At 41.1% G+C, this 69,770-nt stretch overlaps 7 protein-coding genes across 8 annotated transcripts in view; 3 read left to right on the forward strand and 4 right to left on the reverse strand.

The window, feature by feature from the left end:
- Positions 1-2,630: 2,630 nt before the first annotated feature.
- ccdc18 (coiled-coil domain containing 18) lies at positions 2,631-21,511 on the reverse strand. The gene is made up of 26 exons (XM_056392503.1): positions 20,972-21,511; positions 20,614-20,794; positions 20,160-20,324; positions 19,767-19,873; positions 19,362-19,490; positions 19,026-19,122; positions 18,805-18,926; positions 18,324-18,612; positions 17,993-18,080; positions 17,030-17,247; positions 16,822-16,932; positions 15,959-16,090; positions 15,576-15,710; positions 15,367-15,444; positions 15,153-15,269; positions 14,819-14,986; positions 11,782-11,924; positions 10,706-10,848; positions 10,298-10,511; positions 8,938-9,037; positions 8,681-8,818; positions 7,009-7,149; positions 6,241-6,378; positions 5,090-5,512; positions 4,232-5,003; positions 2,631-2,948 (listed from the first exon to the last, which is right to left on the reverse strand). The coding sequence occupies exons 1-25, from the start codon at positions 21,070-21,072 to the stop codon at positions 4,686-4,688; spliced, it is 3,996 nt and encodes a 1,331-aa protein (XP_056248478.1). The 5' UTR covers positions 21,073-21,511; the 3' UTR covers positions 2,631-2,948; positions 4,232-4,685.
- A 232-nt stretch (positions 21,512-21,743) lies between these two features.
- Positions 21,744-32,075, reverse strand: mtf2 (metal response element binding transcription factor 2). Its single transcript, XM_056392404.1, has 15 exons — positions 31,885-32,075; positions 30,775-30,976; positions 30,472-30,553; positions 29,262-29,372; positions 29,008-29,108; positions 28,615-28,790; positions 28,392-28,487; positions 28,022-28,090; positions 27,615-27,738; positions 26,606-26,673; positions 26,311-26,481; positions 25,834-25,957; positions 25,547-25,605; positions 24,877-24,978; positions 21,744-24,301 (listed from the first exon to the last, which is right to left on the reverse strand). The coding sequence occupies exons 1-15, from the start codon at positions 31,887-31,889 to the stop codon at positions 23,926-23,928; spliced, it is 1,866 nt and encodes a 621-aa protein (XP_056248379.1). The 5' UTR covers positions 31,890-32,075; the 3' UTR covers positions 21,744-23,925.
- A 490-nt stretch (positions 32,076-32,565) lies between these two features.
- Positions 32,566-41,691, forward strand: dipk1aa (divergent protein kinase domain 1Aa). Its single transcript, XM_056391877.1, has 6 exons — positions 32,566-33,074; positions 37,805-37,939; positions 38,182-38,289; positions 38,480-38,656; positions 38,757-38,888; positions 39,027-41,691. Exons 1-6 carry the CDS (start codon positions 33,021-33,023, stop codon positions 39,705-39,707), a joined length of 1,287 nt encoding a protein of 428 aa, XP_056247852.1. The 5' UTR covers positions 32,566-33,020; the 3' UTR covers positions 39,708-41,691.
- Positions 41,661-45,354, reverse strand: rpl5a (ribosomal protein L5a). Its single transcript, XM_056391878.1, has 8 exons — positions 45,213-45,354; positions 44,763-44,832; positions 44,525-44,640; positions 44,294-44,428; positions 43,837-44,039; positions 43,168-43,345; positions 42,105-42,193; positions 41,661-41,833 (listed from the first exon to the last, which is right to left on the reverse strand). The coding sequence occupies exons 1-8, from the start codon at positions 45,213-45,215 to the stop codon at positions 41,731-41,733; spliced, it is 897 nt and encodes a 298-aa protein (XP_056247853.1). The 5' UTR covers positions 45,216-45,354; the 3' UTR covers positions 41,661-41,730.
- A 6,638-nt stretch (positions 45,355-51,992) lies between these two features.
- Positions 51,993-56,360, forward strand: LOC130179114 (zinc finger protein Gfi-1-like). The gene is made up of 7 exons (XM_056391875.1): positions 51,993-52,442; positions 53,631-53,834; positions 53,960-54,163; positions 54,769-55,181; positions 55,424-55,561; positions 55,700-55,865; positions 55,980-56,360. Exons 2-7 carry the CDS (start codon positions 53,723-53,725, stop codon positions 56,156-56,158), a joined length of 1,212 nt encoding a protein of 403 aa, XP_056247850.1. The 5' UTR covers positions 51,993-52,442; positions 53,631-53,722; the 3' UTR covers positions 56,159-56,360.
- A 284-nt stretch (positions 56,361-56,644) lies between these two features.
- On the reverse strand, positions 56,645-67,413 carry rpap2 (RNA polymerase II associated protein 2). Its single transcript, XM_056391872.1, has 12 exons — positions 67,353-67,413; positions 67,085-67,130; positions 66,732-66,846; positions 66,141-66,239; positions 65,966-66,031; positions 65,786-65,874; positions 65,642-65,677; positions 64,372-65,503; positions 64,066-64,172; positions 63,312-63,392; positions 61,139-61,207; positions 56,645-57,596 (listed from the first exon to the last, which is right to left on the reverse strand). The coding sequence occupies exons 1-12, from the start codon at positions 67,405-67,407 to the stop codon at positions 57,452-57,454; spliced, it is 2,040 nt and encodes a 679-aa protein (XP_056247847.1). The 5' UTR covers positions 67,408-67,413; the 3' UTR covers positions 56,645-57,451.
- Positions 67,414-67,465: 52 nt separating this feature from the next.
- Positions 67,466-69,770, forward strand: part of glmna (glomulin, FKBP associated protein a) — a 7,082-nt gene continuing 4,777 nt past the window's right edge. The window contains exons 1-6 of one of the 2 annotated variants that reach the window (XM_056391873.1): positions 67,466-67,548; positions 67,931-68,012; positions 68,789-68,914; positions 69,008-69,121; positions 69,296-69,404; positions 69,501-69,770. The exon at positions 69,501-69,770 is cut by the window's right edge and continues 13 nt beyond it. In XM_056391873.1, the coding sequence (XP_056247848.1) occupies positions 67,974-68,012; positions 68,789-68,914; positions 69,008-69,121; positions 69,296-69,404; positions 69,501-69,770 (658 nt within the window). In that variant the 5' untranslated portion in view covers positions 67,466-67,548; positions 67,931-67,973. Of the gene's footprint in view, positions 67,549-67,911; positions 68,013-68,788; positions 68,915-69,007; positions 69,122-69,295; positions 69,405-69,500 lie in introns of both variants that reach the window. The other variant, XM_056391874.1, reaches the window with a different exon arrangement.

The raw sequence follows: 69,770 nt of genomic DNA on the forward strand, positions 1-69,770 counted from the left end.
ACTGCATCACACGATTTAATTTTCTAAATAAGCTTTTGTGTCTTTAGTGTTGGAAGAAGGTTTTTTCAGATCCTTTGCTTAAAAAAAGGACAAATATCACTGTGTTAAATCATTCAATTACAACTAAATGTCCTCATTTTAGGTGTCCAACCCCTGGCTACATCTGTGATCTGGGGCAGGAGGCCTGTGTACTGTGAGTGCAGGTCAGGCAGGTTGGTTTGCTGATAAAAATGACTGCAGGCTTTGTTTCCACTGGCAACGAACGCACACACACACACACACACATATATATATAAAAACCATCTATCACAAAGACACACATAAAAACACTCTACTAGCACTGCATTAGTACACATGACTGATCAATGGTTAATATACATGGATGACAGGAAACTAGTTGGAGCTACGGTCCTGGATTGTACTGCAGTCCTGATGTCATTGACCACAGTCTTAATGCTAAGCTCAAATGTTTTTGTTGTCGCTGTTGTTGTTGTTGTTGTTGTTGTTTTAACCTGTAGCTCTTGCTCAGATGAAGAGTTACTGTACCTCTTTGGCAGAACACAGTGTTTTTCAGTGTCAGTTTTTCTGACAGCAAAGAAACATTTTGTGGTGTTTTTTTTCCTAACAAAAACGTACCAATTTAAAGTTCAGCTCTGGTTTATATCCACGTAAATCTAGATATAAATTATAATTAAATTTAATAATAATTAAATTAATAATATACATTATTGATAATTATTATAGAAGCATTAAAGTAGCATTTCAATATCTTAAGCTTGTCAATGTGGACCTCTTTTTAACTGAATTATACATTGTACTTTAGGGTCTGTCTGAAATCACATCAACTGCTTCCACACAACGATGAAGACTGCTTTTTGTTTGCTTAAGATTTCGAACATATACTGCCGTGGACACATACTGTGCTAAGGAAGTTCCATGGAGGAACTAGAGCCCAGCTTACATAGCACGCAATACACCACTGACTGAACCACATCCTTTATGATAAAAAAAAGTGTTCTCAACATCAAAAAACTCAGCAAAAGAAAAAGAGAACAGAAAGATAGAAAAAGGTTTTAGGATCATGTCTAACAGCTTCCCACCCCTCGCTACATGTGTAATCGGGGGTGGGAGGCCTGTGTGCTGTGGTGCAGGACAGGCAGGTTGGTTTTGTTGACAGACATGACAGGCTTTGTCTCCAGTGGCAACAAACACACACACACACACACACACACACACACACACACACACATAAACCGTCTGTCGCACACACACTCGCACACACACACACACACACGACAAAACTATTGAGGCCAGTGGTGAGAAAATGTAAATATGCACAGCCCCCTCATACGTGGGCAGGACATCACTCACTGTGTCATGCAGCCTCTTGGTTGTCTGCGTGCCAAACCAAACGCTTTGTATGACCTGCAACAAGTGATTAAACTTCAGATCTGGACGAGTGATTTAAATAAGTAACCATTATATTTGTTAATTTGCCACTATTATATCTAATGTCAGTAATGCTGCAGGCTCTAGTCCTGAGGGAGCACAGACTGACTATGAGACAACAGGCTTGGAGGCATTAAAGTACTCTACGTTAAATGAAAAAAAGCAGGTTATTTAATCCGAGACCAGCTGTTAGCTTAGCTTAGTTTAGCATAAACACTGTAAAAAACTAACAGCACATTTAAAGGTCACAATTCAACACATTATGTATCTTAGTTTAAGGGGGGTCAGATACGGGACTATTCCTTTGCCAGGTGTAGTGATCTGGTCTTTCTGTCATCATGAAATCAGCCATGCACCAGCAGACCACTTTAAAAATTGCTAGTGGGCAGATTTTTTTACTTCTTGACAGAGCTAGGCTAACTGTTTGCCATTTCTAGTTTTTATGCTAAGCTAAGCTAACTCTCGATTGGCTGTAGCTTCACAAGAAGGAGCAAAGAAAGCAAATAAGCGCACTACTGAAAATTTTTAAAGGACGGAGACATGGATCAGGAGATAAAACAGGATCGGGATATTCCTACTTTTGACTGACCCCCTTCGACTTTCCTAAGAGAAATGCTAATAACACATTTCTAACTGAGGCTCTGGCTGCCTCCTGCTGTCTTCAGCCCCTTAGTAATCCATTACTGTTAAAAACATTTGTCTTTGTGCAAGTACACATAGCTTTAGCAATAATTAGCCATAAAACAGTGTTACACATACAGTACTCATTGTTATGAAGAATTACATCTATATAACTCTGTTAAATCATACAGATAGTTGTACTAGCATTTAATCTGATGAATAAAAAGAACCCAAAGAAGTAAAACTCATCCTAAAACTATCCACAGACAAATCATTTCTGATGTTCTTGTTATATAACCGCATGCCAATGTCAAATCCAATTTAACCATCTGGAGTATGTATTAGATTCAGTGACCTCCTCCACGGTCCTGATCCAAAAATTCCTCTCCAGAACTGGAAGCTGCCAGTTGTTCTGGAAACACGACCCCACAGTCCCCAACAGCATGGGAACATCTAAACAGATGTTAATGAGAGCAGGGCTTCACGTTTCTCTGGAGAACAAGTACAAATCTTAGTGGAAGACCAACAAGACACAACATAATCAAGAGATGACAAAATACTTACATTAAAAAAAACATTTTATTCATTTAGCTTATTTAGAATAGTGTAAAAATATATAAATATTGTTTAGGGAAAAGATACAGCATGAAATGCAAATGCTACAAAATATATGAAACATCATCACAGTAGATAATTTACAGGCTGGAGCAGTAGTGGTCATCTAAACTGGACAGATCATTTATCTTCTCCCTCACAGACAATATCGCAGCTTTAATAACACACACCATGAGGACAGACTTTTTGTTTACATTGTAAACAGCTGTTCTCCTCTCTGACATCTCCTTGGCAGCACAGCGTCATGTGTCATTGATGTCCCTCTAAAAAGGAAAAACAAACATGCATCAGTGACAAACCAACACTACAATGTCTGAAAGAAACCTCGAGCATATCATACATGGCCCATACTGATTTCTTTTTCCCAGTCAACTTCTCACCGTAAGTGACGGGGTCCAACATGAAAACAACATTTTCAGCTTCAGTTAAAACTGTTCTTGTTATTGCACTTGAAAATGTTGGGGTTTTTCTCTTTACTTTTGACTCTGGTTTAAAGTGGGTGGGCCTTAGTTGGAAAATGATGATGTCATGTATTTCTGTGCACCAATCAGTGTTCAGTAACATCTGAATCAAAATGTGAGGACAGTTGTGAGGCTTTTTATTGCTCAACAAAAGTCAATCAAATCTGAGCAAAACCACATCCACACAATCCTGATAAAGCAGATTAGCTGAATTTTGAGTATTAATTTCCTAATGAACAACTTAATATAATTTTTCAAAGTTGACTTTGATTGTTGCTCATAAAGCGTTGAATGTTTAACATTTTAGAAAAATACTTAAAATGTGACACCAACTTTTTAGCAGCTTTAGACTGAACTGGTAACTACAATAGTATCTATCAAATCACCTTCCTCCTAAAAACAAACAGCATCAAAATAAAACTTGCAATTTACTCACATCAAATCTATCAAACACATATTTTCACAATATCAACACTTTGTAAAGAATGCAGAGGATTTCTTTCAGGCACTGGATCTCTTACAAATCGGTTTTCAGTGACAGTGAACAAACTTTAAAAGCCAATTCAGACTATAACTTTTAAGATCATTACAGGTTTGAAAGTAACAATTATTGTTATTACTGATTAATCGGCCAATTATTCTCTAAATTAATAGTTTAGTCTATAAATGTCAGAAAAATGGTAATGTGGCCGAGCTTAAGGTGTTGTCTTTAAACAACCTGTCTTGTCCAACCCAAAGTCCAAAAGCCAAATATATTAAGTTGTGAGGTCACAATGACCTTGACCTTTGACCACTAAAATCTAATCAGTTCATCCTTGAGTCCAAGTGAATGTTTGTGCCAAATATGAAGCGTTACTGAGATACTGAGTTCACCATAATAGGAGAGACGGACAACCCGAAAACATAAAGCCTCTGGCCCTGGCTGTCGCCGGCGCACAGGCATAAAAACAGAGAAAAGCAGCACATCATCACATTAGAAAAGTGGGAACCATTGAAGTTTTGTTCCTGTTGATCGTGTGATTTATTAACAGACAACTCATATCAGTTTCAGATTTTAATGTTTTAGAAAGGAGTGGTGTTTTTACCTGGAGTGCGAGGCTGCTCTGCTGCGCTCTGCGATAGTCCAGTGGAGCTCCACAATGAACGGTCCTCCTGCATGGCTAAAGTCTGATTAACAAACCTCAGCATACCTGTCAGCGAACTCATATCCACCTCCTCACCCACCAGAGTGCACACCGACTCCCTCCTTGACTCACTCAACTGCCCGTTGTCTCCTTCCTGTATCACGGTAACCTCCATGTTGGGGTTTCCGTCATCTTGTTTGTCCACCATGTATGTGAGGGGATTGAAGGAGAGGTCAGAGGTCGGTGTGGTCTCCATGACGCTGAGGCCCTGCCAGCTGCGGTCCACTTCATGCGGGAACGGGGAGACAGAGGAGGAGGAGGAGGACTCCCAGGGCTGCTTGTTCAAAGCCTCCCTCAGTGTTGCCTTCAGGCTCAGAGGGAGGTCCAGGGATGAGTTGATGCTACTGCTCTGCAGCTAATCGTGAGTTTGGTGGCTGCCAGATAGGTTAGGAAGTGAGGCGGGCTGCAGGTATGTGCGAGCGGGGGGTGATGAGCAACCTTGTGTGTATGTTGGGGATTGGAGACGACTTGAGTGAGTGTGTGCGGGAGAGCGGACGGTTGTTTGAGGCTTTTTGGGCGAGGAGGGAGGTGAGTGAGCAGAGGAGGAGCGCTGTGGGGAGTGTGTGAACTTATTGGGAGCTGGGAGAGAGAGAGTGTGATTGTAAAGATTCTGGCGGTCAGCAGCTCGCTCCAGACTAGAGATCCTGGCGTGGAGACGGGTCACCTCGGACTCCTGCAGGGATACAAGAACAAAAACATTTATCAAATATTGAAAAGCAATTTACTTCATTTTTAGTTACACCCTGCTAACGGCTCTACCTTGATGAGCATGGACTCATTGGAGGTCTCCATGGACTTCTCACAGGCCTGCAGCTGAGTCTGGAGCTGGGCAGCCTGGACTCTGGCTTGATTTAACTGGGCACTGAGCTGCTCCAGCTGGGCACGGAGGTCACTGTTCTGGGTTCTGGTCTGCTCGTACAGAATCCTGCTTTGCTCCAGCTGGGTTTCACTCTGGAGGACCTGGCTCCGGCTCTGGTCTAACTGTGTTTGGAGGCGCTTGGCTTGGTTGAGGGTGCGATCCAACTCCGACTTAGTGTGGTCTAGCAGGGCTTTGGCTTGCTCGAGCTGGGCCTCGCTCTGCTGAAGCTTAGTGGTGAGTTGCTCTTGGGAGGAGCGCATGGTGGAGGAGATCTGCTCAGAGACTTTGAGGAGCTGACCTCGAGTCTGCTGCAGTGACTCCAGCTGGGGAGGGAGGAAAACAGACTGATGAGGCAAATTTGTTTTTGTTTTTTTACAAGCTGTCTTCATTAGAGCAAGGTTAGAGCAGCACCAGCCGATGATCCTCCTCCTTTTGATGTAGCTGGTTAAGTTCAAAGGCTGCAGCAGGACAAAGAACAAAGCAAACAGAACAATCACAAATATCAGGAGGAACTAAGATGTTATCAGTTGTATGTGGGGCGAATGTAGCGATTAGAAGACAGAATGAAAATCGACGGAATAAGGAACTCACATTTTAAAAACATTTAAAAAAAAAAAAAAGAGGAAAAGAAATCAGACAGAAACAGAGACAGGGAGGACCAAAGTGATGAGCATGGAGGCTGATCCAAAACCCACAAAACCTTTATTACATCAAAAGACAAACAGAAAGCTGACAAAGGAAAAAATTTTGCTGAAGTTTGTATTTTTTTTAACTACATTATAGTCTCGTCTTTTTTGTCAATGGTATTGCATGTTGATGTAACTACAGGTCGTGTTTAATGACATCGGTGCTGGCTCAGCATCGTCTTGTATTAGTCATGGAAAATAAAAGTCGTTGATGAACATATTTAGTCATAGTTTTAGTTTTCCTCAACAAAATTAACACTAAGTTTAAGGTCTAATCTTAACAGTTCTTCCAAACTGAAACTTGACTGTTAAGGTGTCCATGTTATAACAGTTAAATTTAACAGAGGAAGCTGACACTACTGTACCTCCCTGCTGTGCTGCTCCTTCTCCAGCTCCAGCTCCTGCTCTAAAGAGGTGACCATGCCCTTCAGCCTGGCCTCTGACTGCAGCCAGTGTGCCTCCTTCAGCACCAGCTCCTCCTCCACACCACACAGCCGGACCTCCTGCAGAGAGAGAGGCGCGCGCACACACACACACACACACACACACACACACACACACACACACACACACACACACACACACACACACACACACACACACACACGGAATTTACTTGCTAAAAAGTATTTTGTTTTGTATATCAGGGCTGAACAATATTTTGGCAGATATGCGATATGAGTCACGATTTCACGTTTTTCATTTTCACTGAATATTTTCAGAAATTACAATGATGTGATTTTTTTTGGGGGGGGGGCTTGTACCAAACAAGCAGGTTCCCCTACAGAGAATATGTTTTGTAGGACAGGGGCGTCTCTATAGTACCACAACCCTTATGGTGCTAACAATGCAAAACAATATTGTGTTGCATTTTAACTTTATCAAAACAAATTGCAGCTCCTGCTATTTGAATATTGCACTTGGCCATGTTGCGATATCAATTATATTTTGATTCTTGTGCAGCCCTGCTCAGAAGACAAACTCAGAAATAAAGTCAGTGCACATAATACAACCTCTGGTTTCCTAACCAAGTGAACGAACAATCATCAAAGTTTCATTTCCGTTACCACCTTATGCACTGAACAGTTTCAATATGAGTAATTAAATAATAATAAATTGTATGTCAGTTTTACCGTCTCCTTGGTCTGCAGCTTGGCGGTGTCAATCTCTCTGGTCAAAGCCTCGCAGTGATGTTGTGTTTCTTCAAGCTCTTGTAGCACAGTCTGAAGTCTCTGCTGACACGCACGCAGCTGTTGTTTGAGCTGCTGTGACTCCTAACCCCATATACACACACCCCGACAAACACAACTTAATGTTCGATGATTATAACATAACTCATTTCAGCTAAGTGTCTTAATTAATTTATTAATTCTATAATCTACTCTGAACAAAATCTCTTGAGTTGCCTCGCAATGTTTTTTTTTTTTTAACTCATTACATGACTCCAGATGATTATATCCGTCATTATGAAGATAGATCACAAAATAAATGCAAACATAAGATGTGTAAATATTTGTGCACGCCTTGTATCATCAAGGATTAACTGACAATGTTTGATCAATGTTTCTCATTGTCTACTCCTCAGTTATTAAAGCTGATAGTAACCAGGGGCCTGACTGACAACACATACGGCTAAAAGTAGATCCTTACTGGCAGTGAGGAAAAACTTAAGATATACAGGTTATATACAGGATATGTATGTGTGTGTGTGTGTGTGTGTATGTATGTATGTATGTATGTATGTATGTATGTATGTATGTATGTATATATATATATATATATATATATATACACATACATATATCTTCTGACAGTCAAATGTAATTTAAAATTATTTTATAATCTGACTTTATTCATTTTTTTATTCAATTTTTAAAATAATGTAATTTATTTAATGTTTTATTTAATTTTTTTTTTAATCTAAATAATTTTTTTAATGTAATTTAACTTTTAAATTAATTTATTTTATTTTTAAAAATAATTTTATTCTAAATTAAATTTAATCAATTTAATTTTAATTAAATGTATTTAATATTACATTCTCTGGTCCACTCATCTGTCACATTAAATTGAGAATCAGAAACATATCCACAGCAGCAGAGTCAACCCCACCCTTACTGTTAGCTCAGGAGCTCTCTCACTTCCTCAATAAACGTTGCTCTCAGCAGCGTTGTGGGAAGAAAAAAACCCATTGCGAGTAGCACTCCTAATGGACTCCTAATGGTAAGACAAGAGAATTTATGAATACGGCCCCAGACAATGTGGTCGGGACGAGTGTTGGCAGTGAGCACATTTGTGGAAAGATGGTTTTTAATGGATATAAGGCAACAAGATGGTTTTAAATTTAAAATGCATGTGCATTTATGAATGACTTTGCCATTAAAAGTTGTTCAACTTTTACTTTTCATTTCTTTAAATTTCTAACCTTATAGAATACATTTTTGTTATTATTTATCCCTTATCAGCAGAAATCTTTATACGCCATTTTGGAGCACAACACACTGCAATAATAACTGTAAGAGTGTAAACACACATGATAGAATTTTATCTTGTTGGTTGTTATGTTTTCCCTCATTGGTTCGTCTCGACTGTAGAGTTTACAGCTGCACACATAGTACAGTGCATCAATATCTTGAGTGCATCTTGCTGCAGGCAGTCAGTCATTCATGTCCATTCTTTTTACCTGTTCTCTAAACATTCAGTGAAACGTCCAAACAAATATCTATAATAATATATATTCAGGGTCTTAGTGACATTTCAACACTTCCTCATGTTTTGCCCTCCTTTTCTGTGACTGCTCCTGACCTTTACATTTCTGTCTGTGAGCTCCCTCTGTGCGTCTCTCAGCTCCCTCTCTCTGGTTTCAAGGCTCTGCTGCAGAGACTCCACCTTCCTCTCCATCTCCTGTTTGTGCTCTCTGATCGCCACATCCAGCTGGCCAAGCTGAGAACAACAGGATGAACAGGTAAAGAACAAGAAAAACAAAAAAAACAAACAACAAAATACTATCTTCAAATGAAATGGAATACATATAAAATGTTTGTTTTATGTGTGAGTTGTACCAGCTGTGCTCTCTGTTGGAGCTCCCCTTGTCTCTCCTTTAGTGCATTGTCCATGTCTAAGACCTCGTGAGTTCTCTCTTCCAGCTCCCTCTGGGTCTCACTGTGAAGCCACACACACACACAGACACACACATACACACACACACACACACACACACAGAGACAAACACACACACACACACACACAGACACACAATTAGCATCAGGAGCCTGCCTTGCTACAAAGAGCAGGATGTTCAGGCCAGTCTTTTTGGCTGTACTCCTACATATGGCATGTCCTACCTTCCTGAATTTTAATGAACAATTCACCAGATATCTGTCTCAGTGATATTTGTAAAAAACCACACTGAGTAACACGAGTATCTTCTGAACAGCAGAAGTAACTGTGTCTTATTCCCACAGGGCCAAACACAGGGAATGTGGTTTGAAGACAACTTTCTGCGGGAGTTTGTTGTTGAACATTTTTAGACTGATTCTTGAGTTGATGGGAGGACTTGAACTCATCTCAGTGACTCTTTTGTGTGTAAAGCAGCTCATGACTACAACCTAGATCACCATAGCTGTTATTAAAACTGCCCTTTTTTTAAAAGGGCATTTCCCAAAACAAGCATCTGCATGTTCTTATTACTGAACCCCACGATGCTCATTGAGCTGTGGAGGATAATGACCCTAAAAACAATCTAACAGTAACAGATGGAGTGACTAATGATTAATGAACTGAAACATGCAGCAATCTTGCTTTACTCTTTTACACAAGAAAATTATTCCGTGACGTGTACTGGGCGTACACGTTGAGTGCTTTGATGTACAATAGGTGCACACAACGTGCTGCACAATGTATGTGATTGAAATGCACACAGTTGTCATTTGTTGTCAGTGTCGGTTTTAAATAGAAAATATTACACCACAAAAACCACCAGCATATGTGAAAAATCAGTCACAACAAATTACATGACTTTAGATAATAAGGAAAATAACTTAAAAAATAATCAGAAAACCAAAATTTCTTTTATCACATCTTCAACAGCAAGGATTTCCTCAGTAAAAAGTACACAAATGTCACTATATCATCTGACAATAAAGATTTGTCAGTTCATTATCTGGATGTCATACAGTCACCAAAGTGTGAGACTTTAAGAGGGACACTGGGACAATAACAGGCTCAATGACTGTGCTTGTGTCTTTTGTTGTGTGTTTGTGATACACATGAACAATATGGATATTGTTTGGAGCACAGATGACTCAGATACAGCACAGGATCTTATCTGAGCAAGAGTACGTGGATATTTTCTCCATTCTTCAGGTGTGTCCCCTTGTTTCTGTGTGCAGAAGAATATTTCACACGAGGGCGTATCCTCACCTAAGTTGGACAGTCAGTTTCTCCACGGAGGCCTGCCGCTCATCTGCGATGGTTTGTGTTCTCTGCAGAATGTCCTTGAGTTTCTGTAGCTGCTCTAGAGTATCAGCCAGCTCTTCCCGCACCACCTGCAGCTGTCCCTCCAGCATCTGCACCCGCTGGACACAGTTGAGCTTGTCTGCCTCACAGCGATGGAGCTTCTCCTCCAGATCCACAACTGCGAGAGGTGAGGAGGACACGAAAAATAAATAAGACCAAAAACAAGGGAAGAGTTGCAAGTATGAAATTCAGTACGAAGTGTGTTCCGTTCTGGTATCAAGTGTCTCTTCTCTGCAAAAAAATTAATCTAAGTGAGAATAACTGACATTAAAACCTCCTGCTTTATGCAGATTACAAAATAACAAGACATACCCATGTCACTCTTTCTGTCGAGCTGGTTCTTCATGTGTTGCAGGCTCTCCTCCATGCAGGTGATCTGAGACGTCCTGACGGAGACATCCTTCCTCAGACGGTGCAGCTCCCCTCGAGACTTTGTCATCTCTGATGTCAGATGGCTGCAAAGAGAAAATTTCATGCAACCATATTCAGTGCAGTCAAAGAAACCATGTTTGTATATAAAGGGAGTGTTAGCTGCAGACAAAAACACACACACACACACACACACACACACACACACACACACACGGATCCAGGGTACAGACACTGCATTCTGGGGTCGAGCTGGGAACGTGCAACATGCACACACATGCATTTCACTCCAGTTTCCCACCTTAATGTGAGCACGGCTCCCATCGTAGTCTTACAACGGCTTCAAGAGAAGCAAAAGCCTCCAAAACTATCAGAGAAGCTAAATGAAGCTTAACAAACATGCCTTTTCACAGCACATTTATTCCTATGGAGCCTACAACAACTTCACAAGAGCGAAGGCAACCAGCAACCCTGCAGACTGAAATTACTCCAAACACATCAGGCTTCAATCTCCCAGTTTCCCAGAAGTGAGCTCCCCATTTATATACACGTAATCATGGAGAATGGGAGGGCTGCTTCACCCCTACAGACAAATGTAATGTGGTGTAATCACAAGACTGTCTCACAGACTGTGGGGGCGTTTGATTATCTTTGCCGCAGGACAAGTGAACAGCCCGGGAATAGTCATTAACAAAAGCCTCATACAAGCAGCATAAAATAGCTACAACATTGTAAATTCAGGAATTATACTTATTACTACAAGCTTGGAAAACGCATTTAAGTGCCACCAACAAAAAACCTACTAAAAAAGTGAGAACCAATGTAATTTCAAAACGCTTGGTGATGTTTATAGGAGTTTGAACAATGTCGTTCTAATACCGATGACACCCTTAAAGGCCACAAAATCAACCGATTGAAATCATTCTGTGACACATTTTTTGAGTTCCCACTTTTATGGGCTCTGAGTTCAGATTTTGTGTCTCCTCTGTTCTCCGGTGTGAGTGTGCAGGTGTTCTTACGTGACAGACTCGGACAGTTGGGTGTTCTGCTGGTTCATCTCCTGCAGGTTCTTGTCTCTCTCCTGGGCATCCTGCTCTCTGTTCCTGACCTCGTCCTGCAGAGAGGCCCTCGCTCGTTCCAGCTGCTGCTCCAGACTGGACACCTACGCACAGACACAAACATCAGGATCCATCTCTACTGTCTTCATACATGAAAACCAAACAGGCCATCCATTTCATGCACATGTTTCAATTCTACAGGATAAAAACTGGAGATATCAGAGGGACAAAAAATAAGGAAGAAACTAAAGAAACTGGCCAAGATATTAATTTTTAGTGAGGAGCAAACCTCGTCTTGTAGAGTGGATCTGACCACCTACTCAAAACAATGACTATCCTGATGCCTACAAGACATTTGATTTTCTTGTCTGTTACCTAGAGCAGACAGACAGTCATGTACAGAGCAGCTCCATGTTCCTGTCCTTGTACAACTCAGTGAATGCAGACCATTGTGCTCTGTTTGTTGTGAGCTATAAAAGAAATCACAAGCTCAAATAGCTGCTTCCCTCAGGCAGTGATGCAGATTCACCACAGGTTTGTGATATGTGCAGGGTGTAGCAGTAGTTTTGCAAATCTGCATGTTAAACTGAAGTCACTCTGTCCTCTGTTCATCTCAGAATGAAAAACACATCGAACCCTGAGGTGGCTGGGCTACAGCGACAGAAGACCACAGTAGGTTCCACTCCTGTCAGCCAAGAACAGAAATCTGAGTCTGCAGTGGAAACAGGCTCATCGAAACTGAACAGTTGAAGAACGGAAAAATGTAGCCTGGTCTGATGAATGTGGATTTCTGCTGTGGGGTCAGAATTTGGTGTCAACAGCATTAATCCATGGACCCAACCTGCCTTCTGTCGACAATCCAGGCTGCTAGTGGTGGTGTAGTGGTGTGAGGAATGGTTTATTGCCACTCTTTGAGCACCTTAATACCAGTCAGAGTATCAGAGTATTGATGCTGACAATGTTTATACCTTTATGGCCACGAGTTACCATCTTCTAATGGCAACTTCCAGCATGAGAAAGCACCATGTCACAAAGCAAAAGTTGTCTCAAACTGGTTTCATGAACATGACAGCGAGGTCATGCACCTTTGGGATGTGGTCGAACAGCAGATTGGCAGAATGAATGTGCAGCTGAAAAAATCTGCAGAAATGATGTGATGCAGTCATGTCAACACGGAGCAGGATCTCAAAGAGAAGTTTCCAACATCTACTGGAATCCATGCCATGAGAGCTGAGGCTGTTTAAGAGCAAAGGGAGGCCCTACCCAGTATTACTATGATGTTCCTAATAAAGTGCTCAGTGAGTGTAATTTCCAAGAACTCATAATCAGTCCTATTGCAAACCTGAAAACCAGTCTCACAATACATAACTTATTAAAGGGAGATTATTAAAGGGAGTGTTCTGCACAGCTGCTCAACATGTAAAATTATGTGATCAACAGAGACAGAGAGCATAATTGGTGCCATGAACACAAACGAAAAATCTGCTTCATTCTCCCTGTTAATCCAAATCAAATGACTTGGAAGCACATGTCACATGGCAATATGTATCTTTATCTATTCTTCTATTTTGTTTTGGAAACAAAAATGGTTGCAATTCATGCCAATAAAATTAATTTGACTTGATAAATAACACAAATGAGGAAGTGCTTCTCAGATCAGACAATGATGTGACCAAAATAGGTGCTTTTGATGCACGAGAAAGCAATCAACATCCACTAAAAAGGGGAATGAATTCCTAAAAATGTCAATCTACTTATCTCATGAAGTTTATCTTTCATCAATTGTCAGATATTAACGACTCCAGGTCACAGACTCAGGTCAGATCTGTGATCAGCTGTTGTTAGGCCAGAGACCAGAAATCCTACCGTTTTTTATTAAATTAATCAACATTAACATTGATGAAACTAGAACACTTAAGGTAAACAATCTGTAGCTCCAACCTATAAGTGAGCTGACACCCTCTATACAAACTACTGTCACAGTCCATCCATTATTACCCACTACCTTAGACATGCAGAGGACAGTGATCCTCACACTGCTCAGTAATAACAACACTGAATCTCTTTTTGCCTATCAACGTTTCATATCCCATTCTAGCACATGGTTTGACAATAATTTTCTCCACTTTATAATTCCCTCCTTAGATACAAAACAAAATCATGCCTGCGGTATGTACAGTGTCAATCCGTGTCTTGTGTCTGTGTGAACCATGTAATTACCGTAAGTATCCCATAAATCCTGTATTTTGTACAATCTGTACGTCCTCTGTATGTCCCACTTTGTGTTTTGTATAACTTTATATAAGTCTCTATATATGTCCTAATTGTCATGCACCTACTGTGGAAAAGATTTTCCTCCTTGAGGACACATAAACATATCTATCTATCTATCTATCTATCTATCTATCTATCTATCTATCTATCTATCTATCTATCTATCTGAGCAACAGAACATCTGAAATATTGATTACCAATTGATATCTATTGTTGCAACACAGTGAAATAACAGCTGGAACAAAGTGGCTCATACACCTAATTTTTCTCATACTGTTTTATCAAAATACTCTGAGTTTAATGAGCTTCAAATATGGATTTGATGCATAAAAAGCTGAAGTGTGACCTTCTGTATTTAACAAGCTGAGATCAGTTCACTCGTGGTTGTGTTACACAAATATTATAGGCTTCATGGAGTTATAGTATGGGCAGGAAAGCAACTGGTTCTGCAGTAAATGTCCCCTGTGACTGACTATGACACTGTATGACATTATTAAATTGTTATTACTGATATAGGGATAAAGAAGAAAATATATTTTTTCTGATACACACAATATGTTTCTTTTTCTGACTTTTCTCAGCCTCTTTCTCTCAGCAATGGTGGTGAAGACAACTACTCCCATGATCCCACGCTACTTCATGATGTCACCAATGCCATCTTTAGTTATTGTTTTGATTGAGAGGCACCAAGCAGCAGAAGTTACACACTGTGTCTCCATCCTACCTGTCTCTGCAGCTGGCTCTGGCCCTCCTCCAGTTCAGAGATGTGGGCGGTGCTCTCAGTCAGCATGGTCTGCTGCTGCTGGAGAGAAAGCTGCAGCTGCATGTTCTGTTCACTGGAGCTCTGACAAACCAAGCTGGTGCTGTGGAGCTTCTCCTGCAGCGAGGACACCTGAAGAGGGAGGAGCGGGGGAGAAGATATAAGGCTGACAATTGGTTCTGATCTTTGCTTAAACATAGAAGAACAGGGGAGAACAAACACAGAGATGCATATTTTTATTTCTTTATAAAAGTCTCAAAGTTTGAAAGACCAGCTCTGATCATACGTAACACTGTACCTTGTGATTGCTCTTTTGCAGCTCACTCTCATAGTTCGACTTTACCTCCTCCATCTGCTGCAGGTATGAGGCCAGTTCTTCTCTACACGCTGACAGAGACGACTGTAGCTCACACACCTGATGTACAAACAGCAGTCATGGATGGTATGAACCAGCGGTTGTGGTGGAATTAGTTTTTGTACAGTTAAAAGGTTATTTGTGTTTGTCTACAAACCTTGGTGGCAGACTGAGCTGCCTGCTCTTTGAAACTCTGCAGCAACTCTTCATGGTGTCTGACTTCAACCTGCTTCTCCTGAAATCATGTCAAGATCAAAATTGTGCATATGTAAACAACACAGTATATACCTGGGTTAAATTATACTTGTTCTACCTTTGACATAAGTCTGATATGGTTCCTCTGCTTTACCCAGTGAGTGTCCTTACTTGTGTCAGCTGCTCCACGGTGGTCTGCAGCACAAGAGCTGCTTTTTGAGCCTCGTCTCGCGCCCTCTGGAGTAAACACAGCTCCTGCTCCATCTCTAACACCCGAGACTGAGCCTCTTCTACAGACAACTGCAACTGCAGAGGAGAGAAAATACTGTCACTTGCTACAAGGAATGACAGTTTAGAAAAATCCTTGCTGTATAAAAGCAGGGTCTGTTCTAGGTGCCGATTCAATTAAAATCATACTTGAATGACTGTCGCTGATTGAAGAAAAGTAAGTGTAAAAGAATTCAAATGAACTGAAAACTAACATGGTGGTGTGGCAGATTTACATGGTGAAGGTTCAAAAGAGAGAAAGTAAGTCTGAAAAAATTGTAAATTACCATTTCTATTCTGTGTTGTTGCTCCATGCATTGTTGAGACTGTGATTTTTTACACTTGTCCAAAGACTGTTGATACTCTCTTTGCTTTTTGGTCATCAGTGACTGATAATGTTGAAGAGTGCTGGTCTTCTCCTGTAATTAGATAAAGGAAAGTGTAAAAAAAATGCTACCGTATGAGGTTGTGAATTGTGACTAAGTCCCCGTTCAGACCTGACCATCAACATGATGTTAACAGGCACTAACATCCGATCACAAGTGGACAGCTCGAAGCACGTCAGTTCACAACTGGTATTAAAATACTCCACATACGACTTGAATGACCAGTTGGGATCAGATCTCACTTCCCCACGCTTATATGCAAATGAACACATATGCATTGTTGTTTTTAGCCAGTCCGACAGACATGTCCTTTGTCAATATGTTTGTGTGAGAGAGAGAGAGTGAGAGAGTGAGAGAGAGAGAGAGAGTGAGAGAGTGAGAGAGAGAGAAAGAAAGAGGGAGACAAAGAGGAGCTGAGCGAATCAATGCGCTGCACACATCTCTACAATGAAATAAGGTTTTAGCCATTTGAAATAGTAAAACATTTTGAGTTCATTATGAAACTGTGGCGGGACTACTCAGACTGCAGCAGAGGACGTCAGTTGAGTAGGCGGTCCTTCATCCACGACGCATTTGCGTTCACACTGCTCAAAGAATGCGGCCACATGTGATCAGATCGCCTGAGATGGATGTTAATGCCAGCTCTGAACAGGGCCTGAAGCTCGTAGCTTTTGGCAGGTGTCCAGCTATATTCATAGATAAAAAGACCAGAACTTGCCACATCATATCTGACAAAAACATGTGTGTAAGTGTGTGTGTTGTACCAGTAGCTGATTCTCCAGTTCAGTGTTTTTCAGTGCAGCCTGACTGTAGGCTGAAGTCTTCTCCTGTAACTGTTTCTCCAGCGCAGACACACGAGCGCTTTTTCTCTTCAACTGAGGTGAAACAGAGACAGAAAAATAAGAAGCAAAGCTCAACAACCTGTAATAACCAATAATCATGCCTCAAGTTTGGACAAAGAAAAAAAGTTACCTCTTTCTCTGTGTCAGTGGCTTGGCTGACTTTGTCCAGCAGCTCTGTGTGGAGGCTTTGGTAGTGGGAGGCTCTTTGGGCCATGGAGCTCTGCAGGGAAGAGATCTCCTCCTGGGCTCTCCTCAGACGCTCCTGAAGCCGCTCGACTACGCTGCTTTGTTTAGTCCGCTCAGCCTCTGTCGACTGCAGCACCCGCAGCAGCTGCTGGTAACCTTCACCTGCAAGAAATCAGAGACAGTGAGAGAAAGGACTGGAGTGCTTCTATTTTTTTTTATCTCATGTATTAGTGAAAGGTACCTGTCATCTAATGCCATTTTATTAACTGTATTTCCAAGCTGCATAAACTTGGAATGTAAATGTAAATATCTTTGAAGGCAGTTCCCAAACATACTTTTGCCAACTGACGCGAGACACCTATGCATACGGCTCAAGCACAAAAAGGATGCACAATGAGTCTCTCATTCTAACTAAAGTTTCAAAAATCCAAAAATAATTTCACTAAGAAAAAAAAGAAAAATTTGTAGAGAAAAATATAGAAAATAATTAAAAGCAAAAGGAGACTTAGAATTTCCATTAACAGGCGTATGTACAGACAGGTGATAAATTAAAGGAAAGAAACAGGATGACAAGTTGCCCACCCATAGAGCACAAGGGGTCACTGATAGCGGTTTGATGAGTATAAAAATGATGTGAATCATATGCTATGGCCTTCACAGTCACCAAATCTCAACCCAGTTGAACATCTTAGGGAGATTCTGGACTGACGTGTAAGACAGCGCTCTGCACCACCATCATCAAAACACTAAATGAGGGAATATCCTTTGGAAGAAAGGTATTAATCCCTCCAGTAGAGTTCAGAGACTTGAAGAATTAATGATAAGGAGCATTGAAGGTGTTCTGGTGGCACGTGGTGGCCCATCACCTTTAAATTGTCACCCCTCTCTAATACATAATCAGTGTTACCTGGCTTTAGCTTCAGCAGGTGTGCAGTTCCTGAATAGTCCACTGGGGGCAGCATGCATGGCCTGGCACAAAGTGGCCACACAGCACCCTGAAGTTAAAAAACACCATATGACAACAATAAACACATCATCTCCTGCACAGGAGGAGAGATAAAGAGATAAATATGAGAACATGTTTGGGGTAGTTGCTGTGGTACCAAAACCAGGTTTGGGAAAACAAATAAGCTAATGATGTAACAATCCCTTGGGTCAAACGCTGTGAGCTACTTGACAAAAACATGTGACATGGGAACACAAAAGACAATGTTAATGTGTGTATTATGTTTATCCACCTCTTGTAGATGCAGCAGGGCCAGTATGTTCTCCAGGCTGGACAGCTCTGCTTGGCTCTGCTGAGCCTCTCTGTGGCTCTGGGCCACCTTCTGCTCCTGGCTCTGGGTCACAGTCCGCAGGTCTTCCAGCTCCCTGCGCAGAGAGGCCAGCTCCCTGCACTCCGCCCCCCGCTCCACAAGCTGCTGTTCCAGAAGAGAGGCCCGTTGTCTGGCCTCCTCCAGCTGAGCCTGGAGGTCTGAGCTCTCAGCAGCCGAACACTTGGCCTGCCTCACCTCCTCCTTCAGCTGGCTGAGAGGCAGAATAAAGGGGATCAAACATGACAATCGGCATAAAGCAAATGAAGATCTGATTGATGATGATAAATCAAAAACCGTCCACATTGTTTTAGTTTACACATGCAAATATTTAAGAAAACAATAATACAGAAACAATATGAAATACGATATGAAACAATTAAAAATTAAAAAGTCTCTCAGGTACCTGACTGTTCGGCTCTGTTCTGCCTTTTCTCTCTGCAACACGGTGCACTTCATCTCCAGCTCCTCTTTTTCTCTGTCGCACTCAATGAGACTCTCTTTTAGATTGCTCTCACTCTCCATCACCTTAAAAACAAATTTTTGTCATCAACATGCAGCAAAAAAATTGTTTAAAAAATACTTCAATATTTGAATAATTAAATGATTCATATTAATTAAATTTACCCTCCTAAGTTTAATGGAAATTGTGGCCTTGTAATCTTTGAAAGCTTCTTTGAGTTTCTCTGCATTTTCAAGTGCTTGGTTCCTTTGTTGCTCAGCCCTGTAAAGAATGATGTAGAACACACAGTAAGTACTAAAACAGTAAGTTCATCATGTTGTGAAAGTAAATTAGACGTGGGATATCTGGTTACATTTCAGCATAAGGCCCAAGTCCAGCTGTCATTATAGCAGATCAGTTTCATATGATCATGCTGTTACCCAAGTTGGAGGAACTGTAAACTATACTGCATACTGCAGTTACATGAATGTGGGGAAGTTAAGCCCAGATTAATACATCACCGTTTTCCTAGTGCTGTCTTGTTATCCAGTTCGTCTCTCAGAGCACTCAGCTCTTCAGTGACACTCGCCACCACGATGTCATTGTGGGCTGCTGCTTCCTGGCTACACTCAGCCCTCAGCTCTACTGCCCTTGAAAACACAGACAATGATAGGTTGTTAGGACATTAATGCCAGCTAGAGGTCAGTGTAATATTTTTAAGAATGAAAGAAATGTAATGGTAAAATGTAAGACCTGAAAACAGTAGTTTCTATTAGTATGATTGTCTATAGACAATATAATCAATAACTGCCTGTACCCCATAACACAACACCAATTTTGTATCCAATGTCTATCAACAGGCATAGAACTGTCAATAAGATTTACATAAATAGCAACATCTGTATATGTTAAGGATATGCGGTTACTTTAGTTCTTTTGCTTGAGCCTCCAGCTCTGCTTGAAGCTGACGAATCTGCTCACTCATGACTGCCACATTGTTTTTAACCCCAACCCTAGGGCCTCTGAGGTGGAGCTAAAAAAAGAAAACATAAAATTTTTATTGTCATTTCCCATTGTGGTTTCTGTTTATAGCACAATTTAAAATTTTTATAGTTATTTCACTGATGTGATTTTTAAAGTGACTTTCAAGAAGCAACAGACCACAAAAATCTCTTCTGTCAATGTCACATATGAACACATCAAAGAACTCACACTTTATTTACTGGCAGCACAGACAAATCTGAAGCACAAGATACAGTGTTTTAAGAATACAGCACCTTTATTCACACAAATCAAATGTGTAGGGGTGATTGTCATACTTGAGACTTTGAGGTGGCCAATTCATACTGCATCGCATCAATGTCACTGATGAGCTGCTCATCCTGCATGGCCAGGCAGGCATTTTCCTGACGCAGCGCACAGCCCAACTTCTTCCTCAAAGAAATGGTCTCCATGTCTACTGACCTAATTTTGACTGAAGCAGACTGAAAGAAGGAAGAACATAAATATGGATGATTAAAACTAACTGTAACAATATCATCTCATTTATGGCTATTGATGCAAATAACAATGTAAATCTGCAAATTTATACAGGTGGTTTTTAGTGGACACATCTTTAATTCATCTATGTTTTGGGAGATGTGACAAGTACCACTTCCCTACACATGCACACATACAGTATGTAGCATGAGACAAGATGATAGATGATGTACAGTAACTGATTGGTTGTCTCTTCAGTTTTTCACTCAATAAGACACACGTCTTTTCTCTTACCGTAGAGTTGGAGGAAGGTGGGCTAAGACTGCGAACAAAGGCACGTCTCTCAGCAGTCCCACAGCCACAGCCTGACTGGGACAGAGGAACATCAGGGGTCTGCAGGTCTCGTAAGGTCAGCCGATGAGGACTCTGCTGCTCACAATCACCATCATGACCCTCTGCATGACTGCAAAATGGACTAGCACGAAGGAAATCACGAGAGGGGACAGAAGATAAAGGAGTCAAATGCAGCATTACCAAACCTTTGCAGTGTCCTCAAATGATGGTTGCAGGTTTACGCTGTAGTGCGATAAGTGGCGTCGAAGATCTCAACAGCTGTTTTAGACTGTGTGCTCATGTCATGCAGTTAGCAAACCTCAGTTTCTGTCCGACACTTCGCAGGTTGTGGTCCGTCAGTCGAAGCAGATTCCTCAGATTGACCACATCTTGGTTTAAACTCTCCTCGTTCTCAAACATTGGACTAATGATGAGTACATGTCGACCTCCAGTTAATCAAAAAATTCTTGACTTGCTGAGTTTAGCTTTTAGGTGCTCAAACAATATTCCCAACTTGTTTGACTCGTTGGAAAGGTACAGGAAACCGACAACACATTAAGCGCTACATTTTAAACATCTGTGGCTACAACAGAGAATAGCAAACTAGCTAGCATAGCTACGCTCGCTAAATGTAAACAGATGCTCTTCGCATCAACAGGTGGCTAGCTAGTTAACGTTATAGTTGTTTTAGAGTAAACGCTACCACCAACCGGACAACGACGCTTTTGTTTTGAATAAAATATGGATTTTGTCGTCCTGGTGCTATGTACGCATAAAATATGTAGTTTTAACTTCTGTCTAGCAAAGCTTTCCAGGTTACGTGAGTATATATATACACACAGCTAAAGGCACTGTTACTAGAACGATTTGTATTTGAAGTCTCCGCCCACTCTTAAACAACGCGTTTTGTGATTGGATAACTAGACGCCGTCTGTGAAATGATTGGTGGAGAGGGTCGTCATTGACAGTAGCCGCGAAGAACGGCGCGTGTGCACTAGAACCGTCAGATTTCCAACGGTGGGTTGTTCTGAGACCGGAGTTGAAATATTAGCTACAGGCAGAAAAAAAACACACACCACGTGACACAAAAGTTAAAAATATCTGTTTTTATTTAATCCTTTAACAAAACAGGTTCAGAAGTAACACGTCAACCTATATAATGATGTGTAAAAATGTAATAAGAAGAATCTCAAGAGACAAAGCAGACGTACGTTCTTTGGCTGCAGAAGCCTGCTGGAAGTCAGTGATGGCAGCATGTGGGCCGAGATACTGACTGAACAGAGGAGAGAAGTTTTAAATGCACTGACTACATCCCTACAATGAAGAGGTATCAATGTCAAACAAAAACATCTCCAAAAGGAGATAGCCATACTAACTGAATATTTACCTCTTGCAATGACATACAGCATATTAGTTTTCCAGTGATTGTTTTCTGACTCAGTTTAAACAAGCAAAAGTAGCAGTAAAAAGGGACTACAAATTATTTTGCTCATAAGAAAAAAAAAAAAAAGGCATAATTACATAACGGTCCAAAGAAATGCAACAAATGGAGGACCCAATATAAAAATACTGACCAAGAACACTGAGTAAATAACTTATATCAAAACCTCCTGTTAAGCTGCAAATGCTGGCCTATGCAATACAGTGAAGTTTCTGGGCATATCCTGAGTGTGTAGACTACAAGGTGACTTGAATGTAAAAGAAAAATCTAAGTGCATTTTTAAATTATTTTTTTGTTGCACCCATCACATGACAAAATTGAAACACCTGAGTCAAATCGTCGAAATAGTAATGCTGAAGCTCCCCGTGGTCAAGCTGTATGAAACAATACATTTTTCCAGGACTAACTTGCATAGGCAGCAAAAAAAAAAAAAAAAAAAAAAACCCAAAACAATTCTGAACTGGGAACCGGGTATACAACATTCATCTTACTCAGCACTTTATTTCTTTTTTTTTTTTGAGTAATTATGAGAAAGTAAAAACTAAATAGGTCCTTAAAGACTTCAAAGTTAACAATCATCAATTTCAAATCAAAATGCTTTAAAATGATATATATTTAGACAAAGACAGAAGATTCTTAACAAAATCTTAACTATGAAAAGAAAATTAGTTTGTTCAGAATGCACACAGTTTAATAGGTATCCTCTTGTGTATGGGATTCTGAACATTTACACACTGAAATTATAATTCCTTTAGGGATGTTTTTTTTTTAAGACGCACTTAAATTCAAACTATTGGGAGTTATGACATACATGCTAAATGCTGCCTTGTAGGGTTTAAAAAAAGCTCAATTTATCTTTTCAAATGACATGATGGCCTAACAGATAGAATTTGATATGTGCAATCCATAATTTAAAAAAAAAAAAACAGAAATCAGAAAAATCTGCCATTTTGAACAGAAAAAGGCATTCAAGAAAGTACAAGTAGAAAAGGTAATAATAAATGTAGTATAATTCTATATAAAATAATAAACATTTGCAGCAGCACATCTCTTTTGTTTTGATTTCCTCCTGAACTGCTCACAAGTGAGCACTCTCTCCAAACAGAACTGAAGGATACATCTGCCCAAGGCAACAAGAGGTACTTGCAGCTAGGACTAGAGAAGGAGGGGTCACTGATGGAAAGGGACATGTTTTTATTTACCAAATACGTTAAGAAAATAAGTGTTAATCAAACATATGTAATTCTTCACTGCATGATTGCAGTTTGTCAAAATAATAGGTTTGAACAAAACTTCCCCTCTTTCTCTTATCCCCCATGATTCACCATTTAAATGCCTGGACAACTACATTTTGTTCATTGTGTACAGTTTCATTCTTAATGAGTCTGGAAATGAAAAGCATATCACTGGATCAAAAACAAGCACAATAACGGTTATCTGAAAGCCTACAGGTGCAGTGCACTGATCAATCATTTACCCCTGAATAAATGGGGGTTCCTGTAAACATTCAATGCAGAAGATGAAAGTTAAAAGCAAAATAACATAAATATGGTGTGGTATAACGACTATGCCTCGTCTTTATCAATGAACTATAATCTTTAAAACACCTGAAGAAAATTCATATGTTTGAATGTGCTATGATCACAATGGACTGCACAGAACCAGTAGGCTTTACAGTAAGCTTATCAGGCAACACTTGCTCCTGTCTAAACTAAACAAAGGCATATATCAATTAATGCTCCAAATACAGGCCGTGTAAGCGTCCTCACCACAGCCATAAACCTCTTGTAGGTGCTGGTTAAAAGTTAGAAATGATGATGACAGTGGCGAGCCTAGGAGGCAGTGACTCCTTCCCACTCCACCAGATACTGCACCTTGCCATCAAGGGTGACCCGTCGGGCCAGGACTTTGTACTTTTCCCCACAAGCCAGCCGCCCTGCTGCTCCGAAATAGCTGCTGATGGAGCTCTTGAGGTGGGAGAGCTGGCTGTTGGGGTCCATGCCATGAACTATGTCTGTTGAGTGAAGCCCTGGAAGGGTGCTCAGCATCTCTGTTGCTGAGGGGTTTGGGTCTGCATGGCTGGGAGGGGGGATCTCCGGGTTAGGGGGCTGCAGGGCCCGCCGTGGCCGCCCACGTTTCCTCTTTAAGGGTGGAGAGGAAACAGGCATGATGCACGCTGTCGTGCGCGTCTTGCTGGAGCTACAGAGGCTGGAGGGGTGTTTGATGATGGGAAAAGAGGAAGTTAAAAACTGATTTTAATTCTGAGGGAATTAAGAAAAACAAGCTATACAGAACTAAATTAAGAATCTTTAAATATGCTAGTGGCTCTATGAGGCTGCACTTGGGCACAGTGATGCTTTGAGGTAGATGTTAATGTCAGCATGCTAACATACTCACAGTGGCAATGACAGCATGCAGATGTCGAGGAGGTATAATGTTTTTCAAAACATATGTATTTTCAAAATAAGATTCATATTCCCCATGTCCTGCATGTCTGTACCAATTTTATGGCAAACCATCCAATGGTTTTAGACATTTGACTCAAATCCACAAATATCAACCTCAAGGTGGAACTACACGAAATGTCAAATGATCCATAAAGATGTTAGGAGTCATCCTCTGGTGATCATGAATGTCACAGAATTTCATGACAATCCATCCAATAGTTGTTGAGATTTTGGATTGAAGTGATCGACCGACTGACACACCAGCGTCGCCATCTATAGAGCCACAAATGTCAGTGTGAGAAAAGGGTAAATGTTGCAGTTGCATAGCAGACATACCTTGACTGTCTTGAAATGCTAGTTGAGGTAGTTTCTGAGGTGCTCAGGGCTCCTATGGATTCCACATCTGAAGTTTGTGAAGACAGCAGAGACCTGTCACTCCTGGTGGTGTGGCGACAGTAAAATGAAAGAGAGAGAGAAACAGTTCGATAAAAATCCTTAGAGACGGAAAAAGAAAACTGCTGCTGAAATTTACTGTCACTACATTGGATTTGTGCGTCTGAGCTAATAAATTCCTTTTATCGATGCTGGCATGTTTTTTCTGACAGTTGCACATTGCAAAACAATGATGACAAACTCATGCGCCTATGCTGTCGGAAAGAAACTCCAAGAAAATTTATTCCAGGGGTGCCATATATTTGACACTAACCACAGTTGCCACTGCTTCCCATCTGAGCAGCACGTCCCTTACCAAGGGTAAATATCATATGAAATAATAACATTAGCAGGCTAATGATATTAATTAGTTAATGTTATTTTGGTCACACAGAAAATTGATCAGGAATTGTTAAGAAAATTAAGCAATTTGAGGAAGTCAAGGTGGTTGTGACAGGTATTTTTGACCACTTTCTGGTGTTTTCTACACCAAGTCATCAATTAATCAAAACAGAATCTATCTCATCTCTAACCTTGTTTAGGACTTCATTTTGCACCACATTTGCTTACTTACTTGATAGAAGTTAAGTGATCCAATGCATGGGGCTCAAGTGGTAGAGGCTTTCTCATTTGCTGTCAAAGCAAAGTAAAAACTGTTAGCATTTCTCAGTGGGTTTTTCTTCTAGTCTAACACTTTCTCAACGTGTCCATTAGAGGCTACAATTTTCTCACAAGAATGGCTGCGTGAGCCAAGATGTATGCAGAATAACGTCAAAATACCCACCCCTAACTAAAGTTATGTACACACCCAGCTAACGCCCATAAAGACATACATGCAAATGTACACACACGAACACACACCTGGGACAAGAGCTCACTGGAGCGTTGTGGTTTAGCCAGAGTTTCCAGAGAACGAGCTCCTTGCTTCCTCTTTTTCTTCTTTTTCTTCTTTTTCTCTGTGCCATTGGTTAAAGTACTGCAAGTCCTAGAGCACAGGAACATCATTTTTCAGTAGTTTCACAAGTAATGACAGTTATGCATTAAAAACACAAACTGTAAAGCAGTCACATATTATGAAACAATTCACTAAGTGCAGGAAAATATAAACACTGCTTTGTTGCAGATTTTTCTCACTTTTTCTCACTTTTGACTTTTAGGCATCAGGTCAGCACTTTATAGCTTTCAATGATGAATGTTAAGGGATATATTCTGTGTCATTAACAAAAACTCAGCTCATATTATGACTTAAAGTCAGGGGGCTGGGGCTTTTTTCTGGGTGATGTCCAACCCAAAATTTCAAAACTTAAAGTAGCATCAAATATAAGTTTCACATCTTACCTCATGCCAGACAGTGCTTTGGTGGACTTGCATCCCTTAATGGTGATTTCATGTGAAGCCCTCTCCATCACTCTGCTGGTTGCCTCATCAGAGTTGGGGGGAGCAGGAGGGAAACGGATCCTCAGGCCAAACAGGTGCTTCTTCTTCTTTACCTCCTTCCCTGACATGAACCTGGCAGAGACAGAAAAAGGAGAGAGAGTAATGATGGGTAGGAACACACAAGAAAGAGTTACTTGACCACTTTCAGACTATCATGAACATCATAAACAAATAAATGGGGAAGGAAATAACTTACATGCTGCTGTTGTTGTTTAATGCCTCCAGAACACTTTCATATCGCTCAGATCTTGGAGTGTCGGCGAGCTGCAGACACAGGGAAGGGGAGGTTACCAAACAGGAAAGTCAGGGTGCAAGGAGGAAAATGAGCAAACACAAATCAACAACATGCTGTTTCAAAACCCACTCTTGCAGCCAGGGTATTCCTACAGTAGTTGTTCTAATACACTCATTTCAAGGAAAATACCTGCTTGATTTTAGAAAAATAGTTTATTTCACATCTTAACAGTCTCATCCATTTTTATCATAAACAATATAAGGTCTCTTTTTATCTTTCGCTCTTTTCCCTTTCTTTCACCCTTATATCCCACTTCGCCAGTTACATCACTTATTTCTAAAACTGTCTCTCATCTAATCGTGTGTGTATGTATCTCGCTCACTGGCTTGAGTTTTAATGATTGGTAGATTGGTAGAAACGCTCCACTAAAGTGTATGATTCTCAATAACTCATAGGTTATAGGGTCGGACCTGGATATGTCACCATATGGGTCTGGACCGAGACCATGGTCCGCCTATTAGTGACCTCGGCCAACATTAACACAATTAAATCAATTCTTCTTTGACACTCTACAACAGTAGTATCCCTGGCTGCACGGCGCAACATGCTGTGTAGGCTACTGTTTTGGAGCGGCAAAGAAGAGTTGATTTTCGGGAAAACTGCTGTTTTATTTTTGTGATGAAACTATTAAGTTTATTAATATATATGGTATCAGATCGGATTTGCCTTTACTTTAGGTTGTTACATTCAATCGAAAAAGATCAGGGAAGGTCTCATTTTTTTAGTTACATTACAATCTGTTCACACATCGACAATAGTAAAGCGATTAATACATTTCAATTACTTCACATTCTTACACATAGCACATTTAAGCTACACAAATACAGTATGTGTGAAACAAAAAAAAATTTCTATAAAAACAAAACTGTGTACACAATTGGCCATCTGAGCATTACAAGTAAAAACTAACCTCCCCAAGCTGCAGCAGCTCCCAGTTGTCATTGATGTAAGCCATCAAGTCCATCTCAGAGTCAAAGTACTTCTTCTTGTGGATCACACTCAAGTTGTACAGGCTCAAGTGTGTGACATCCTCCCTGAAAATTTTTTGTAAAAGCAGTGTTTTCTTGAATTAGTCTGGTTCAAAAAGAATATCATAAAAAGACCAAATATGTGTAGAAAATGCAGGAATTGTGGGAGCAGGTAATGCACAGTGGCACTGATAATGTGCACAAAAAACAAACTAAGACACTTATAAGACTGTAACTGTGTTATAGGTGGTAAGATATGGCATTATATCTAAAAACTGACTACTTTGGAAAGAAGTGCAGTCACATGCCTGTGTCAAAGCTGAACATACATCTTGGGATTCACACTTACCATCTGAGAGGCAGTCGGCTAAGGTACTCTGGTCCACCATTGCAAACAGAACAAATAAACAGATAAAACCTGAAGAAAAAAAAACACATTACCCCATTAGCTGGCTTTATTTCCCCTCAAAATAATTTGGTATCATTTCCTTTGCTCAATTTCCAGTATTTCTCTAGCAGGACAACTTGGAGTGGTCCACAGAAACAAAAGTGTGTCAAAATCATTGACTAATTTTTTTCTTGGTTGTTCTGGTGAGAATTAATCAGTGACATTAACATGAAGCCGATGTACTAGCTAGCCAAACTAGAGCCTTTTCAACAACCATGGTATAAATATTCTCAACTGTGGAACGTATAGTTTAGGATATTGGTATTTGCACCTATCTCCGTAGAGCATGGGCATCTGTAAGCAATGGAGACAGGCCTCGTGGAACCACTGCTGACACCTGTTACACTGCAACATCTTCAGGTACCAACTAGAAGGAAAGAGACAGAGGTTGGTTAACTGCGCTGGCATACATGATATTAAGATTCTTAAAAACATGTACATGTAGGAAATTCTGCATTCAGATTTGTGTAATTGTGCTTTCATGTGTTACTCACTCTCCTGGGCCTCCACAGTAGCAGTAACACTTCTGGATGTTAGTCTTGTGGCCTTGGTCCCACACCAGTTCCTGTGGGGCGTAGGGGAAGGACAGGTGCAGCTCCATTTGCTGCTGCTGTTGTTCCTGCTGCGGAAAACCTTTAGCAGACGCTCCCCTCCTGTGAGCACTTCCCCTCTATACGCCAAATGGACAAAAAGCATGTTTACCCCAACATATACTATGTACACACATATACGCTATTTACTTATCTTGCAGTCTCTTTTCTCCATTATTCTTTACAGTTAAAGTTACAGAATAGCTATTTATCAGGTAAATACACACTCATTTAATCAAACAACTTATACATTCAACTAAAGATTGTATGTGTTTATACTCAAAGAGAAAGCTGTACCTTGGGTATAGAAGTAAGCTCACACTCTGAGCAGAGCCACTTGTCATCTGAGTCAATGACAGAGGCATCAATGATGGGGGAGTGGCACACCTGATGGTAACCTTAAAGACAACAAACATATTTAGATCCAGCTGCCATCTACTGGGTCATTCTTTCAAGAATTACAAAGACCCTAATGGCCAGAGATTAGAACGCAATACTTAGATGATTAAAGATGTTCAAGTTTTAAGAGCATCAGAGACAATGAATAGTACCATGTCCACACTTGTCACAAATGACAATCTCATTGGGTTCTTCTGAAGTTTCATCTTGGCAAATGGAGCACACAATGTCATCGTCCTCATCATCCTCATCATCTTCATCCCCTGAAAGAGACAGAAAACGTCAGGGCAAAGAATCACAACTCCTTTACAACTAGCCGTTATGCGGGCTAGTAAGAACATCAAACTGAGTTCTACAGGAAAGAGGCGACTATAAGGACTATTTCTTTGCTCTGGCGTCTTCCAAATTCAATCCAAATCCATAATAACATTTGGCCGCTGCACAAAATAAATAATAAAACACGACAAGATCAGCATTCTAAACAGAAGCTTAAAATATGTTCACATTGTACAGAATGTAATCAATATTTTCCTCATACATTATATATTATTTCACCCACCCACAACCCATCTGTTGCCCAGAATTCATTTTTATGACTGGGCCAACCCAATCCGCACACTACTAATGTGGATGAAGTGACCATTTAAAGAGTAACCTAATACCAGGCTGTTGGTCTGTTGCTCCTGTTACCACACCCAAAGGTGCTGTCGGGGTGTAGTGAAACACCACAAATGGACTTCTACCACCACTGCAGCAAAGTGAGAACTTCAACCACTGGAGGTCAGCAGAAAACAAGCTGCTGTTAACTTTTGAAATCAGTAATACTACACTGTGAACATACAGCTGTGAAGCAACATGTGGATCAGCTTTATTTAGAAGTAGTTATTATTAAAAAACAAACAAAAAAAAAAAACAACTAATTACTACAATTATTTTCCATCCGTCACAAATCATGTTAAGCTTTACTATAAAAAGGAAATCTGCATCATATTTGCATTTTAACTTAATGATCTGTAGGTGGAGAGACCAAAGCCTCTCTGTGTATCTCCCCTTTCCTTATTTTCACATGTGGTCATTGCACTGCTGCTGCACTGATGCCAGACACTGTAGACAGTTAACTGTCAGTAACAAAAGTAGGGAGATAAGTAAGGCAGAAGAAGGCAGAGGGGTGTGGACAGCACAATACAAATCCAGGATTTCAAGCTAAATAACTTCAAACACACAAGTACAAATAGAGCCAGGCAATAAAATAGCACAATATCCTTTTAGATTCCCAGCAATTGATAGAGGAATGCATTTTTATTCAATAGTAAGATCCAGATATTTCACCAACATGTTAATCTAGAAGTAGAAAGATCTTACCTGTCTGAATATCCTTCCAAAGAACCCATGACTTTGAACGATCCTCAAAGACAACGAAGCATCGCTGTTTGTCCTGATCTATCTGAAAAAGACAAGAAAGACAGATGTGTTCCTAAAATCTGCAAAACACTGTTCTGAAAGCATGAACACACTGCTCAGGAATCACACATCCACACAAACAAGAAAACAAATCAGGAATCCTACCAAGAATGCCATACCTCATCAGTTTGAGTAAAGGAATCTGATGGTACATGTGACAGAAAACTAATTACAGAGCCACAATGAATGATTCCTCACACTAACCTTTGTGATTGTCCCCAAGTAGAACAAGCCATCTGACCACCGGGCCAAGACGTCCTGTCCCTCTGTAAACCTGCCAGACATGCCGTCTTCTCCATACTCCCCTCTAGCAGAAAGGCTTGTGGGGGACAAGGACACAGCCTGCTGCTGCCGCTGGGGGTGGGCTCTGAGATGGACAGACAGGTGGTCCACAACCCCTGAGTCTCTAAAAAACAGGGGGACATGCATTTACAACAAGGAAAGCAGTGAATTATATTTTACATTTTTTTCAGGTATTTCATTCTCTGCACAATTTACAGTCTGTGTGCACCTCAGTGTGCTTGATGTTTCATTTTACAAACAATAACTACAAATGCAAGTCACACGCAACAGCGTGCTCTTTTACATATGTGTATATATACACATATATTTATATAAAATACTGTCCTGCACGTGTAACGGTAATAGAAAACACAAGGATAGATTATGTCGTTACAGAGGAGATTACAAAACAATGCCTCATGCTGAAACACATGATATTTCCCCTCCAGTGGGTACAAACAACAGGTGATTATACTCATAATTAGTGCTAATTGGCAAGTAACTACAGCCGAGCAGTCAGTAAGATGGCTGCAGGGCAGTGCTGGGTATTTCTATAATCTATCCCTCATCAAAAAACAAAAAATAAAAGGCCGAGGTTTTTACAACCATTTCCCGAACACTTTCGGAGACCACAAGTTAATCTGGCATTTGACTGTCGGTGACAGTTGTCTGGTGTAATTCTAGAAATGTATCAATTAATGTTTTTTATCTTCTGTTGTACAACCGAATTCATAAGGTTATTTTAGAAATTGAAGATTTAAATTTTCTGCCTCCTTTAAGCCTCTGTCCGTCAGTCCGAGATTCCCTTTGTTCGAGTACTGGGTGAACATGATCAAGACCAGGCACAAGATTGGATAAAAGGACAGTCTGAGATAACCTTGTGTATTAAAAAAATGTTTTGTACATGAAACAGTTAGCAACAGGCCTGATTGCTAGCATGAATAATCCACATGCAAAGCCGTAACCCTAGCCAGGTCGCTGACCGTCGGACCCACACCCCCCAACAGGAGGAAAACATGATGACAACAATACCTCATTCGGTCACCTCCGCTTCAAACAAAAACTTGTACGACAAAATAACTCAAGAGAAATGACCGCTATTATCCCGCTCCGTCTGCTTTTGAATCTATATCAAAAGTACATCGCGAAAACTTGCGGGGCTTGTGTCTTCATCAGAAAATAACAAACGGTTCATTTTCCCCCAGCACGTTCGCCATTTTGGTTTCCCGCTGATGATCGGGGAGTGCATTATGGGAAGCGCTGCTGCTGGTTGTCGGTTCACCTTTTTTCAAACATTTGAAATTGTAGGCAGGGCGTTTAGCTGCTAAGCACAGCACATCCGCCCCTTAAAGAAGTATAAGTGTATTTATTTTTGCTCAAACACAGTAACTTCTCGGTGGAGTTTCTTCTGCGGATGTGGATAGAAATACCAACTAACGTTTTCAGCATTATTAATTAACGGTCAGACATTTTCACAGTTAAAACAAAATGTTCACTGACAATTCTCATAATTTCAACGACACTGGATTTGATAAATCTGTGTAGATTTTGGCCAGTTAATTGCGCAACAACAAAGTGTGTATTGACAGGTTATTTTTTATTTTGCATACGATGACCGGAAGTTGTGTTTGGCGCTAAATTATCAGGGATTTTATTGCGAAAGACATAGCGGAAGTGTGCACTCACGCTTGGTAGCATGACCCGGTCACATCTTCAGAGTTTAGCAACCACTCAGATAGTGATTCAATGATACCAGCAAAGGCTATGCTGCACCAATGGTCGCACTTTGACACACATTTTCGTCATTTTGGTTGACGACCAGAAAACTTTAAAACGTATTATAGGCAGAGGAAGTCGCGCCTGCGCTCTGAACCTACGTTTTTTTTTTTTCAGCGTGAGGTATGTTGCTTTGCTTGAAAATCAGCAGCTGCTGCAAACAGCAGAGGCGCAGGCAAAGTAGAATATCAAAGCGTTCACACGGACAAGACAACCCGACAGTCCGGGGTCGTGGATCATTCTGGGGCTGAAACCGGCTGATATGCAGTCATTTCTGCCCGCTCCGTGAACCAGACGAGTGGTTTTGGTTTTGCGTGGAAGGCGCTTTCTCCCATGTATTTTGGATGATCTCCCACAGCCAGGTCCACGTATTGAGATGATCTATTTTTGTGATGGCGAAGGGTCTGTTTCCACGGGCCTGGGTGAAAAAGTCTTTCTATTTCCAGGTAATATCACAGGTCGATAATTGCTCTGTAAACGGATTATCGTTTATATTCTGCGGGTTGTGATTGTGAGCCTGTGTGTAATGAGGTCGTCGTAGTGTCACGTTAGACTGACAGCTTGCAGTAAATATCTCCCACCTCTGGCTGCTCAGATGGGAATTGTGGGCTGTTGCAAAACACCTGAGGAATGTCACTGTTAATAAAATATTATCTTGACAGTTTTCCTGCTGAACCACCATAATTTCTACAGAGCAGAGTTCAGGCCTACCAATGAGTGTGTGTATACTGGGGAATTGTGGTAAATGATGCCAGGACTTATAACACAGGCCAGAGAGGAATCTCTCATTTCATATCACTTCATTTGAAGTTATCTCCTCCTCACATTACTGAGCAGCTGCCAAGACTTTCACTCTCAGCCCACAGTTGTTTCAGTAATCCTTTGGTTTGGATGATAAGAGTTGAACCTTCTGATTTGGGTACCAGTGGCCCGCTGCCAGCAAGTACAGTGCAGCCAGGGGTTTATGCAAGAGGAAGAGAATGCATGCTTGCATCTGCTCTAGAGACGAGTGTTTCATTACCAGATTTTTACAGTCAGTTTATCACAACTTTGAACATGGACTACTGGTGGCTGAAATCCTCTGAAAGGTGAGACATGTCTGCAGAGCTGATTTCATCTGGCCTCAGCCAACACCTGCATACACTTTCCTGTGGTCTCATAGGCTGGTTAAATCAACAAGATCAGTCATGATTAGGCTGTATTTCATCCTGTACTAAAATAAGATACTTCCTATCACACATACCTAGACACACACACACTCACATTCAGACAACACTGCGTTGTGTAAAGCTTTGAGTCAGGGTTGCTTCTGTTCCTATTTTGGCAGTCTGTGGGTAAAAGGAGAGACAAATTAGGCTAAGTACATTTTTGTGCTTTTTGTAGCTGACTGTGTTTTCAAAGCAGTTGTTACCTTTTTATTTTTAGGTCATCACACCTACACAATGCACAATGCAAACTCTGGCTGGTAACAAATGTAAAAAGAAGTCTTGTTAGGGAGCCAGCTGGTTTGTAGCAGCACACCAGAATGTGTTGGGATGGTGGGGTGTGTAGGTATGTTACAGGACATGGTGCGTTGTTTGTACAAAGATCCACAGGGTCGTTCCTAGTAGAAGAATTACAGGGTTATAAAGGGCACGTACAAGTCGCGTAACCTCTGATCATCTTCCGGACTCAAGTAGAACAAATGGCTTTTGAAATTCTAAGGTCAGGAGTTTAAAAAGCAGCATGAAAGCCAGTTTTGTATTTCCTGGATTTCAGTCTTTCCTGTTGGGTCTTTGAAAGCAGCATTGCAGTTCTTATGTACTATAACCGTTGCCCTGTTATGGGGAGGATTGGTGTCAAGACAATTTTTTCAGCCTGAGATGGTATCAACCATCTCCTGTGCAGTTTGTTGGTTCAGTAACATCTCCGCTGCAGACAGGGAGACACAAACTGAAGAAGCCAGCTCTGTCCCGAGGAGCTCTGTGGACTCCGGGGAGGAGGTGGACGAGAACAGGACGACGGACAAAACTACCAACCAAACGCCCTCCAGTTGCTACCTGAAACTGTGTGTGCAGCTCCTAGTGACAAGTTGTTCCACCCACAGTATGTGTAGATGTGATAGTGCAGGTCTTTTGTGTCCGCTGCAGCGACTGTACCTTACGACAGTTGATACTCGATGAGGGTTAATGCCGGGTAACTGAATCTTATTGTTGACAGCTTGGTAACCCTGTAGTTTGCACTGTAACTTTGCATATTTCATCCAGCTGTAAAAGTTTTCCTTCCTGCACAACTCAGCACAGCTCCTATTGTCATCAATTTAACATCAGCATCTTGCTCAATCTGCTACCACCTCAACTGTGTCATACCACTTGACGTTTTAATGACATTGTATGCCTTTCTCGTTTAGTTACAATATTTTTTATTTTACTGTATTTTACTCACATTTAAGTGTACGTTTATTATGTATTTCAGTTTTGTTTTTTTTTGCTTATCTTAACTCTCATGTCGTGGGTCATAATACAGTTGTGAAACAGTTTTACAGTACACACTTTGCATTTCCTACATTTACATCAAATGGTTGTATTTTTTAGGCACTTGGATTCTTACATGGGATCAATTAAGTTTACCAAATGTAATCTTAGCTGAGACAATCACTACATAATAGGTTCCAAGGAAGTGGAGACACTGTGAAGGGCCACATGGAGTAAATGAACGATTAGACTCAGGTTTCACTTCTTTACATTGCAGGCTTATCATGTGTTCACAGAGACACGCTGAGACACACCATCAGACAGGCGACGTGCACACATGACTCAGTGTCACCCGCCTGTTAACAAACAACTTTTTATTCCACCGTTTTGTCTGTGCGCGTTTCCACACACCTTTGTACAAGCCAAAGGAGTCAGATCTGATAGTCGACTGTGGTTGCTTTATACTCCCTTGATACCTCCTGTTCCCTCCCTGGAGGCCCCACTATCTGTTTGTTCATCTCTTCGGGACACAGCGTTTAAAAACAAGGCAGCTCTGCAGAGGGAGAAATCTCTCCAGCTCTAAGCCGCTGTTAAAGCTCTGACAGCCTCCTTCTGCCAAGAGACATTTTGGTGAAATGCACCAAGATGAATGGGAGGCAGGAAAATTATGGTTCTCGTGTATACAGCCTTTGCTTTTCTGTGAAGTCCGTAGTTCACAGTGGGGATGTTTTACATATTTCATGTGAACAAACTCTAGGAAAAAGCCCTGGACCTCATTAGCGTTTTGTTTATTATGTTCAAAACCCACAAACAAGTCATATGCCCCAAAAATGTATAAAGAATCTGAATTAATGACCGTAAATCAACCATCTGTGTGTGTTCTGCTGCAGCTTGTATGGACTCAAAACAGACAGATCTTCATTCCTGTTTACAGTAATTACAGCACATCAAACATAAAAAGGCTTTTGACTTGGTCCCTACCTCGCTGGGTGCATATTTTTGTTGGGATTTGGAAACCATGCTGAAGCCGAACGGAGAAGCACAGCACGCTGCCAAAATACACACAACATTAGCTGTTCCTGCCATGTGATCAGAGTGAGAGTCAAAATCACTTGATCCTCCCAAGTGCCGTTACAGTCCCTGAAGAAAAAACTAATTGCAGTTTTGCTTTAGTACGTTAAGTCACATACTGGGGCTAAAACAGCAAGTTTGACCTAAATTCCATTTCACTGCTCCACTTCCCCTTCCAGCAACTTACTTCATTATTTTTTTTTACTGGATTGCATTGCAGTAGGCACCTAATTTATGTACTGCTGAAATGATCATTTTTGTAGCTGATTTGTCAACTAACTGAATATCTATTCTAAAAATAGACACATTTGTTGGGAGTTAAATCTTCAGCTGTTGGTCAGAAGCAGTCTTAAGATAACACAGTGGACACAGTGGTAGCTTCTGATGGTTGGTTTTCAGCCATACAACATCTGTCAGGTGATTGATTCACCACTTTGGCCCAGGTGGAAATATCTCAATGATTACAATGAAGTGTTGTACTGACATTCATGTTCCCCAGACGATGAATCCTAGAGACGAGAGACTCCCCTGTGTCTGTAATGCCACCATCAGGTCAAATGTTCAGCTCAGTACTTTGCTTTAGTGCCTCATTCTCTCCAATAATAATGACATTTTTATCAACCTCAGATTCACTTTATGTTAAGACCAATTCGCAAATGTTCACAGGATAACACACTATGAATATTACGCCTGCTAGTTAGCATTGTTGTCATGTTAGCATGCTGACAATAGCATTTAGCTCAAAATAACACTGTGCTGAAGTACAGCCACACAGAGCTGTTAGCATGGCTGTTGACATTTGATTGTATTTTGATAATTACTGATTGTATGTGCAGCTGAAATGATTGATTTAACAACTGATTAGTCTTTTCTCATCACTTTCCAATTGATTCCGGTTCTGATAACAGCAAACATTTGCTCTATTCAGAGGCACTTGCTTTTCTGTATTATATCATCAATGGAAGTGAAATCTTCATCTGTTGTTCAAAAGCAATTTAGAGTAAATGTAGTGTACAGATAAATTAGATATTAGATATTATGATTTATTATTATTAATCATTAGTTGGAGCTCTAGTACAGTAAACCCCCTGTGCACTGTATCCTGTGTTGTTCTTTTCTGCCGTGTTGTTTTGCCTTTAGATTGTGTACAGTTCTCAGGATTTGTAATGTCACCTTTACAACGTTTTGTTTCTTGAACGAGCGAAGAATTGTGTATCTGTATCACCACATTTCTGTGTTTTATCCGTGTGGAAAATAAGGCACTGACTGCATTAACTTGCACAATATCCTAGAAACAACAGGATTTGTGTCCAAAGGGACATTTTGAGACGTGACATGTGCATCCTGTGACACACAAGCCATAAACAGAATGGCCTGTCATGCTGCACCTCCAAAAACATTTTCCAGCTTAATGAGCTATTGTTGCACATAGCGACTAATCAGCCAACCAGTACCTTGTTATGGGACACCCCATAACATAATAGGTCACCGTGGCAACCTATTATGTGAGCAGGCTTAATTAGAATAGCTTGGATCGCGACTCTTTCGGTGCACTGTGTCTGTATTCTGTGTTAATACAGGCGGTATATGTAGTCTGGATACAGAGAGGGTGAACAAACTTTTGTGTCTCTGTCTCTGCTCGCTCTCTGCAGGCTCGGATCTCCTTTGTCCGGGTGAAGTACCTGTTCCTTACATGGCTGACTGTGCTGGTGGGGAGCTGGGTGCTCTATGTGCAGTACTCCGCCTACACAGAGCTGTGCAGAGGACACGAGTGCAAGAACGCCATCGTGAGTATTGGCACGATTCTCTCTCATCTCTTCGTTTGTTCAGACCTTGTTACTCTGAATACGGCAATCATTCAAAGGGTGCTACGTGGGCTACAGGTTGTTACACGATCAAGGCAACCTCAGGAATTTTGAAGTGGTTTTGGTTTGAGGTGATCTGATGTCTATGTGGCAATTAAAACGTGATGTGAATATACTTGATAATAGAATTACAAACACTTATCTGCGTTTTCTCTTTCTCCAAGTGTGATAAATACAGGAGGGGAATCATCGATGGCTCCGCCTGCAGCAGTCTGTGTGACAAAGAGACTCTCTATATGAGCAGGTGTCTGTCAGTACTGCCAAACAACCAGGTAGGAAATTGTACTTTCTGTAAAACTTTTAGTCTTCTGTAAAGGATAATGTGGTATTAAAGTTGTTACATGTGTAACAATGACCCTGACCAACGATTAAGGCATGGCCGAGTGGCTCTAATCTGATTATTCATTATCTTCATTATGTTCAGCATGTTAAGCGTTTCCTTGGCTCTCCGCTGTTGATCAGGTTTACACAGGAAGCTGGGGAGACCACGATGGGATCATCCGTTGTAAATTGGGGGAGATTGTGCACTACGAGCTGGGGGAGGAGCCGGAGCCTCGGAGAGAGGCAGCTGTGTTCGACAAGCCCACCAGAGGCACATCAGTGGAGAAGTTCAGAGAAATGGTCTTTAATCACCTCAAGGTAAGAGACTGTGGACGTGGGTCACAAAGGTTTATTTAGAACCAGATCTGAAGCTTGAAACAACAAACTTTTAAGTCTCTTGTCTTTCTCCATCTCGCAGTCCAAGCTTGGAGAGCAGGCCAACCTCGCCAGCCTCGTCAGCCAGATCTTGTCTGTCGCCGATGGCAACAGAGATGGACGGGTGTCACTGCCAGAAGCGCGCTCCACGTGGGCCCTCCTGCAGATGGACGAGGTATAATATCAGGCCAGTGAATTAGAAAAAATAACATGCTTGTTGTTGTTGTTGTTGTTGGTGTATGATGTGTTTTCGCTCATTGGGGAAACGTGCAGATATAACACAGATTAACGGATCTCGGGTTTGTTCTTTGAGGTGCTGCTGGGCCTGCTGCTCCAGGATCGTGGACACACCCCTCGCCTCCTCGGCTACTGCGGGGACCTTTACATGACGGAGCGAGTCCCCTACGGGCCCCTGTACGGTTTGTCTCTACCCTGGCCGCTGGTGTCCTGGGTGCCGAGCAGTGTGCAGCGCACTATTGATCAGTGGTTCACCCCATCTTGGCCTCGCAAAGCCAAGATCTCCATGGGTCTGCTGGAGCTGGTGGAGGACATCTTCCACGGCACCTACGGCAGCTTTCTCATCTGCGACCTCACCGCAACACACTTCGGTTACACTGACCGCCACGAGCTGCGTCTTACCAACGCCGGAGCAGTTGTTCCTGAAGACGAGTTCAGACGCACCATGCGAGTACTGAAGTGTGAGACAGACGCTGACTGCGTGTACGGGGTGGACTGCCGGACGTCATGCGACATGTCAGAGAAACGGTGCAGGGAGGAGCCGCTCCAGCCAAACTTGGCGAAGGCATGCGGCGCACTGAAGGACTACCTCCTGCGCGGGGCGCCGTCAGTGATGAGGGAGGAACTGGAGAGACAGTTGTACTTATGTATGGCTCTCAAGGGCAATGCTGGACAGATGAACATGGAGCACTCACTTATCCTCAACAACCTGAAAGCTCTGCTGTGGAAACAGATCTCACACACAAAGGACTCGTGACAAGGAGAAGAAAATTCCTCTGAAATGATGCCAGTCACTCTCACGTGGAGCTGAGTATTAACGATGCTGTGATTTAGAAGTAGCAAATTCATTCAAAGTCATTTTTATCAACTCTTAACACTAATGAATGAACCGACTGATGGAGACTACCTCCTCCATCCCAGTCTGGGGCCCGGAAAACATGTCAGAGTATGTTTAAATACAACACTAAAAATATATATATATACTGAATGATTGCATGTTGCCATCAGTCACACTTAAAACAATTCACACAGCCACATTTTATCGTATTGTATTGTTCTCTACCGTGGAATGTTTTACTGTTTTTAGTCTCAAGAGCCGAGAGACTAAATTGATGTTTTTGCCACAAAATCATGCTGATGTGTGTGTGGACTAACACAGTTCATCAAAGAACAGCTTGTTGAGGAAAACAAGGATAGAGTGACTGTTGTACAGAGGCTCCAGTTTGAAGTGTATTGAAATTGCACTATGATTAGATATGCTCCTTAATTTTTATGTTAAGGTTGCTAAGGTTACCGATATTCTACATTTGTTATTTGTAACAAATCAAATGAAAAGGCGAAAACCAACAGTATGTTAGTATTTCATATTTTACTTCGCCAGCACTCAGACCCAAGCCCATCAGCGCTGCCTGCTGAAGATATATTTTATCTTTTTTTACTTTAAAATCATACTTCAATTTTAAAAAAGAAAAGAAAAGAAAAAAAAAGGTTAAAGAATGTCGTCAAACAGCTGTAATTTTTTAGCAACGGTTACTCAAACAACGAATTTGTGCATTTGTTAGGGGACTACTTTCAGCTGCGGATTAATACACATCTGGATCAATTCAAAATACAGTTCATTGCGGTCTGGGAATGTGTCACCAGGTGCAAAAGAGCAGCTCATCGATGTTTGTTTTTATACAGGAAAGTGTTGAAGCCTTGGCTGCAGGAACAGGCAAACTGAGATTGTAGGTTTTGGTCTTTTCAGGGGATTATTTGAAAATAAGGAAATTATAGAGCATCACCAGACTTCAACTTTAACAAAGACAGATTAGTGACGAAGGAAAAACCAGAATAAACAAACTAGTGGAGGAATTCAACAATAATTTCTCTATGAATGACTCGGTGCCAAAGAGCACTGAAGCTTTTCTGGAGATTCATGGTGGCGTTTCCTTTTGTCTGTCACTCATCTGTTTGCTGAAACGGGGAAGTTCATTCGCTTCAGATTGGACAATGTGATGGTATTTGTCTGTCAGTACGTCACAGTGTTCATACTGTGCATCAGTGTACTTGACCATGCTGCGAGTTTTCCACCTGTGACATCATCAATGCTGCATCAATGACACGAAGAGAAAATATTAATGTATTTAATTTGGTTTGTGAATGTTCCATTTCTCACTGAAAAGAGCGTTTGTTGTAACGTACTGCATCACGTTATTTTTGGATTTCCTCCGTCACAGTGCCACAGATCATGCTGAAATCACTTTGTGAATGTTTATCCACCTGTGAAGGTGGAGATCCTTTATCGTCACATTTGAATGCTGTATAAAAGAATATTTTCCATGAACCCTTCCAGACATTGCCGATGTGAAGTAACTGTGACCAAGTTGACAACGTAAACCACTTTGAGACAGACGTGACCTGTACAGCATGTCGAGCTTGTGGTCAATGCTGCTGTTAGTTTTAAAAATGTAAAAAAAAAAAAGTTTACTTATTGAAGAAACCAGCATGATTTTGCACAATTAAACTACATACCACTTCACTGTTACTTGTCAGGTCTGTCAAGATTTATATTGCACAATATGGCAATCCAGTATCTCACTCATATTGTGGATTAAAGATTAACACTGTAAATATTTGTCATGGGTATAACTAATCACAAGCAAACAAGGCCACAATGTTCCTTTAAAAAAAGAAAAGTACACAGTATTGACTGAGCCAGACACAAGCATGAATTTGAAATAAATTTATTTGTCTGTGAAGTGTGTTGTGTTTTTGCAGCAGGGCCCTGTGGCGAGCCCCTAACCGTCCCCTGCTTCTTGTTCTTGTGCTCGTAAGAAGCTGGCCTTTTTCTGAGCGACGCGATCCTTCCTCTGTGCCAGAGATAACTTGGCGCGATTCCACCTGCCCGGAAAGAAACACAACAACAGCTCCATTAACATTCAGCACGTCTGTGGAGAGAAACGTTTGTCCGCTCAGCACTGGGATCTTCCCAGTATTATTCGACCTTTAAAGAGGGAGATGGCGTTAAATAAGGGCAGTTTTTTCTCCAGTTACCAATAATGTTAGGTGATTATTTTAAGGACTATGTCATAACAATTTGGGTGAAACAGCATCACCAATTCTGGCTTAGAGACAGACAAAGGCATCTGAGATACGGAAAGTAGGAACCCACCTCTTCTTCTTGACGTCTTTTTTGGGTTTCTGTTCGTGTACGGGGTTCGCTCTGATGGCGGCGTGTGCTTTTCTGTACATTTCTTCTACCTAAAAAAGAAGAAAACGACACTTACATATTTATACACCAAGTTTTGGCATTTCACGACACGCATGGTGATTTGTCTTGCTTCTCTCAGCCCCGTCTTGAAAACGACAGTAAACATCAGCTAATGCAAATGAAGGACCAACTACATTTTGCTCAGCGTGTTTTGTATCATCATCAAGAAGCAGAAAACAGTGGAGAATAACTGACTTAACTAACTGAACTAAATATAACAACGGAACGACAGACTTTCAGTGATTCATCTATTGACCACAGTGATAATTTCCTGACAGCAAAAGCAGCTATGACTACACACAGCAACAGGCCAGGTGTGAGTGGAGTCTACAACTGATGGATCAGTAAATATAAGTTTAGATTTTGGCATCTGTGCAGTATCTAAAACAATGATTATTTTTAAGAAGACCGCATTCAAAGTGTCTTTTATTTGTAGTTGTGGTTAAGGCCAATGCAAATGCGCAGTGATGAAAAAGCAGCTGTGCAGAGGTGCCATTTATTTAGGCACTGCCAGCATTTTAGGGCTGCAGTGTGGTTTTGGTTGACTGTGCAGTACAGCTCCCCCAGATGTCACTGTTACTGTTGCAACCATACCGCACATGCTATGATGTCTGACAGTTAAAAGGTAAGACATCATCTGATGAGGTTCTGGTAAAGTTCGCTCAAACATGTCAGTGCTCTTTGGTCACCGTTTCTAATTCACTATCAATCCTGTTCTGCTGTTTCTTGTTACTTATTTGTCAACATACAGTACATGCCCATAGCAATGCATCTGAGGAAATCAGCTGACAAGTCATTTCATACACCACCACCCTTTAAGAATGATATATGAACATAACTGGGAAATTTAGATTAAGAAAATCTGGCTACCAGATTGAATATTGCATCTGTAACCATGGCCACAGATGCTGTGTTGAAGTCTCATATAGAGTCTATCTTCATGTGCGAGAAGTTCTTATCTTACCGTGTCTGGCGTGACTCCGTTCTTGATGAAGCGAGAGAACTGTTTCTTGTAGGCATCCTCGTCCTCCTCCATCAGGTAAGACATGTAGTCGGCCACATTCATGCCCATGATGTGTTTCCGGTGCACCTCTGCGTTGAACTCTTTACTCTCTGCGTCGTAACCGGGGAAGCGTTTTAGACTAGGGAACGACAAAGGGCAGAGATCGCATTAAGGTAAGTGGACGAAATGTATTTTTCTCACAGCATTTATGGTTTTGTTCAGAGCTCTAATCAATTACACTGCAACACAATAAAAGTTGTTTGCTTCGGTTCATCCTGCTTCTCTCAGCCCCGTCTTGAAAACGACAGTAAACATCAGCTAATGCAAATGAAGGACCAACTACATTTTGCTCAGCGTGTTTTGTATCATCATCAAGAAGCAGAAAAGAACCAGTAACCATAAACTGGATCATGTTGGCAAACCAGTTGCTCTTCTGTCGAATAAGCACTGACTGTTACCACGTGAGGTGATGAAACACCAGTCGTAGTGCTTCTGTGTGATGATGCAGTTTTATTAGTGTAGGAACGGTGTTTAAGGGTTTTCATTTGCTCCACATCTATATATAGTAAAGAAGTGAAGAAGCAGAAAAACAAGCATAAGCAGCGGGTGCTATTCTCACATCATACTGACCTGTGAGGAATGGCCAGCCCTCCGTCGACTGCCCCCTTCAGTGCTCCGAACACCTTGTTCCCTGTGGTGGTTCTGGCCAGGCCTGCATCCAGGTAACAGGTGAAGGCACCCGGCTGCCCGTCGACACTCTCCACATTGAACTCATCTCCCGTCACCTCCACCTGACCCTCGTACACCTGGTCCATGCCAAACTTATGCAGCAGCTAAAAATGAGGAGGAAGGTGCAAAAGAGGATGTGAGAAAACACTTGACAAATCTGTTTCCGGTAGTGGGCGCATCATGACGCATGATGACGTGTTTTACGTTAGTTCTCACTGGGCTTGAAATGCGGAGATTTTACAAATCTGACCTAACCTCTGGAGTTGCTACTTCAGCACAAATCTCAGTGTCACATCCATGTGCTGTCTCTGCTGACATCTGCAAGTGTCAGTGTGGGTGTGTATATGTGTATTCTTACCCGGCGAGCCAGCAGCAGCCCGGTGCAGTAGGCCGCAGCGTAGTTTGTGAGGCCTACAGAGATGCCATATTTAGGCAGTTCGTGAGAGTAAGCAGCACACACAATCTGGTCCCCTTCAATTTTTGCATAAGCAATCTGGACAAGGGAGACAGACAGAGGAGAGGGGGTTAAAAGTCAAATCATTTTTAATCTGTGATCCCATGAGTTTAACTGAGTCCTGCAGTCACTGACCTGGCAGCAGATGTCCCTGTTGGAAAACCTGACGATCATGCGGTACTTGGGCGTGTTGTACTTGTTCTTGTCCTGCACAACCAGACGCTTACGAGCAAAGAAGTCAGTTTTCCCCTCTAGCAAGTTAAAAAGAACCAAAGTCAGTGGTTGATTTAAAAAAAAAAAAAAAAATGAACAGGAGTTTGGCTTAACAGTGTGAAGGTTGTAAAGCTGGTGTGCAGTTAAAGTTTGCACTTACCTCTCCTTCTCCTGAATTTAACTTCATATCTCTTGAAGTAGGCCTTGCTCTTCACCACTTTGACGAAACCCTGAGGGGGGGGTGAGGAGTGGAGAGATTAGCTAGTAGCTAGCGATGAAGCGAGGAGAGAAAAACGCCACACAAGCAACACAAAATGCCATCTCTTATTACGCTTCAATATGCTTCAATAAGTCTGTAAAAGCCCCTCGTGTGTGTGTGTGTGTGTGTGTGTGTGTGTGTGTGTGTGTGTTTCCAGCAGTGCAGGCGGTCAGCTGAGGTTTCATCAGCCATGAAGCGCCACGCTGAAGCCCAACAGCTCACCGGCCCGGTACAACCGAACATCCGCAAACATCTCCCGCTCACACCGCTGTCAACACTTCTCCACCATCGGACACATCTCTACTCACTCACACCGTGTGCGCTGGATGTATATCGATATATTTTACGCACCATTTTGCAGAGATTTTGCTCCTCTTCCTCCGGGACTCAAAGAAGCTGCCTTTAGAGCTGCGATAGCTTCCTGACCTGACGTTGCAATTTCTTCGGTAACCGGACGTCCCATCAGCAGCGGGCAGCGCCCCCTGCTGCACCGGAGGACAGCGCCACACATTACCTACAGGGGGCAGCAGCGATACAGACAGCAGGGGTTCACTCAACCTCTGCAACACTGATTTAGGAAAGTATTTTGTTTTTCATGTAGGTTACGACAATATGATTCAATATACATGTACATTGTGATTTATTAGGAGCTTAGTGAGATGTCCATGAGATTAGAAAGTAAAGTGGTGAGGAATTAGCTGTTGAGCCAAATGGATGTTAGATGAATAAAACAAAACAAAAACAAAACAATATCAACACTCAAACAATTTTAGCTTTCAGCTTAAAACTACAGCAACTAAAAGCCAAAACAGGAACTCAGGAACAATTTATCAGTTGTAATGAAATTAGAATAAATGAAGCCTGCTTCAGACGCTGTCTCTGTGAGGTCCGTTTGTGTTGATGTAACATCCTTGCATGTTGTGAAATCAAGCTACTCAAGAAAATGATGATGGTTTGGGCTGGGAAAGTATAAATGGTGAAATCTCTGACGCTTGGGTGGATTTAAAATCCAGAGAGAGGTCACAACATTTGACAACTGAATCAGAAACTGAGAGTGAGCTGGCTGCCCACCTACACAAAAGAGCTCTTTGCTCATCTCACATTTATGCCTTGTTTAACATTATTACCGCACAACCCACTCTTTGAAATCTTGTCCATGTGTCAGTAATATGTATTGACTACTACCATGACTAGCTGTTGATGTGCGTGCAAAACTTAAAATCATGCAAATGTGGAAAGAACAATACAGTAAATGGCAAATGTTGACGGTAAGAGCTGTTTTGTTTGACATTAATAAAAGGTGATGGGTTTCTCAGTTGTTAATGAGTCATTAGCACAAGTTAGTCACCTACAATTATAAATGTTGGGTTCCACAATTCATCAAGTCTGCAGTTGTAATGTTAACAAATTGTTTATAAATGGATTATGGTCCAGATGTCCTGCAGCCATTTTCCAAAAGGTAAGTTGTCCGACATTTCACTGGAGAGGAGGGGTCTCCCTGATGAATTAAAGAGCTGAAAAGCAAAGTCTCATGTTGGAGCACGATTTTCCACAACCTAGCAACCCAAAAATGTACATATTAATGACTTATAACTGTCTATAAAGCATTATTATATGGTTTATAAACCATTAATAAATCTATTAATTCAAGTTTATAAAGTCTTAATAAAAGGCAGAGATTGAACCGTTTTGACTGATGCATAACTGTGATGTGATTGACAGCTCCAGAGCAGATACTGAACGGACCTTAAGGTGAGATTATTTTTCCAATAACTGTTTTGTTCCTTCACAGATAGTCTGTGTGTATGATCCTGTGGGAAAACAAAATTGTGAATAAACACTAAAGAAAGAGACAAGCAGATGTGTCTGAGCAGCAGATGTCAAATGTCAAATATATCTGAATGCATATACAAGTGGGAATGCGTAATGATACATCAATGACAATATAGTATAGCTATAATTTCCACCTTCAGTTACACATCTCTATTTATAGCAAAATCATAGTATACACACAAGTTGGAAAGCTGCCATCATAGTCCAGTATGACACGCACACTGTCGGCACAACCCATCTGATGTGACATTCAGTAGCAGTTACTAAGAGTGATGTGAGTAACAATAACAGTAAAAGTAACTGTCTCTTAAACTCTGGATCCACCTATTCCCAGATACCAAAGTGGTGCTGCCGCTAACCCTCCCATGACAGTCTGCTGTGATTAATATGAGCAGCGAGCGTCATACTGGTGTTGTCATGCAGAGGGGTCATCATTACTCCACAGGTCCCAGAGTTCACAGACATGGACAGGAATGTATTCAGACACGGGAGCACAGATGAGAATCCCTATTATCAGCAACATGACTGTCACAGCATTTTCCAGGGAAAGCAACTTGATTTTCTGCTCATTTCATGTCTGTGAAGGAGAAAATATGATTTTATCTCCATTATTTTAATACAGTGACCAAATACTGATATTTATCATATTTATTTTTGTTGCATTTTACTGAATATTGTTGAATTGCCAAATATAGGCTACGCTACAATAATACAGCAGGGGAATTTTGGGAAATACACTAATTTGCTTGAGAGTTATATGAGGACATCAACACGACTCTCATGTTTGTACTCTAAATATGAAGCGACAGTCATTAGCTGGTTAGCTTAGCTTAGCATAAAGAGCGGAAATGGGGGAAACAGCTACCCTGGTCTTGTCCAAAAGCAAATCTGTAAAAATGACATGTTGTGGTTTTACAGAAGGTTATGTGCAGGGAAAGTTCTTGGCCGGGCTCAATGACTAAGCTAAGCTAACCAGCCACTGGCTGTAGCTTCATATTTAGCGTACAGACATTTTTCCTTTTTCCTTTATAACGGTGCACATATAGACTCCTAGAAAAAAACGCAACTTGTAATTTTTATGCCTCAGTTTTTGTATGAATTGAACAAACATGATACATGATGTGTAAATTGATGTGCTTTAGAGGAGCTGGTAGACAGATTTTGTCATCTTTGGTTGTTTCCCCGATTCCAGTCTTTGTGCAAAGCTTCAAGTGCAAACATGAAAGTAGCATCAATCATCTGACTCTAATCAAGAAAGCAAATATGAATATTCCCCAAAATATTGAACAGTTTTTTAAGTAGCATAAAATTGATGTACTCAAAATTCAAAATGTAAGAAGACAGGGATGTAGTCAAAAGGTTTTTCAAAAGTTTTGAAAAATGACTTGAGAAACATGTTAGTGATGTGTTTTTGTTAGTGTTGGACAAACAACCTCACAGAATGTATAAGCCACATTTTAATGAGAAGAGCTGTTGTTGCAGATGGAAAAAAAGAAATCCTTTAACGATTTGGCTACTTTATCAAACGATGAACCAGTAGTTCAGTGTGAGAATATCTGTTAGCTCTATCAACAACTTCTGAAAAAAGGAACCAACATCTTCTGCTTTTCTGTTAAAGCAGGACAGATAATATCCCCCACTGTCACTCTCTGTGCAGATGTTCTCAGTGTTAGATAAGAAAATTCAAAGTCACTCTTGTGGACAGCTCTGTCGGTAGCCGTTCAAGCTCTGTTTCTGTAGAACTGATTTCACAATGGAGAGAAGCAACTGTCCAGTCATCGCTCTGCAACAGTTTCAGCAGTTAATATGGGTTCACACTGGGAGTGGAGGGTGTGGTTGGCAGAAGAAGGGGCAATAGTGGTCATACATTTGTCCCCTCTGAATTGTAATTTCCTGAGCTTATTTTTGAGGGTTTTTTTTTTTTCACCCCCCACACTGATGTAATATCAGCATGGAGGCTCATCAACAACTGTTTTTGTTGCTGCCCACTCAAGTTTTCATTGTAAAAGTAACAAAATAGAATTGAAAGAAGATGACATTGAGATCTGGGTGGACCAGAGATGACTTGCAGAAAGTCACACGTCAACAAATGTGTTCACAGGCACACCACAGATAAGAAGAATGCACTCTGCTGACAAGTAACACACTCGTCTTTCCTGCCTCTTTTTCTCACTGCTGATTGCATTTATAGTCATTTGCATATAGACACACTGTGAAGATCAATATAATTCACAACTTTAAACGCAACTTATTCCCTTCATTTAAAAGATAAAGAGATGTTATTACATCTGCAACATGCATGTATGCCATTAACACTTTTGCAGCTCCCTGCCCATTTTTCATAGTTAGAATAAAACTGATATATAGAAGTTACACATCTTTGTCCTGTGTAAAATAAAGTGCATGAAAAATACTGAGTACTCGCCTAAGCAAATCAGTTCCGCTGAAACTAAATTGAGTTCTGCTAACTTTAACACCAACGTATCAGGGACAGCAGAGATGCTACGGAGATGAAGTTCCTGTGGGAAAGGCTGCATTTTTCTCGACCAACCAACCAACATGTGACTGGTGTATTATACCCCATGCAGAAACAGACAAGAGTGATGTTTTTCGTGTGAAAATACAGCAAAGAGGCAAACCACAGATTTCAGAGAATCAGCAATAAGAACCAGGCACTTGATGCAGAGCACAAATGGTGAAGAATATGTGGTCAGTCTAGTGTCACATTTATAGACAAGAAAATGTTTTCACAAGATTAAATTAAATATATGAGGCGCATTTCACAAGCAGAGAAAACAGAGTAAAAACAACTAAAAAAGATTTTAAAATGTCCAACACAGGTAATAAATAAATGCACAGACATACACATGATGGCTTATTTAGGCTTGACTATGCCCGTTGAACTCTGACCTTTCAAACGGCCGTCTAACCCCCAGACATGCACAGAGACACAATGACCAGGAAGCACTGGCTAGGTTTCTTCACATCCACACACCAACGTCCCAGAAGAGATACTCAGTATTTTGGGGGGAAATTTACAACCAGAAACGGGCTGGTTGCAAACAAGTGGAGCTGCTGATCACAGTGATGGATGAGGGAGGTGATTTGTGGAGTGTTTATAGCATAAATCCTGGCATCTGTTTTTGTGTTACGTGAGAGTTTGTTTTCATTGTTTCCTCAGTTTTTTCCAATTTCAAGGTTTTTTTTGCAAGAAATCTGAGCAAAAGTTTCAGTATTGCCTACAGCAATAGTCAGAGTTAAATGAGAATGATCATCCTATAAATCAATGACATAAATCAAATCAGTTTATGGTAGCACAGACAGAAACTCCCCTGCTGCTGAAGGACAGGAATATTTCAAGTGAAAACTAAGTGAGAATAACAAGACGTTTGTGGACCTCCTGTGTGAAAGAAGAACTGTCTTGCGGTCAGCAGCATCCAGTAAATCATTCATTGTGTTCACGCTCGGTTCCTATCTGGTGGCTGCAGCTGAGAGCCCGATGAGATTCGGCCGGCCACTCCCGGTGGAAGGGGGGCTGCGTGCGGTTGAACCTGAGGAAAAGGACTAAATCAGATTGTAGTTAAAGGAAAAGGGACGGAGATAGTTTAAAAGAGAGAGTGAGGGGGTTGCTGCACTGTGGTTAGAGTTCTGGAGCCAGAGGAACCTGTGAGGGGATGAGATAGCATGATGTGGTTTTCATTGCGATGCCACTGTAGAGTGGTGGGGCAGAGGTTAGTGCTCAGACTGAGTGCGTAGGACTAAACAGGGACGTAAAACCTGGGAAAGTCAGTTTAACCACAGTAAGCTATAATGGCATGAACTCAATGCATGAAGTATATTGAATAAAATTATTTTTTATGATTAAGTAGTACTACAGTGTTTTTAGAGCTGCAGAAAATTCAACTGAATGAACTTGAAATATTTTTATTTTCATCAGCAAGAGGAAAAATCTGGCTTAGTTTCACTTTTCAATAGTCTGACTTGAAGAGAGACTATATAACTTTTTAAAGAAAAAAAAAATAACACAGTCTCTCTCTTACAAACAAAAAAACTAATCAATTCACAATCAAACGCAACCTTGCTGAGTTCAATACAGTCAGGGGTTTCATTGCTACAGTCTTGTTTGTTCTGGTATGACCAGTAGCTCAGGGAGGCTAATGTTAGCTTATGTTAGCAAACTTTAGCTCCATATTGCAACACAGCAGTTAGTGAGATAGTACACTGACTTTTTCGACCTTCTTTACTCGTTTTACTCTTAGCATTTATGAACTTAGCCACCGCATGTAGTCACAATGGCGACACAGTTACATAGTCGCACTATAAACTGAAGCGGGCTGAACTGCAGTGTGACAAAATCAAGACAAAATGTTGTCAAGCTGCTGTGCTCTGTGCTCCACTTATCGACATTCACATACATGTGGTATTAAAGCTGTGACCTCAGGTATATTTAAAACTACGAGGAGCCCCTTCAGTCTGTCTGTCTGTCTGAAAGGGGCTCGAAGCTGAGCTTGAGAAAATAACCTCATGGCTCACCAACACAAGCCTTTATTTAACCCCACGACTCTGATCTGCATCTTTGACAAGATAGACAACTGCTGCTGCAAAGAGTACAAAAGAAAAAATGCAAGAACAATCCCCTACCCCCCACCTCTGGACTGTGATCACTGCGATTGGGCCTCTATTTCAATCACATACTTTCTGTAAAAGTGAGAATCAAGGCCTGTGGGTGAGGAGGTGGTGGGGTGAGGGTTGAGTGAAGGGGGAGGGGGGGCTTACAGAAACAAGAGAGGAGGCTGTGGTAGCACTGATAGTGTCTTTTCGTCTCTGCGTTTGGTTTCCTGTTCTGAGTTGGTGTGTAACTTTGAGTTGAACGTATCTCTCACTGCAGTAAGTCAGCCGCTGAATTTCAATGATGTCCTATTTATGACCATTTAGATTTAAAAAAATACATGTTTAACTACATGAATGTTTTTCATGAGGTGTGACAAAGCAACCAAGAACTAGACAGATAAGGTTTTCCCGCCACACTGTAGGTCGCCATATGTTGTAGAAAGATATATACTTTAAGACATATTTAGTTCCAGTCTGGAACATCAAACTTATGTCTGATTTTGTGTCTTTGCTCATACTGTGTGAGAAACATTGCTGTTTGCTCATTAGTAGGAGGAAAGATGATAAATTGCTCTTAGAATTTCCAGTGTTGCCAAATTTTATGGACTGATTTGTCTTTTTAACCCTTTTGAGCAAGTAGAATACATCAACATGAGGCGGTCTAATAAAAGTAAAAGTGCTGGTATGGTTGGAGTTATCATATGAAATGTTGTCTTAAATTAAATAAAAATAAGATAAGTCTGTGTTTGTGGGTAAAATCTGTAATAATGAAATGAGACGAATACTAACAAGCAGTTTAACTGATTTATTTTTGTATTATGCAAATGTCCAGAAGATTGTGGCACCAGTCTTTTATCACAACATGAATCAGTGTTTTTGTTTGCCTGTCATGGCTGACTAACATGAAAATTAATGTCTGAGAGAGGGAGGGGAAGAAAGATAGAGAAAAAGGAGTGTGTGTGTGTGTGTGTGTGTGTGTGTGTGTGTGTGTGCATGCATGCGCGTGTGACACTGTGTTAGAGGGTTTGTGGTTCTTTCTCTGCAGCTTGTGACTGATATTTTGACGTTCAGTCTGAATTTGGACAGTGTGATTCCTCAGAGCTGGGATGTAGTTCCTGCAGTGTCACTGTGCTGTGTGTGAGTATGGGACATGTGTTTCAGCTTCATGCCTCGGCTATCTGCGCTTTGCTTGCAGGTCTTTAACTTTCTGCAGCTGCATCAAACAAACTCTGTTCCCACATCGGACACAAAAATCGATAACGCTCTGCTTTGTACCGACCTTGAACAGAACCCAAATCTTCGCCATGATTTGTATTCCGAGCCTGACAGATTTCAACTCAAAACTTTTTATTTTCTTACATGGTGATTTTATGCATTATGTTTTTAATATCTTAAATGAATCTTGTTCTGTATTTCTTTCATTGGACAGCCCAGTTGGGTCTGTGCTTTGGCCGGGAGGGGGTTTTAATGATGTAAAACAGTAAGGCTGAAGCAGTGTAACTGTAAAGGGATACTCCGGCTCCCCACCAGCAGGCTGTTGTGCGGAGCGGCCGTGCGCGTCTCATTAACAGGATCACTTTACCAGCGTCAACAAATAGGTCATTATCCATCACAGCCTGCCCTGCCTGCACGAGCCATCCGCAAACACACACGTTTTACGTCTCATCACAGTCAAATTAAAGAATTGACATCGTGTTTTTGAATCTTGTGGCTTGATGAGACGCCAAAATGTTCAGTGTTGCTACAGTGTTTTCAATCCATGTTGAGTTTGGGCTTGTACGTCAATCTCGACCGTTTTCACGGACTGGTCAAGCGCGCAAATCCAATCTCGGTTTTAATTTATTTGAATGTCTTCCTTAGTTTACACAGCATCTCTAACTGTAGCCAAAATTAACATATAGGCTACGAGAAAAACTTTATACCCTGATAAACAAACACAATGTCAGATTTTCTTTTTTCATTCTAAAATAGTTAATTTTGTCATTTTAATATTAGGAAATTTAACACCACACTACTTTACCTATTATATGCTATTAATCTATAGTCTAGTCGGAGCCAACCATTAACGCTATATATTATGAAGCCATCCTGTGAACTGAGTCCCATTTACAGCTGTGACTAGGCCTATATGCCATTAAGGACATACAATATCTTCTCTACAATCCTATATCTGCCGGGACGCTCACTGGGGAAGGTGGTCCTGCTTTTGACCACCTGTACCGCGACACCTGGTAAACGATACGGCTTCTCTGCGCATGCGTAATAGCCTGCCAGAAATCCCAACACCGTCTCGCCTGTCAACCAATAGTGTCCCAATCTGTCCAGAGATAAAGTCAGAGCAGCGTGGAGAGGGGAGAAGTGAAGTGGCCGATTTCAGACGTGAGGAGCACAGACTGAAGGAGAGCGAGAAATAAAACATGCCGAGGTCTTTCCTGGTGAAGAGTAAACGGGCCCACAGCTACCACCAGCCCCGCTACCTGGAGGATGACTGCAGTGGACTGGACACTATTCTGGCTCATGCGTGCGCAGGTAGGTTCGTTTATGCGTAATTACGCACGGAACTTGTAGAATTATGCTAATAACAGCGATTGTTGCACTTGTTGCACAATCAGTCAGAATAAGTTAGCTAACTTGTTCCCCTCTCCTGTCAATAGAAACCAAATCGCAGGGGGAGTTTGAGTCCAACTTGGAGCCGCACGAGGAAGTGTCCGCCGGCGCTGACAGACTGTCCCCCGGGTCCCGGCTGCTGTCCCCGGGCTCACTATCCTCCAGCTCTCCGCTCAGCTGCGGAGGCAGCGTGTGTGACCGATCTTCCGACTGTGATTTCTGGCGTCCCCCGTCTCCATCGTCCTCACCAGGTCAGCTCAAATATATTTCCAGCCATACGTTTGGTTTGTAGAAGTGTCAGAGGAGTATCAAAACCACTTTGTTAGTGTAAGGCCTATTTGAACCTATTTGAGCGTGTCATTCGATTATTTGACCCGTGATCTTATATAAATTAAAACTGTTTACAGTTGCCATTGAACAATATCAGCTTTATAAGTGGGTAAACTATTTTAAACATTTTCACTGTGGTATAGTTTTGATGACAGTGAAGGAAAACAAAGAGCATTAATTGTCTCGGTTTGGGAGTCGATTATTCATTTACATAGTCAATTTAATGATTCATTTCATTGGGGGAAAATGCCAAATAGCCAAATATCTTGTCAATCATCAGTTATTGTGCGTAACTTAGTTTCACACAGAAAAATCTTTTTGATATGTAAGGTGCAGAACTTTGATGGGAGGGACTTGAGGGTTACAGAAGTTTATTGTAGTCTAAAATCAGTACTACGCACGTCAGATTTCCATTTCCAGTAAGACCCCCTGCAATTCAAATCAAATGATCTATTTCATGTGACACATAAAATGCAGATTGTACTCTAACCATATCCACTCAAACTGCAACCAAATTCTTTCCCAGATTCAGAGAAATGCTCCACTCCAGCAGCGGAGGACGGTCACCACTTCAACATCCCCCTTTTTCCTTACTCCTGGTCAGCATACTCTGGATCTGAGCTGAGGCATGTGGTTCAGGGACCGTACCACCACCACCACCACCACCACCAGGGCCACAGGGAGCCTAACTCACCCGTCAGCATCTACGGGGCAGAGGACAGCGGCAAAGAGCCTCTTTACGCACAGCGGGGTCCAGTGGCCGGATGCTACCGGGATTACTCTTCAGCTGCGCACCAACTCCGCAGGTTGCGGGACGCAGACGAGCTGTATCTGGATGTAAAGCAGAAGCCTTGCGCTACAGAAATCAAGTCTGAAAATGATTTCATCTGCTCGGACTTCGAGTCAAGTGGATCCTATAAATGCATTAAATGTTGCAAGGTTCGTTTCCCCCTATCGAGTTTTGCTTAGCCAAAATCATAACAGCTGAGTTTACAGAGATGTTGATGATTTTACCGATATTTTATCGGTGATCACACCATAACATTATGACCATTAGGCCTCTATCAAATCCATATATCCATATCTCTAATCTCTCTTAATCTGGGATCACAAGATCAATAATTATTCCTGTTTTGAGATTGATTTTGAAGTAAAGTGTGATTCTTCTGCATTTCCAAAAGGTGTTTTCCACACCTCACGGCCTGGAGGTTCATGTGCGGCGATCTCACAGCGGGACGCGGCCGTTTGAGTGCGGGATCTGCGGGAAAACCTTCGGACACGCAGTGAGCCTGGATCAGCACAGAGCAGTTCACTCGCAGGTAGGTCCCTGACTGGAAATACACTGGTGCATAAGATGCAGTATGAGCACAAGAGATGATTTGAGGCCTTGTGTATATCTGCAGTTTATATCTAATGTTTGAGGCCTTCCACACTGACACTTCAAATCCTATTTCTAGGAGAGGAGCTTCAGCTGTAAAATCTGCGGCAAAAGCTTCAAGCGCTCCTCCACACTGTCCACGCACCTGCTCATCCACTCGGACACGCGGCCTTATCCGTGCCAGTACTGCGGGAAGAGGTTCCATCAGAAGTCAGACATGAAAAAACACACTTTCATCCACACAGGTGAGACACTACAAACCGACAGTTGTCGTAAATTTCACTTTTAAATGCGCGTGCGTAACGTGTAAAAACTAAAAACTGACTTTTCCAACGTTGCCTTTTTTGCTCCCGCGACAGGTGAGAAGCCGCACAAGTGCCAGGTGTGCGGGAAGGCCTTCAGCCAGAGCTCCAACCTCATCACACACAGCAGGAAACACACAGGCTTCAAACCTTTCGGCTGTGACCTCTGCGGGAAAGGCTTTCAGAGGAAAGTGGACCTGAGAAGACACAAGGAGACGCAGCACGGACTGAAATGAACAGACGTCGATGCTTTAAAATGAAATCCTGCACTTTTAATGTACCGACTATGCACATGGATGGCCGTGTTTTATTTTATTTTATTCTATTTTATTGTTTGTTGTATTTTCTCTACATTTTACCTACTGTTAAATGTAGTTAATTATTTAGCCTGAGATATTCTGATGTTGATTTTATGGAAATAAACATTTATTTATCGAGTATGTTTTTAAATTATTAATATTTCAAAGCATCTACCCTATCAAATGTAAACACTGGTTTCCAAAGCTGAAAATCTCCGAATAATTTCATGAAAGAATTATCACTTTTAAATGCCTTCACTGTTTTCTTCACATTTCTTTATATTACAAACAGTGGAAATTCAGCTTTTTAGACTTAGTCAATTTGTTAGATTCATGCTCAGTAATTAAATATTAACCTTTGAAGCTGAGTGTCAGTTTTTTTTCCAGTTAGGAATTAACAAAACAATACAAGAATTAAAATGATTTAAATCTTTCCACATTTATTTGCTTGCTAAATAAGAAAATGTTTCTCATAATTTGGATTTTTTTTTTTTAGGTTTTAACCCACAATAACATTTAAAAATTGAATACATTATTTAGAAATCCCTCTGTGTCCCACTCCACTGATTGTACGTTGTGAAAAACGAGAAGCTGTGTTGAGCCACGCAGGCCATCAATCACATCCCCAATCTGCATGACAGGTCAAAGTTATATCTCCACTATTAGAGAGAAAAACGTTTTGCTGCATGCGCCACCTGGTCAAAACCAAATATTTTCAGACACACACATTGTTAACATACTCATATAACAAATGGCATTATGGTGCCATAAACCTTCATGTGAAGGAAGTCTGGAGAAATAGCGTCACTTTTATTACAGCAGGAGTTCTTCCAGTGTAGTAATAAGCAGCGTGTCCACATGGCGCTTTCACTAGGAAAAGCTGGGTGTGATTTATTTCGCCCTGCACAGGTTAAACATGCACAGCTCCAGGACTTCAAGGATCTGATTTGCACATATCTCATCACAGATTGTGTACATACAGTAATTCTGCTCCACAATATCAACAGTCACCACTCCTACATCCTAGATCAGTTTGTGGTGTGACTGAGTCTGTGTCGTTGTCAAGCTAGTTAAAAACCCCACAAAACAAACAAGGAGTTTTTATCTAAACAGTTATTACTACCAAATTTATTTATGAAAAATATATTTACAGAAAACGTCTGATATTTTTATTCTATTCAATCAGAGTGTGATATTTATTATTCATATGTCCATGCCTGACATTGTGTGTCAGTGTGACTGGGTTTTAAACAACCGGACTAAGTTCAGCAGATCCTGCTCCTGTAGGCCGAGCTCCTGCATCAGTGTGTTCAAGTACTGCACTGATGCCTGCGTCTCCACGGCCTCTCTCACCACCGGAGACACCTCTGACAGCCTGAAACACAAAACACACACAAATTATACACAACTGTGCACTGATGAAGCTATGACAAGTTCTTACAGACACCAGAACATTTATATGATCATAAATATCATTAGACTTTTGATGAACATAGGATACACTGCTACACTGATTGTAAAGACTGACAAGTAAAAATTTGTATCTTCAATCGACAATGTAAAGGTTACACTAAGATGTTTAGTTCTTATTTAAGCCACATGTTCAGGCACTGAGTGCTGACCAGGGTTCTTGTTGTTGTTAAAGCAGCTTTGCTGAGTCAAATGGTTACTTCTGCTTAGTAAAACACAGATCAGACCATTTCAGATTCATGTGGGTTCTAGTTTATAATCACCAAAGTTACCCAGATAACTCAGTAAATGTGCTTTGGAGAACAAACATCTGTTCACTGCTTAGTGTGTTTACATGCACTTTAGTGTCCATGTTTTGATTATGATTATCTGGGACATGACATTTACATGGAACAAAAGAAATTCATGTCCTTGTGTACATGATCTTAACAGTATCCAGGTTTCTAATCATCTGTGAGCACTTGTGCCTTGATTCCTGAACATCTCTGCTCCCCATTTCTCTATGAACAGAGTGTGTTCAGAAATCTGGACAAGGTGTTTACAGTGTGACACTTTCTCTCAGAGAACTCCAGGTTGAATATCCTCATGCAGATTTCTGAAACCAGGATATGATGTTTACATGTGCAACTCATACCAGGTGCATGTAAACACACTCCATGAATGCCCTGAATCATCCAGTAATATCTTCACTTCATGTAAAAACCTTGCAGACTCGAATTAAGAGAAATTACATATATTTCTTAATCTTTTAATATTGTTTTAAATCCTCACCTGCATGATGTACAACATTTGAACAATGCCTAACAAACACGACACAGAGCCTGCTAAACTGTCACACCACCCCACCCTTAACCAAGTGTGTGTTTTAGCTGTGAGTGTGACTGTGTGTAGTGTACTGTCAGTTGCCATTTTATTATTAGGTACAACTAGCTAAAACTAATGCAGTCCGTTGCAACAGCCCTGATATAATAAATTATACCTTTATGAAGGTTTGAACATTACAGTTTCAGGGTTTTAGAGAGGAGCTGATTCAACTTTAGGGGGCATTGTGGAGGCCGCAGTGTGTGGTGCTGTTGAACTGTAATGTGTTACAGTGAGAGGTGTTTACAGAGTAGAAATAATAAAATATAATCACTGATTAAAAACTGGCAACTACGTTTATGTTTCTATGAGCCAATATGCCTGCAGTGACATCATTATGTAAAGACTGTTTATCTCCAACTCTAAATCCACTGTTTGCAACCTTCTAGCTGTCTCCTTCAATTCTCTAACCTCCATTGCTCTCATCCTCCTTCCTCCCCCACCCCTCCCCCTGTACCTGCCCTGTCTACCTGTGTGGGGGTGCGTTGCTGGTTAATCTCCGGTTCACCCCGGGGTCTAGTGTTGCAGGGGGGGACATCCATTATTCAGCTGGCCTGAACAATAGAGGCCAGACTAGCTCCACAGCTGCCATGCAGCAGACAGATAAGACAGCACACCAAATTATTCATGATGGAGGAATGGAAGGATGGAGAAGCTTGATGTTAAATAGGAACTAATGAAATCATAGAGTACCAATGGAACATAGAGACGTGGGGACAAAGAGAATAAATGTTTCCAAAAGAGCTGATGATTATCTCAGACAAATAATATATAATATTAATAATATGGCTCCTCATCCAGCCATAATACATAAACAAGCAATAAAAATATGTTATTGAGTGGTTCATCAGTTAGACAAAATCAAAAGTTAAAAACAGTGGTTTGAAATATTTATCTCTCTCAACATCAGAAGTAAACATTACAAAACACCTTCAATCAGGTCAAAGCCACAACATGCAGACAACAAATCAAATCTCTGTTTTTTGCCAAAATAATTTGACAGCAGTTTAATACAACCCAGACTCTTTGTTTCCCAAAAAAGAGAAAAAAAATTTAGTCAAAAGACTCCAGTTTGTTGACAATAATTCTAAAGTGAATTAACAGGATGTCACTTTTGCAGCCTATTCCTTTTTATATGATGCAGTTTCAGTGAAGAGTTTCCAGTCACAGGACCCATTTGCTTTAAGAGTGATAGATTTACTGTTCATCAAGCTGCACAACACTTAGTGTATTCTTTTGTTAAGTTCAAGAGAGCCCATAATGTAAGTTATGATACTGAAGTAAACGGACCTGGGGCCACTGAAGGAATCATAAATCAGAGTCAGACAAGCATCAGGTGAAAGTTTTCCCAGGCAGGGCAATTCAAAGTGCCCATTTTGCTTGAATGTATACAGAGGAACTATTGTGTGTGTGCATGTGTGTATTTAACTTGAAAGCGTACAGGGCTGCTTGTGTGTGCCTTCTGTCCTACATCACGGATCTGGAGAGGGGCAATCAGGTGGAGATAAGGCCATGAGGCGTCTGTGTGTACTCAGACGGGAGCAGCACGGAACTGTCCATGAACTATCAGCGTGCGTGCACACACACACACACACACACACACACACACACACACACACACACACACACACACACACACACACACACACACACACACACACACACACACACACACACACACACACACCATATGGCATGTGCTAAACAATGCCACACCATATAGTGTTGTGTCAAATGCACCATTAAGCTTTGAAGTTAAAAGTGAATCCCTGTCAGTTAATGTTACGGCTTTCTTTGTTGTTTGAGGAACAGCACAGTTCTGGAAAAATGCTGTTAATACAACAGAAAATTACAGTATAATACCAATACATTACAGTTTTAGATCACATTGTGATTATTTTACCTAATTATGTCTTGCATATATTTGATTATTCAATTATTATAAAGAGGATTGACTAATACTTATCTTTTCTTTTTTTACAATAGTACTAGAATTATAACCTTGCAGTTGTATGCCTCTACCAACCAGGAAGTTGTTACAACCTCCCTTTCTGAGTCATAATGCTTTTTGCAGAACATTATGATGTCACAGTGAACTTGACCTTTTATCATTTAAACATGAAATGTAATCACTTCATCTTTTTAGCCTATTACACATTTCTGTGAACTTGTGTTAGCTTATGTATCTGTGAGTTATGGCCAAAAACGTGATTTGTGAGGTCAGAATTATCTTGACCTTTGACCTTTGACCACCAAATTCTAATCAGTTCATCCTTGAGTCCAAGTCAATGTTTGTGCCAAACTCGAAGAAATTCCAAAAAGGTGTTACTGAGATATCACATTCACGAAAATGGGACAGATGGATGTACAGATATATGTATGGACAACCTGAAAACATAATGCCTCCACTGGTGCAGACACACACACACACACACACACACACACACACACACACACACACACACACACACACACACACACACACACACACACACACACACACACACACACACACACACACACACACACACACACACACACACACACACACACACACACACACACACACACACACAGTAAACTTACAGATGTAGAAGCACCACAGCTATGAGGGTCCACTCTGGGGTTTTGTGGATGATGTTTGTGTTGGTGAACCTGTGGTGTTGAGACAAAAATAAATCAATAAAATACAGTGAGCAACAGGTCGGCACTGCAGAGCAACATGCCAGTCATAACTTTTTAAAAAAATAGTTTGTCTTCATGTTGGAGAGAAAGAAACTACAAAAAATGTATGAAAATACAAATACTACTACATACTTTCGATTTGATCAACCTTCTGTAGGTGGGTGTCAAAAATCACCTAATTCTGATGTTACGTAAACTAGGAAAACAAAACATGCACAAGGTCGGACCAAACACCACAAACACTGCCTGCAATAGTGCAGTGATGTATGCGGCTCTGACAGCACTGTGTATATTCTTTGGCTTCAGCCTCTTGTCAGCGGGGCCTCTCAATGGCACAAAGAGAATTCCTGGAAGCGGGACTGTGGAGGTGTTACTCTGCTGCCCCTTCGGCTTTTAAATCACTGACACAGTGATTTAATAGCAGTCCTGTTGAAAACATCCTAACCAGTCGATGGGAATACGCAATATGTCTAAGGCAGGAAATGTTCAATTCAGGCACAGGCTTTAAAATATCTTTAATAAAATATTATACTGAGTACTACTGGGCAAGGAAATATTCATCACATATACATGATGCAACAAATGCCACATTAAAATGCTATGCTGTTCATATAAAAACACACAATAATGAGGGGCTAGAAATTAAAATGTAAATAAAATCAATCATTTCCATTTAGCTGTATCACTGTCTTGGTGTTGTGTTTGCTGACTCACCGTCACACTGTCATGGTTTACTGAGGCATATGGATACAACTGAGCCACCGTTAATGTTATTAACAACACCTGTGCTTTTCCTACTGTGACAAGTCTAAATGCCTGCTGTGAAAAAGGCCCGTCATTGGTTCGTGAAGTATGGTGACCTCATGTAATTACAACATAACTCCACCCAGCGTCAACCTGAGCTCAGGTCTAATTAGCCTCAAGTGCTAACACCTGTGTAGGTGTTGGGAGACTTTAAAAAGACAAAACAACAAAATATGTAATACTGTATGTAGTGTAGAGTGTCGAGGGGGATAGAAGTTGTTTTGATGTTTTAGGAAAATTACAAAACATGTCATAACAGAAAGCCACGCATACACTCCACGTGTGCTGATGTGTCAGAAAAGCACACACCAAAAATGACCACTCACTGAATACATGTGTAATGACATGTCAAAAATGAACATGCGTGAATGAATGTGGTGAGCCAGTAAGCCTTTTTTCACAACTGACATTTTGACTCATCACAGTAGAAACAGCACAGGTGTCACTTATCACATTAACGACGGCTCTGTTACATTCAAGTGTTCCAGTAAGTGAGGATGCACAACAGACTATAGCCTTTATTAAGGTTATTAACTACACCTATGCTTTTCCTGCCATGACAATTAAACAGTTTAAAAAAACTCCTGTTGTTGTCATGTTTCCTCTCTGTCTGTAGGGGGCAGTAGAGTTCATTATCAAATCTTTAAATAAAATGTATTTGTTAATTACAAGTTTATCACTCTAATTTCTTTTAGGATATTACAGTGATCTTAAGTAGAGTAGATGCTTGTTTAGCTGATGCTGGCAGGGAGCTACAAATGGTTGTGCAGTTCTACACCAAGAAAAAAAACCCAAAAACTTTACTCAGTTGGGAGAAATGTAGATGTCATTGACATGCGAGTTTCAGTAGAGCTAAAATAAAGCCTAAATAGCATAAAAACATGACAATACCCCCAAATAGCTCCTTAAGAAAGCACAACAAGTTGTAGGTTGGGGTATAGCTCAACTAACTAATTAATGAAGAGCGAGGCAGAATTGCAGAATTTCTCTATGGACGGCAGCGAGGTAATAAGCAGTAATTGTGTTTTATGCAGTGATGATGCATAGCTATTGGTTCTTGAATGTTTCAGTGAGTTGATGTGAACCATGATTCCCTGTCAACCCTGTTTGCTCTCTTCTAAAGATGGTGAAAATGACAAAATGACAAATTTTCTGTAACACCTTTTAAGCAAAAAACTATAAGGGTTAAAAAAGAAAGTGCAGTTACTGAGTGACCTAGTGCTGGCAGAGTAGCAGAGAGGAAGGTGTATGGAAATCTATGTGTACTCACCTGAATGTCCTGACCAGGCTGTTCAGGTCAGTGGAGACGTCACTCATGGTGAGACGCAGCGGACCCACAATGCTTTTGAGACTGATCGACAAAAAATGTGACAGAAAATGTTTAATTTTTACTGTCAAAAATGACTAAACAGGTTCCAACAGCTGTAATAAATACTGAGCATGTGAATTTCAATTCCTTTGTGCAGAGTTTATAAAACCAATACACAGTCCTCAAAACCTGGACCTGGCAGTGTAACTCTTCACCTCAAAGGTGAAGAGTTAGAGCTTAGTTGCAGCAACTTAACACTTCACCCAAACATGATAATAAGCACTAACTTAAAAATAAACGGTGGCAAGTCTGAACTGGTATCTGAAGCAATGAATTACCAGCCCAACTCTAAATATGACTTCAATTAATGGCGGCGCACAGCTGAGAAAGAACAAAAGATTTACTTTACTGGTCTCCAATTGCCTCTGTATTATCTATTTAACTTGGATTCATTATTTTTAGTTACAATTGTGTCTTACAGAAGGATTGGATGGATTAATAAAATAAGATTATAAGATTAATGAGCCATCACATTGTTTGAATGGCTCTTGAAGTGATAAAATAAAAGAATCTCAAAGAGAAAGCACATAAATAGACTACCATGGATTCACATGTACATAGGCGTCACCAAATAAAAACACACAAAACATATGGACAGACATGCAATTAATGCACAAAGCTGAAAGAGACACACATACAATACACACACACACACCAGATAGTGAGCTTCTCCACTGCAATTCGTTTCTGGATGAGGTGCTGAGCATTAGAGTCAATGAGCGGAAGAACTGGGTCCTTCATGCCCTTGTCCTGGACTGTCACCTGGTGGGAAAAAAACAACATGTGTGAGTGTTGGGGACCAAATTTCAGTACATTAATGCACTTTCTACTACACCAATCATATTTGTTCACACATTATATTTTCAATATAGTGCCTCCATGTGGTCAATGACTCTTACAACAAGTAGCTCCATTCATTACCCTCCTCTCTTTTTTCTTTTTCCGCCACTCCCTCACTCACCTCGTTTCCATTCGGCGCCTCCAGCTCCTCAGGCAGAATCCATGTGCCTTTATAAAACTCCCTCACTCTGAGCTCCTGCTGCTGGGTCTCTTTCCTCAGCGTCCCAAAGTCTGGCGCTGCAGCAGACTGCCTCCTCAGCACCCCAGAATCAGCCCCTACGCTATCCTCCACTGCCAACTCATCCTCGAGGTCGTCTTCATCCAGCTCCTCCTCTTTGTCCTCCTCCCTCTCCTCTTTTACATCAGCGAAAGGAGAGCCCAGTGAATGATCAGCACCATACAGGAACTTCAAGGTCTCGTCAGTGCTCCATTCCTTCAAGGTTTTTCTCAGGCACTCAAGGAGATTCAGACGGATGGAGTCTGGTTTTGGCGGATCAGTATGGTTCTTGAGAAGATCTCGTAGCCCTGCTGCCCCCTTCTTGCTCATACCCACCTGGGTGATGTTGAACCCAGTCATGTTCTGATCAGTGGTGATTACTGTTGAAGAAGAGAGATGTTTGCTTTCAACTGGGGGTCTTGAGTCAATAAGTGGAGAAATAAGTGGTGTAGTGTGTTCTGCCTGTGCAGGTGCTGAGTCAACATGCAGGGAAACAGCGTGAGTGGCAGTCTGAGATAAACTGCACAAATTCATCTTAGCTGTAGCATCTTCCACACGGGATTCCTCAGGGAAGACCTCCTTCTCCTTTGGTGTCAGGCCAGTATTTATAATGTTCAGCTGTTCAGCATCAGTTCTAACTTCAGTTTTACATGCATGTGACTCTTTCCTTTCATCATCTCTCAGTTTTCGGTTCTTCTTCGCATCCTGACTTTGATTTTGCTCCATCTCCTCCTCATCTCCCTCTCCATTATATTTCTTTATCCATTGTATCTTCCCTTGCGTTCCTTTCTTATCTTCATCTGTGCGTTTAGGCAGGTCACCCCAGTGCACCCTGGGTCCCTGCCTCTGGGACACCACACTGGAGACAAAGTCCTGCTCTTGTTCAATGTCACTGCTGTCGCTGTGGCTGAGGCTGCCTGCAGGACAACGCTGCTGAGAGTTGTGAGGGTCTTCGGGCTGAATGGCCAGTGGGTTCTCGATGTCCTCCTCTTGGAGACACCTCTCAGACAGAAACACCTCCTCACCAGAGCTCCCACTAAAAAATTAATTAGCAATTTATTATGAAGTTTATATGAAACATTGATCATCTAAAAATGCAATAAATCTAAGAAATATTGCTATTTAAAATATGCACTTTGTATTATGGGATATAAACACTGAAGATAATACATACCCATCTCCTTTTTTCATCAATTTAATTACTGGAGGGCTGTCAGTGATAAGGGAAGTGAACACATGACCTTAGTATATAGAAAATTATTATATTCAATGATCATTTCATAGTTATTGTTCAGCAAACAGACAAGGAGCAGTATACCTTTCATGCTGCCTGAGCCAAAGAGGTGTCTTTGATATTTGTAGCTCAAACTCTTTGGAGGCTTTGTAGCAGAAGTTACTACAAAAACACTAAACATAAAAGAGAAAGGGAAAAAGATTTATTATTTTGAGTTATTCTTAAGGTACATATATATTTTGAATTACATGTAGAAGCACTTACCTTGCGCTCTGTAATGTCGTACACTTTATTGGTCTTAGTTGAAATTTTATACTGTTGAGTTGGGATCTATAAAGTAAACAGTAGAACTGAGCCATGATAAAACAGAATAAAATATGAAACATAATGACATTTACTTCAAACAAAGGATTATAAAGACTGGCATAGACAGTCTTACCTTGCCCATTTTATTTGGACATATGGGATAACCACAGAGTTTAGCAATGGATCTCTCCTCTATAGCATCTTTGTAATTAGCTGGAGTGATGAATTTGGCCTGTGAAGAAAGGAAACTGAAAACAGGCTGAACACAACAACTATGTCACCTCAAAGCTGAACCTCGAGAGTGCAAAACTGAAGAGGAAGAAAAAATTTAAACGTGGGAATGGATAGTAGGTGGGAGGAATTGAAATCAGTTATCATGTCACTATTGTTTTTAACAACCACGATGTATGACTAATCTGTAATAATATGGCCTGAGTTAGGTCAGTACGGGTAAGGGAGGAACACTGGAAAGTCCTCAACATTATCACTTTAACATTTAAAAAACTCTCAATGGGGGACAGAGCGAGTCACTCAGTACTGACAGGGACTACAAACAGTAAACAATATGGGAAGTACATTTAGCTTTTATTAGAATGAGAGATATCACTGCTCAGGAATCATTGATACTGAAATCAGCCTCAGAGCCTGAGCTGTGTATAACAAATGTATAAGGCTAATGCTAGTCCTCCTTCCCAAATAAAAAGTGAGCACAGGTGATACTTACACAGTCAGACAGGAAGTCTTCAGCCACACTGTCCTCCAGGAGACGCTCCACTACCTTCAGAGCTCTTTTCTCCAGCTCAAACTTCTCCCTCAGCTTCTCCCTCACCACCTCCCTCCTGACAACAACATACATTTGACAAACATTTGAAGAAGTGTTGGTGTTGTTCATATATTTACTTGTCGACAAGTGTAACTTCAATCCCACTGTATATCTAGAATTGATTATTGACAGAATATTCTACAACCACACTGTAATCTTAAAGCATTTGTGTATGGTGCATTAGCTTGTATCAGCACTGATAAAACGTTAGCATCATTATCATCAGAAAAATAAATAACCGTGCTCTTTCTCACCTTCTTGCTTCTTCTTCAGCAGTCAGTGCTTTGACACGTTTTCCACCTGCCACACACACAAAAAACTGTATCGTAAACTGAACTGTAAAATGTTTCCCACTGCTTTTTACTTAACAGTCAATGAGCAACTGCATAAACCATGACAACATTATAACATACTTAATGTTAGCGTGAATGTTTTGACTACTTTCTGAAGACTGTTGGGCTGTTAATATGCTTGTTAAGCCTTACACTGGTGTGAAAGAACAAATTCGGAGTGGAAACTAACCTTTTTTTGATGTTTTAGAGGAAGCTACGCTCCTTCTCCTCTCTGCCGTCTCCATGCTGTTTTCTGTTTTCTACGTAGTCAACTTTGACCGTTGACGTATTACCTCTACGGCAAGCCCAAACGGACAAATTAGCCGTTAGCACTCCTGTCGGGCGGCGTGGTAGTTTAACTGGGCTGTTTGGGACATGTAGCTTTGGTGGGTATCTACCTCAATATTGTCCTGTTTGACACCATTATTTCCGCCAACAATGCTTACTGTTAGCGACTGTGTTTGGCTAGCTCTGGCTAGCTCTGATAGCAAAAAGGCTTTGTTTTCTATCTAATGGCGAAGCTAATTCTGAATAATTGAGACTAGCATTCATTCAGCTCTCTGTTTACAGCAGACTGTCCAGCCCACACAAGCTTATCTGACCTTAACCTTAACATTACCCACCTTTCTGTGCATATAAATAATGATTCAACTCATAAAGGCAGCTAGTTGTGGAAGTAGACCCTCTTGAATTAGGTGCTGTTTGATTATCAGGTAGTATGGTGTGCAGTTGTTTTTTTTAATTTTCAGTGTCCTGTTTGTTTTGGAGGATTTCTGTGTGACAAAGATAAACTCACCTGAAGACAGCAGGGATGGCTCTGGAGCAGCTCAGTGACGTGGTCCAGAGATGTGTGAGTCCACCAGACCGTCCTCCTGACACTTCACCATCCACCCATCAATACCTCATTTTACATGTTAACACAATCAGTGGAGTCATTTCTTTTTATTGGTAGAAGCAGTCTGAATGCATTTAAAAAGTAAGCAATAGTGGGATTTTTACTAGCTGTGTACAGCTCTGTTCTAGCTGCACTTTAACCCACAGCCTTAGGAATAAAATGTTCCTGTCATAAGCGAACAGCCTGATTCTATTGTCTATTCTTCAGTCCTCCAAGTGAGGCTTAGATATATATAATAAATGATTGAGATTAAAAGTTAACCTTGGAAACAGTAGTTGATTTAACAATCTCACCACAAGGTCCATTTAGTAGTTGTTCTAGAGCTTTCTATTCTTTTCTTTTTTCTCTAGCAACTCCAGAACAGGACCTTGAAGTCTTGAATTATATTTCACTGATTACTAACTGACTGTGGGGCTGTAGTTTATTTCCTCATGGATTGACTCTTAATAAAACATTAGAAAATATCAGAAAATAATGAAAAATGCCTGCACAGAGGCCGAGGTGATGTCTTCCAACAGCTTGTTTTTGTTTCATTAACAGTCCAAAACCCTGAAGGTATTTAATTTACTGTGATGATGTTGATGTATGCTGTGTAAATGTTTGGCTTTTTTCTAACTAATCAACTGATTGGAAAACTAATCAGTTGGAATTCTTTCATCAATAATTGTGTTCAATGACATGTCTATATTTTTTCTTTTATAACCCCCTTAATTTATCTCTCTTTTACACAGCAAGCACGCCCTGATGACAGCTACACCACTGAGGATCATGACGTCTTTACGATTGCTGGGCGAACCTGCATCGAGGAGGGGAACAGCGTTCAGGTCCTCAGTATCATCCTGGATGAAAAGAATCAGGTAAGTTTTAACATGTACATTTAACATGTACACTTGTTTATAGGTGTGTAGCATATTGTTTTACATGACGCTTCTTTATCCCTCTTTCTGTAGGAAATAGTGAGATCAATGGGTTGGAATCTGCTGCCTCCCCTGATTCAGGTTTTGCTCAAGAAAGACAACAAGAACCTTCCTCAATGCCTGGCTATTTTCAACCACCTGCTAGAGGTCTGCTCATCTGCTCCACAGATGCTTCACAGTATCAGATAGTGGTCTAGTACTATCCAAAATACAGTTTATAATCAAATCTAAACCACTCACAAATCTAGCAGTGTGGAGATACTTAATGTCTTGAGTGTTGGGACTAAATTGTCCTTTTAAAGGTGAGCTTTGGTTTTCCAGACTTGCAGGCCCAAGGAGCTGCTGATCGGCCTTTTGGAGCAGCTGGAGCAGGATGACCCTGACACAATAGCAGAAAGCGTCCATCTGCTGTTAAACCCTCTGCAGAAAGGTAGGGAACAATCTTTAAATATGCACTCCAATATACTTGTGAGCAAATGTCAACTCATATAAAGCCATTTTCATTGTTTCACCTGTGTCCTCTCAGTGCTGCTCTGTCTGGGCAGCCGTAAGGCCTCGTCCCTGGGCATGACCCTCTCCTCTGTGCTGGACCAGGTGGCCAAGCTGCCTCTACCTCACACCAAGGACCAAGAGGAGGATGACGTGTTCTCGCTTTGCCGCTGCTGCACTGAACTGATAGCCTTCATCAGACCCTTTGTTCAGGAGGTCCGGTTAGACCTCCTGAACAGTGAAGAGCTGAGCGAGAGCAGAAACAAGGTGGCAGGTGGACAGGATAAAGAGGATGAACTGCGGACAG

Source organism: Seriola aureovittata, chromosome 12, assembly GCF_021018895.1.
Source record: "Seriola aureovittata isolate HTS-2021-v1 ecotype China chromosome 12, ASM2101889v1, whole genome shotgun sequence".
Classification (NCBI taxonomy): Eukaryota; Metazoa; Chordata; class Actinopteri; order Carangiformes; family Carangidae; genus Seriola; species Seriola aureovittata.

Excerpts from the sequence above, each read along its gene's own strand:
- ccdc18 (XM_056392503.1), bottom strand. The coding sequence starts at position 21,072 with ATGTTTGAGAACGAGGAGAGTTTAAACCAAGATGTGGTCAATCTGAGG. Across the intron at positions 16,091-16,821 it reads AACTGGAGAATCAGCTACTG|GAGAAGACCAGCACTCTTCA; the intron begins GTACAACACACA and ends ATCTAATTACAG. Across the intron at positions 7,150-8,680 it reads TCACAGACAGAAATGTAAAG|GAGTCACAGCAGCTCAAACA; the intron begins GTCAGGAGCAGT and ends ATATGGGGTTAG.
- dipk1aa (XM_056391877.1), top strand. The coding sequence starts at position 33,021 with ATGGCGAAGGGTCTGTTTCCACGGGCCTGGGTGAAAAAGTCTTTCTAT. Across the intron at positions 33,075-37,804 it reads AAAAGTCTTTCTATTTCCAG|GCTCGGATCTCCTTTGTCCG; the intron begins GTAATATCACAG and ends CGCTCTCTGCAG. Across the intron at positions 38,290-38,479 it reads CAGTACTGCCAAACAACCAG|GTTTACACAGGAAGCTGGGG; the intron begins GTAGGAAATTGT and ends GCTGTTGATCAG.
- rpap2 (XM_056391872.1), bottom strand. The coding sequence starts at position 67,407 with ATGGAGACGGCAGAGAGGAGAAGGAGCGTAGCTTCCTCTAAAACATCA. Across the intron at positions 66,240-66,731 it reads AAGACTTCCTGTCTGACTGT|GCCAAATTCATCACTCCAGC; the intron begins GTAAGTATCACC and ends CTTTCTTCACAG. Across the intron at positions 65,504-65,641 it reads TTGATGAAAAAAGGAGATGG|TGGGAGCTCTGGTGAGGAGG; the intron begins GTATGTATTATC and ends TTAATTTTTTAG.
- rpl5a (XM_056391878.1), bottom strand. Across the intron at positions 44,641-44,762 it reads TAAATTCAGGAGAAGGAGAG|AGGGGAAAACTGACTTCTTT; the intron begins GTAAGTGCAAAC and ends TTAACTTGCTAG. Across the intron at positions 44,040-44,293 it reads GGCTGCTGCTGGCTCGCCGG|CTGCTGCATAAGTTTGGCAT; the intron begins GTAAGAATACAC and ends CCTCATTTTTAG.
- LOC130179114 (XM_056391875.1), top strand. The coding sequence starts at position 53,723 with ATGCCGAGGTCTTTCCTGGTGAAGAGTAAACGGGCCCACAGCTACCAC. Across the intron at positions 54,164-54,768 it reads GTCTCCATCGTCCTCACCAG|ATTCAGAGAAATGCTCCACT; the intron begins GTCAGCTCAAAT and ends ATTCTTTCCCAG. Across the intron at positions 55,866-55,979 it reads ACACACTTTCATCCACACAG|GTGAGAAGCCGCACAAGTGC; the intron begins GTGAGACACTAC and ends CTCCCGCGACAG.
- mtf2 (XM_056392404.1), bottom strand. Across the intron at positions 27,739-28,021 it reads AGCCGACTGCCTCTCAGATG|GGAGGATGTCACACACTTGA; the intron begins GTAAGTGTGAAT and ends AAAAATTTTCAG. Across the intron at positions 26,482-26,605 it reads TTAAACAACAACAGCAGCAT|GTTCATGTCAGGGAAGGAGG; the intron begins GTAAGTTATTTC and ends TGTCTCTGCCAG.